Source organism: Ammospiza nelsoni, chromosome 3, assembly GCF_027579445.1.
Source record: "Ammospiza nelsoni isolate bAmmNel1 chromosome 3, bAmmNel1.pri, whole genome shotgun sequence".
Taxonomy (NCBI): Eukaryota; Metazoa; Chordata; class Aves; order Passeriformes; family Passerellidae; genus Ammospiza; species Ammospiza nelsoni.
In genome coordinates this window covers 7330109-7400946 of record NC_080635.1, presented here as the reverse complement: position 1 = coordinate 7400946, position 70838 = coordinate 7330109, and the positions used below count along the sequence as shown (strand labels likewise).

The 70838-nt window shown below is 46.3% G+C and overlaps 3 protein-coding genes across 3 annotated transcripts in view; 1 reads left to right on the top strand and 2 right to left on the bottom strand.

Moving 5' to 3' along the window:
• SDE2 (SDE2 telomere maintenance homolog) overlaps positions 1 to 2779 on the bottom strand; it is a 7146-nt gene extending 4367 nt beyond the window's left edge. The window contains exons 1-3 of the mRNA XM_059469374.1: positions 2543 to 2779; positions 1214 to 1331; positions 518 to 629 (exon numbers count right to left, since the gene is read on the bottom strand). Coding sequence (XP_059325357.1) covers positions 518 to 629; positions 1214 to 1331; positions 2543 to 2668 — 356 coding nt within the window. The 5' untranslated portion in view covers positions 2669 to 2779. The remainder of the gene's footprint in view (positions 1 to 517; positions 630 to 1213; positions 1332 to 2542) is intronic.
• Positions 2780 to 18654: 15875 nt separating this feature from the next.
• LOC132070498 (histone H3.3A) lies at positions 18655 to 25527 on the top strand. The gene is made up of 4 exons (XM_059467273.1): positions 18655 to 18793; positions 20202 to 20356; positions 22149 to 22302; positions 24868 to 25527. The coding sequence occupies exons 2-4, from the start codon at positions 20229 to 20231 to the stop codon at positions 24994 to 24996; spliced, it is 411 nt and encodes a 136-aa protein (XP_059323256.1). The 5' UTR covers positions 18655 to 18793; positions 20202 to 20228; the 3' UTR covers positions 24997 to 25527.
• A 25362-nt stretch (positions 25528 to 50889) lies between these two features.
• ACBD3 (acyl-CoA binding domain containing 3) lies at positions 50890 to 69388 on the bottom strand. The gene is made up of 8 exons (XM_059468927.1): positions 69130 to 69388; positions 61697 to 61838; positions 60516 to 60656; positions 59647 to 59805; positions 57691 to 57865; positions 54737 to 54929; positions 53767 to 54051; positions 50890 to 52977 (listed from the first exon to the last, which is right to left on the bottom strand). Exons 1-8 carry the CDS (start codon positions 69386 to 69388, stop codon positions 52766 to 52768), a joined length of 1566 nt encoding a protein of 521 aa, XP_059324910.1. The 3' UTR covers positions 50890 to 52765.
• Between the last annotated feature and the right edge of the window lie 1450 nt (positions 69389 to 70838).

Sequence of the window (70838 nt, the reverse complement as noted above, 5' to 3'; positions counted from 1 at the left end):
ATGACAGCACCCAGGGGAATGACTGAGGAAACTGCCAGAGACTCTGCTACAGAGAGGAGAGCAGGGTTGAGGGAAGCATTGGGAAATGACAACAACACCCAGCAGAATGATTGAGGAAACTGCCAGAGACTCTGCTACAGAGAGGAGAGCAGGGTTTATTTTGAAAACCAAAAACAGCAGTCAAGTTCACACATCCCCCAAGAGTGTGGTCTTGCAGCTTCAGAGAGAACTGTGAGAACTGCACACAGGGAATTGTGAATCTGCACCGAGAGGTGTGGAACAGTCTCTCAGACTCAGGCTGCAGTAAAATCACATCTGGTTTTGTAATAACAGAATTACAGTCAGGAAAGCCCTGCTGGCTTCCAGTCCATCTGCACTCAGGATTTCACTTCTGCTCTTTTTAGTACTCAAAACACCATTTCATTGCTACAACAGGCAGTCACTTGATCTCTTTTGTTAACAGTGAGCTACAGGATGAGGTTATTTTACAATTTCAGCCTCTGAGGAAATGCCTTACGCTTTCTCGTGATTGACATCCCTCAGTCTCCTCCCACTGAGATCCCGACACGCCTCTCTGTTCGTGGTCTTCTCAATCTGAGCACCCAGGGCTCGCAGCATCGACCCAAACCCTTCCAGAGGAAAAAAATAAACAGGAATTAGCTACACAGAAACATCTTGTCAATGTGAGGAGTCCAGCTTAGGTTGAATTCTGAGATCTTGGCATTTATATATATATGGTTTTTAAATAATAGAATATAAAGTCGCTACTGAGATCTTGGCATTTATATATATATATATATGTTTTTAAATAATAGAAGATAAAGTCAATTAGGGCACATAACACACTCAAATCACAGACTATTTGTACCTGAACTGTTTGTCCTAAGTGATCACTGAATGAAATGTGGCAGCCTAAGGTGACAGGTCCTTTTCAACACAGTTTCAACTCTGAAGTCACTTTGGTACATGCTACAGACTTCTACCAACACAGATAAGCTGAAAAGGGATGTGAGGAAGATCTGGACTTCATCTTCCATGGTCAATGCTCAGCTTTGCACAAACACTTGGATTTTAGTTCAGAGACTTTGTATCAGTCATACACACAAGAGGTCTGCCAGAATCTGAGGACTCCTGCTATCAGCACAGACTATGGCACAGTAGCAGTTTTTTAACCTAAGAATCTAATCACCAAGAAGCAGAATAAACAACAAACCTCCTTTTCCAGCACAGAGCCTTGGCTCCAGGCTATAAACAACTCCACTCTGCAACTCATCTTCATCGCTGACCAGTCGCCCATTGCACTTCACATACAAGCTTTCTTCTGGGATGTTCTAAAAAAAAGGAGCAAAACTGAGTCAGATCATTGAGCCAGAAAAATGAAACATTCTGACAAAGAAAATGATCAAGCAGTTGTGTTTTCTTCCTTCCAGAGAAGCAAAAATAAAATCAAACAATCTGAAAAGCATGAACACTCTCTAACAGTGCTTGTTTTAATTCCTGGTTACCAAAGGACTGGATACAGTCTAAATCAGCTTGCAAATATGAATGCAGAAAAACTACAATGGGAAAAAATCACAAACAACCTGTGATGATCTGACCATAACCTTCATTCCCTGTCCTCCAGTGCCAGTAGCGGGAAGGAGATAAGGGGAGAGAAAGAAAGAGTGAGGGGAGGAGGGAAGGCGTTTTTAGGATTTCTTTTACCTCTCATAATCCTGCCCTGACTTTGACTGGTAATAAATGAAGTCCATTTCCCCAAGTCAAGTCTGTTTTGCCTGTGATGCTGACTGTTGAGAGATCTCCCTGTCCTTATCTCAACCTTTGACCCCTTTTGTTACATATATATATTACACACATATATATATAAATACATATACACACATATATATGAAACATATATATTTTTCTCTCTCCTGCCCAGCTGAGAAGAGGAAGGAGAGAGTGCCTGGAGTCCTGCCAGGGTCAGCTCACCTGTGTTTACATATAGACACACACACATACACATATATAGATATGTGTGTATATATATGTGTATATATATGTGTGTGTATACATATGCATATATATATGTGTGTATATATATGTACATATATACACACATATATGTATAAATTTATATATACACACACATATATACATATATATGTATATATGTGTGCGTATATATATGTACATATATACACACATATATGTATAAATTTATATATATACACACATATATATGTGTGTATATATATGTATAGGTATATATACACATATATATGTATATATACATATATATATATACACATAGACATACACATACATATATACATATGTATACACACGCACATATATATAACACGTTGATAAAAGGCTACAGGGCTCTCTTACAGCAAACCCTGCTGCGAAGCGAAGCGACAGCACCGAAAGCAAGGCGCGCACAGGTGCGGATCGCGGCTCCGCGGGTGCGGGCGGCCTGCGCAGCGCCGCCGGCACCGGAAGCGCAGCGCCTCCCGAGGCCGGAGGGCCCCACACCGCTCCCCGCCGCCCCGGCACTCACCAGCTCCCGGGCGCGGTGGCGGCGGAGGCAGAGCACGGAGCCGCCCCCGGGGGGCAGCGGCAGCGGCCGCACCCGCGGCCCCAGCGGGTCCCGCACCCACAGCGAGTCCGGTCCCGGCGCCGCCATCGCTGCGGCCCCGGCGCTCACGTGACGCGGAGGAGGGCGGGGCGATGCGGCCGCGGCCGCTCCCCCTCAGCCCCGCCCGGCGCCTCCCGGCCCGTTTTTATCGCATTTTACAGTTCGCGGTTCCTTATGCGAACGGTTCAAGGCCAATCCAAGGAGCCCCGCCGTTCTAATCCGCGGGATTCGTGCAGCCCGGCGGGTTGTGCAGCCTTTCCCAAGCCCGTCACGGGCGGAGCCGCGCCGTAGCTCCCTCCGGCGGCGGAGGGAGAGCGGGGAGGGAGCGCTCGCGCCCCCTCAGGGCCGGGCCGGGGTCACCGCCGAGCGCCGCCAGTGTGGGAAATGCGGCGGGGACCGGCAGCCCTGCATTGTCCGGCAATGTCCGGCATTATCCGGCAATAACACTGCAAATTTCACGCGAGGATTTGCAGCGCGTCCCTGTGCATCCTTCGCCTTGTTTACTCCCAAACGCGGTTTTGCACAGGGATGGGAACAGGCCCGGAACTCTGGTGCCCCCTGGGTCACGTAACACACTCAAATCACAGGCTGTTCGTACCTGCAATATTTGTCCTAAGTGACCACGGAATGAAACTTGGCAGCCTGAAGTGACAGGTCCTTTTCAACACAATTTCAACACTGAAATCACTTTGGTGCGTGCTGCAGACTGCGGGTGACTCCTGGGTGATCCCGGACATGAGGACAGACTGGGAGATAAACTCATCAGGAACTGCCCTCAGAGAAGAATTGGGGATTCTCGTGAGTGAAAATCTGCACAGGAGGCAGCAGGGAGTACTTCCAGTCCAGAAACCCAAACACATCCAGGGCTGCATCCAAGGAAGGACACCTGGCATGTCAGGGGAGGCATTTTACCCCCTTTCCCCTTGTGAGAGACGACTGCTCACTTTGAAAATTTAAAAAGGTTTATTAAACCATAACAAAAGTACAACAAAGGATTACATAAGGAAAAAGCTGCAGCGCTGGGAGCTGCCCCTGGAAAAGCTGGGTGCTTAGGCAACCTGCCTTCAAATATCCTCCGTGTGGATGGTTATGTCGAAGATGAAGACATGGGGGAGATAGTGTCACACCCCGTCACTTTATCTCCCAATAACAATGTTTCCTGCAGTGCCTTTTCGTTTCATACCAGCATGGGCAAGGACTATTGCTCACAGTGTCATCTGCCCACTTCAGGTGTGTCCCCAGCCGAGGTGGCACCTGGAAAATCCCTGTTAGCAAGTGAGACAGGCTCCTGTGCTGGATCCTGCAGCTGAACCCAGCTCTTAAGCATGGTGCTGGTTTAGAAAGATGGGGATTGTGTCTGAGCTGCTTGGCTGTTCCTAAAAGTTTGGTGATGTGGCTGTCCCACTTCATAATTGAATGATTTTTCTTTAAAGTTCACTCTCTAAAAAAACACAAGGTTCATTTTTCATGTATTGAACCTTTTTAATTTTTGAAATTTTTTTCTCTGTTTTTTTTATTTATTTTATTTGTTTCTTCAGCCTGCTGAAGAGCCCTGCTGCCTGGCCAGGCCTGTACCAGCATGGGTGAGTGGTTCTCATGCTTGGCTGTCTTAAGCTGGTGTGATAAAGAAGGAGGAAGCTGGGAAACAAAGAGGCAGAGAGATGACTTGAAGTGGAGACTTCAAAATGTAAACAAATGAGTAATAACTTAATTAAGGGGGAATCTCCCCATGGGTTTGTCTTGGCCAACTCACAAATCAAACATCACCCACCATTTCTTACACTATAATTTTAGCTAAAATATTTTGGTAAAGGATTCTGACCCAGTCCAGACAATCCCTTATTGTCTTTATTTGCTACAACAGGTTGATATTTCTGAATGATGTGTCATGTTGACACAGTGGAGCCATTCAAACCCTGTGTGTCTGTAGCCTGCCTATTTTTTGTTGCATCAGGCCCAAATTCAGTTGATATTGCATTTTAAGTCATGTGGTATTGCCTGTTTCATGCCATGTCTCTGGCATGCCACCTGATGTTAAATTCCACCAAATCTGGGGTATTTTTATTTATTTGTGGTATCTAATTGAAATGTAATAGGTGAATGTGAGGTATGCATGTACACTTATGCAGATGAATAAGTATTTTCTTCTGATCTGTGGGATTTCACTTGCATTCTGAGGGCATGAATCATTTCCTCCTCTGAAACTCCTGTTCTTGGCATGGAGGGTGTGGAGCTTGCCAGTACAGGCCAAAGAGGTGGAGTTGTCCAGGAAAGAGTTGTGCCACAGAGCTGCCCTGTGGATGTTCTGGATCAGTGGCACCCACAGGCTGATTGAGCAGTGTCTCTGAATGTTTCAATCTACTCTTTTATCTCTGGGGTTTTGTATCACCTCAGTGAAAAGTGGACCTAAAAAGAGGGTCCTGAGACCCCCATCCTGAGAGATGTCCATCCATGACAGCAGCCCATCATTCCTAACTGTGACACCCTGATTCTGCTGCAGGTCAGAGCTGGGGTGAGCTGACAGCATTGGGGTGCTGCTGACACAGATCAGGCCCTTTGCACTCCTACACCACCCCCTTACAGCTGGTTTGGGGCTACTCTGCCATTCCCTGTCCAGTGCTGGGCTTTGTGGCTGGGTGATTGTACCTGCCCAGATCCCTGCACACGCTCAGACTACAGGCAAGCAGCATTTAACAAGCAGAGGAGTGGCTTTCTCTCAGCTCAGCCCCTGCTCTCAGGATTTATGCAACACCATTCAGCTGGTTCATGTCAGTGGGCGAGTGTTCCTGTGTCTCTTGTTCTTCATTATGCTTCTATTCCTAGAACTCATCAAAAGTCTATTGCCTTGCTCCTCACAGAAAAGTCTAAATAAGTCAAAAGGGCTGTTATTATAATTTCCCATTTGAAATGTATTTTATGAGAAGTGTTATTCTCTTGGTGAAACAATGAACACTCTCTGATTCTGCAGTGGTGCTTTGGACTTAGTTAATAAATCATGCTTGCCACTTTTCATTTAGAAAGGATTTCACAGACATAATTAATTAAACCTGACAGTATCCTTGTGGGATAAGTAAGTACTCTGACTATTTCAGCGGTGACACTCAGGCAAACTGGTTGTTCTACCTTATCAAATCAGTCAAAGGATCAAGTCTAGAATTTAAAACTTTCTACTATCTTGACATAATTTAGGAGAGGAGACCACTCATCCTTTTTGTATTTCATCCTGATATCCATATGTGATGGTGATGGTGGGTGGGGTTCTGTGGTCTGGCTGTGATCTGCTTCAAATCCATTCCTTGATCTGACATGGAACACAGATTTTTCAGTCTGTCTGGAACCATCAGACATGTTACTGTCATAACACAGCAATTCATTCACTTGTTCATTCATTCACCTCATTGTTTCCTCCAGTGTTCCATTTCAATGGTGCTATCAATGCTTTACAGGGTTTTTTTTTAAGGTTTGTCAGGACCAGGATCACAGTAAGGTACTTGGTGGCCCTTGTCTTCTCATCTGCACCTGGAAGATGCTTGTGGGAGTGAAGAACACAGAACCAGTTCTTCACTAAGGGCCCAGACCAGCAAGGATGGGTCAAGAGTTGTTCTGTTCAAAATTCAGTGTTCTTCACTTCTAAAAGTGCTCCTAGACACAGGTTAGAGAAAGGACGGAAGACTTCACTAAAAGCATGAAACAGATATGTGTGTTCCTTTTAGAATACTCTAAGTGTGCAGAGATATTAACAGAGGTGAATTTTGTCCACTGAGGTAATTTCCAAAATTTGAAAACGTGTCCTTTAAAAGTGGGGGGTTTTGTCTGCTAGGAAGTCAGTCATGTACTATCATAAATATATGGAACTGGATCATCTGGATATATTTTCTTTTACATTTTAATGGTATCCCAAATGGTAAATTCCACATAATAATGTATTTGCAATTAAATGTGTTGCATGCTTCCATATTATTTTTAAATGGAGGATAAGGGATGAAAAGACATGTGTGTGTTCTTAGGACAATAACTGAGAGGCTGTGTGACATGAGGGAACACTTTTTGCCTCAGACAATATGATACTGTTTGACATATCATACTGTTTGAGAAAAATGTAATTAACTGTAATGAGCCTAAGCTGATATTTGCAAGAGCAGTTTCCTGCCAAATGTCAATAGTCAGTTGCTCCAGTTTCTGTGTGGTCGGTGCAATGGGGAGAGACAGGGAGCCAAGATACCTGATACTGGGATGGGAGCAGGTGGGGGAGAAATAGAAATGTTATTTATACACTGTATAAATGCAATAGCTAATGTTTAATATTCTTGTTGTCTCACAGGGAATGCCTGCATTTCAATCTCTGAACAAATCTGGGGCCAGTAGCTGGACTATTCTTACAACCCATAGTTGTTACTAGTGCAGATATTTAGAGATAATCAAGATTTTAAGGTAACTCTAAACCCAGTTTTACCCTCACATTGTGCTTAACACCTTTGCCTCCATCCTATTCAGGGATATTTAAACTTTGAGTTCTTTCAGGAGAGGAACATGCACTGCTCTGCAGCTACATATGCAAAGGACCTGAGAAACCATTATGACCTTTGTTTGGCCATAAATATCATGAGCACAGTCAGCCTTGTTAGTGTTCTTAATAGCAATTTGAAATTTGGAGCAATATTTGAAATGAATTGATTAATTAGACACCCAGGTAACACAGTAGAAGGTAACACTTCAGGTTCTAAGGATTCCTTAACCTTGTGTTTTCTCTGCTTTGCAGGTCTGAATGCCTGGATTTGCTCTGTTGTGGTTAATTTTAACCAAACACAGCTGGAGAGTGCTGAATGGGTCACTTGTAGTGAACAGTGTATTTTATAGGAAAATAATACCAAAACCAGGCCTCTGCCTCTTTACTTTTGCTCTCCCTCTAATGAAGCTTTTAATTACAGCTTGCAGACACACTGCAGAGACACTGCTTAATTACTAAATCTCTGTGCAGGGACTGGATTCTGGTTTCCTAATTATCACCTGTGTGTTTGACAACTTCATAAAAATCCACAGCTAAGAGTGAGCATAAGGTATGGAATGTGTATGTTACATGCAAGGTACATCTCTATTTTCTGTCAGACCCCTAAACCTTAAAGTTTTTAAAAAATAGGAGAGAGAGTGAACATTGTATGGCTTTGCAATGTGGACTTTTCTTCATGACACTGTCTGCAATAATCAGACCAAAGTTACACTCTTCTTGAAATGATCAGCTGAAGGGGAAAAAAAAACCAAAACAGATCAGGCATCCTCATTTGTTTTTCAACTGAGATGAAAATTGATTTGGAAATGTTCCCTGCTAGGACTGAAGTTGCATTTCCAGTAATTGGGAGGAGCTCCCAAATTATCCTGCCCCACCCACGTCTGCCTGCTTTCGGTTTACCTGAAGAGACTACAAAGAAACAGAAAGAGGAAAAGAGGGCAGCAACAGAAGGGAGAGCACCCAGGACAGGTGTGCTCTAAAAAGACAAAAATTTCAAGCAGAGTGGCTAAGCCCTCATTTTGGGTTATGTTCAGCAGAGATAGCATGGGCTCAGCAGTCTGTGGTGATGTTCATAAATCCTGTTTAGAGCAGATGGTGACACTGATCATTTGACCTTTGATCAAGTGTTATGAGTCAGATCTCAGCTAGTGTAAATTCTCAAAGGTCCTCTGGCTTGAGGGAGAGATGCCCCAAGTTCAGGATCCAGTCTGTAGTGCCTCATTCTTTGGGTGCTGAGTTTGACATGGTTGCCTATTGACTGGATCATACAAGCCCCACTTAGACAACATTTATCTTCTTGTGTAGAGAATGTTCTGCCAGCTTGCTGAGGACCTACAAATTAATAACAACACATTCACATTTGTTTCTCTTAGAAAAAAACATACAAATGTTGATTTAGTTTTTTTGTTGTTGTTCTATACCGTGAGTTTGAGTTGGAGAATACTGACATTATAAAATTACAGATATGTGTAGCTTCTTGTTGATTTGATATTGGAATATTTTGCCATTTTGTTTAATTTTTGCACCCGTGCAACTGAAATTAAATTGTTAGTGTGATGTTCAGGGAATACCATTGGTTGGATTCCCCTCCAGTGTTTCTTCTAATCCTTTCCAAAACAAGGTAATTATATGTCATCTATGAGGAATTTGTAATACAGCTCACTATGCCCTTTGAGGATCTTTCTTAAGTCATATATATGTGAGGCCTGGAAAAATCATGTCCTCACAAGGTTATATTTCAATATTAGAAACATGATGATGGTACAGTTGTGCCTTTGTTCCTTCGTGTTCCTGTCTGACTTGGGCTCTGGCCTAGAAGTGATGCTGGTGTCAGAATGTGCCAGATTGGTTGTTTCTCAAAGCAGGGCTATGAAGAAGTTCTTGCCAGTGTGTGAAAGTCACAGTTGGAAAATCTTGTTGATGATGGTTGTTTTGTTGTGGTTTTGTTTTTTCTCCCTCATGTTCTTTCACATCAGGAAGTTACAGGAGCAGTTTGTCAGGAGAAGCCTTCATGCCAGTCATACCCCCCACATCTGCAGACTGGGCATGGCTCTGACCTGTGTTCACTCCTGCTTTGTGCAGGTGTCCCCTTGCCTGTAAAGGTTCTATGGGTGACCTTGTGTTTCTCAGAACCAAGAACCTGAAATATTGCAGATGTAGCAGGAGCAATCTTCTGGGCCCTCTGAGGCACATCCCAAAATTCAGGACTGCCAGGCAGCCAGCTTGTCCTTCAGTGACCACAGGAGAAGGGTGCTGTGTGCTTTCAGAGGGGGAAGTGACAGTGACTCCAGGAATGCTGGCTCTCCTTTGGGCTGGGGAATATTGGTCAGGGCTAGGCCAAAGGGCATAACTTCAATATGGAATGAAGTGTGTAATGCCAACTTCAGGAGCATCTGATAAATGACTCCCTCTCACAGTGGGGGTTTGTCCTGCATAAGCACAGCCCCTCTGCTGAGTGTAGGACACAGTGCCAGCATGGAAAGTGTGCCTGGAAGCCTTGTAGCCCAGGGGAAGCAGGCTGGCAGCCTTTCCTGTGGTTCTTTGCTGCTGAGGTGTCAAGTGGTGCTGCTTCTCTGTCGCTGCCCTGAGATCCATGCCCTGCAGTCCATGTTTAATCCAGCTGATGTTCTCCACTTTAGCAGCCCAGGCTGTATTTTAACATCACTTGTACACTGTGAGTTGTAGTGCCAAGACTTAGCATGCAGGAGTTGTAGTGAGTCCCCACAGAACATAAGATTTGCCAGAATCATGCAACGTTAGCACATGCTAAATTTGTGCATTCTCATTTACCTTCTGCTGCTTGTTTGTTTTGATGAGTTTGGAGATGTTAGAGGATCAAGCTTGTGCCTGCAAATACTACTGTCTGACACTTTCTTTAGACTTCAAAAACAAAAGATGAGATTTTTATGTTATCACCTGTCTGGCTTTTGGTGAAACTCCTCAACCTCTGTAAAACCATAGCGGGGGAAATCTACAAATTTAATCTGTAAAATTTAACAGGGAATTTTGTCAGCAACTAAGACATACAAATCATATATGACAAACTGGTGCTTCCTGACAAATCCTTCTCATCACCAATGATCTCTGGGCTCCTTTAGGGCAGCTGGGTCCCATGGCAGCAGCTTTGTGGCACTCACAGAGCCAGTGAGGCTTGGCAGGCACTGTTTGATCAGAGGGAACCACTGTTGCCACATGGTTCCTGTGCACCCTCGCTTCCGGCCCCTCCTCTGACACATGTGTGCTCAGAGCCTGTTTGGGAGACAGGAACTTCTAATTCTGGCTCTGGCACCTTCTTCCTGCTGATGTGAAAGCAGCTCTGTGGGCACTTTAAAGGAGTTTTTAAAAAATAGCCTCTAATTAGGGTGCCCACACCTGGGTATGTAGTCAGAGGCACTCATTTTCAGAAGTGAATATCTGTGAATCCTTTTGTTCTCAGCTGGAATTGTAGATACTGAGATACTGAACATTGAGTAGTCAGGGCAAATTGTTCTTCAGTAGGTTTGTACATGAGCTGTGTTGCAGAAATTTCTGGGCATTAGGAAACTAATGAGAAGTGCTACTATAAAGTGCTTTTCTCAACAGCAACTGCAGTTTTCATTCCATGATGCCTTGTGAGATGTGAATTTGAGAAGAAGAGGAGGAGAAATGAAGAAAAATTACCTAAAAATATGGTACAGAAAAGTAGAATCTGCAGAGTGTGTAACTTACAAAGAATGTTGGGAAAATAGAAAGCTTTCATTTCTTTTAAAAACCCCCAAAGCTCTGTAGTCTCATAAGACTGAAAATAACTTCATGTTCTTTGCTGAAGCTTTAAAATATAATGTCTGCTACTCCATCTTCTCTCTCCCTTTTCTGCTCTCAGGAGACCACTTTCTCCAGAAGTGGGTTTTGAGATTTGGGAATACTTGCTCAGAAAGATGGGACGTGTCAGAACACTTCTCAGCTGTCTTGGAGCCAGACCTCAGAACATTATTTTCATTTTTGAGCCCCTTCCTCAGCTGAGGCTTGAGGAAGCATCACAAATGAGGCTTATGAAGCATCAATGCCTTTTCAAGACAGTCTTATGTTTTTACAAGGAACAAGCAGATTTATTTTGAAAGCAAGCAGCCTACAGAATATTGTTCCAAATAAATGAAGATACAGGGTGTCATAGCTGGTATTTTGGTCTGCTGTTTGCTGCTGGAGCCTGGGTACTTTGGTCTGTGCTGTCTGCATTGTACTAAAGAGTAGCTGAGTTTCATTCTGCCTGCCATCCCCAGGGCCCTCATGAAGAAGAGATTCACATCTCATGAGATTACCCTACTGAGCAATGAAATGAAATAAATAATATTATCTTTGAGTTCTGTCAAGTATAGTAGCTCTCAGAGCCTTTCAAGGCAGTGTCAGCAGGGGCTGGAGCCTGCATCAGTGTGTGAAAAGGCATCCTTCACAAGAGCAATGCTGCAGAATGGAGCCAATGGGAGCCTAATGGGTGGTGGGAAAGAGTGATCCTTCTTTCCCCCTCCCTAATGCAAGCCTGTAGGGGTTTGTTTTCCAGCAGCTGGGAGCCTTGGGGCAAATCAGCCTGCTGGAATTCTGCAACAGTGGCTCCAAGGAAATCAGTGTACTTGTAGTAGGGATCTTATTTGGGAACCAATTAGGGCTCGTGTTGGTTGTTTCTCCTTGGCAGTTTTAATGAACTCATAACACAGAAGTTCTGGAAATAAAAGATTTTGCAGTAGTTTCTGTTAGAAAACCATGGGCTTCCCAATTCCTTCCACAGTACAATACAATGCTTCTAAAGACAGCAAAGGTTGTTATCATAACTTAGTCATGTGTGAAGAGCCAGGAGAGCTAAAATCAGTTAAATAATTTTATTCTGCTGTAATGTTGGGAAGAAATATTCCCCAGAACAATTGTTCTTCCCTGTTCTGCAAAAAATTTCTGCAAAAACCCACTTGAAATGTGTCTGTCAATGCAAACTAACTCAGGCAGCTACAGTAAATTTCAGATTCTTGCATTATCATTACAGAGGAAAAATTTCCTTTTCTTTTTACTTGTCCACCAGTCCTTTCCCCCAATGCCTTTAACATATTTCTATAATTAAATTTCACATCATGTCTCTGAAATATGTTATCACATTTGATCATACTTCATCTAAAAAAATCACAGCTACTCCTTGTCATCCCATCCAATTTCCAGGCTTTGGCAGGGCTGTACAATAACCTCACCATTATCTGTTGTGCCCTATTCCCTATCGGGTGCTAGGACTTGGTTTCTGTTTCAGTTAACCCTTTAGTACCCTCCAAACTGGCAGTATCCAAGAATAAAGCACAACACTGTCCTGAGAAATGGAAGAAGATTGGGCATAAGCTTAGAGAAGTCAATAGGAAACTGAAGTTCTACTGACAAGGGGTTTCTGTTTAGGATTTTTTATAGTGCCAGTGTAATAGGAATACAGCTTTTTTTTGGCATGATATTGCAAGTCCTGCTTCCACCTTAAGACATCGAACTGTTGCATGCCAGTCCTTCAAAGCTGATAAGAAATGAAGACTGTGGTTACAGCTACAATGCATTGTATGTACCTGCAACTCTTCTTAGCTCTGGATCAGGCAATTAAAGATATTTTTAACTTCCAGTCTTCAAAAGGTAATGGAGACTTCTTTTACTTTCTATTAGAAAGTATACTAAAATATTAAGCATATCTAAAAGGCTTATTATGAACAAACAAATAAGCAAACTAAATAGGAATGGAGTTTCAGGATGTCATTATAGGGTGCCCATACAGGATTTTTATGACTCTTTCCACCAGAAGAAACTCACTAGACCACAGAAAAGAAAGAATTAGCAGCATTCTATAGTAATGTTATTTTCTCCTTCATGTTCTGGGGGACCTCATTAGAAGGATGAGAGATGAGTTCCAGCATGTGTGTTAACAATGGGCCATACAAATGAGATTATAAATAAGAAAATCCTGGATGATACATAAGGAATTAGAGCCAGGAGTCCCTATATAAAAGCAAACATATACTCAGTGAAACTAGGAGCTTGGGAAGTCTTTATAGGAGAGGATCTTACAAGTCAAACTCACCAAGCCTCCTAAAAATTAATTGTAATCCAAAAAGAGAAGCAAAATCCAGAAGTCCTGAATCTTATTCTCTGAACTATTGTAGGCTTACTTTCATTCTTTTAGAACTTTGTCCTTGAAATACCTTTTGGGAAAAACTTTTCGTTGAAATGGTGTTAATTACCAAAAAAGGTTTGGAGAAAAAACCAGATTTACTGCTTTTGGGTTATGAAACATTAGAAAAATGCACTTTGTCTCCAAAGTAGGTTGTCCTGAATCCCCTGGCCATGTGTGATGCTCAAAGTGTGAAAAGAAGTACCTTTGGACCTTGGATTTTGCATGTTAAAGTAGCTGTCTCTTTTAAGCTTTCCTGAAGAACCCAGGAATCCCAATGAAATTTTTGTGTGGCACATGTACACTTGCATTGTTATTTAAACAGGGAGAGTTTCCTTCAGGCTCAGTTTTCAGGGATCCACCTTTTTTACAGGCATAAATTTAAAACTATGAATCCTCCCCAGGAACCAGTGGAGCTTGAGAGTTGCTTAAAAGTAAACACTTGTGGAAGAGTTTTCTTTGAACAGTGGGGCCATAATGTCTGATAGATGTGAAGCATTTCAGAGAACTGCAAAAGGCAAAAGACACTATTAAAAGACACAATAAAAGTGAGGAAGAAGCTGTGTCTACTACTCCTGCTACTACACAACAAATTCTTATCTGTGTTTCCAGTAGGTGCCAATCTCTAAAGATAGGTGTGCTACACAGCTGCCAGTTCTGGCCAGTGTCCTTTTGGTGTCAGTATTGGCAGAGAATATAAATATTCCAAAGGAGAGGAAGGTGTCCTGTGTGATGGGCAGCCCAGCATATCAAACAGCTCTGCAGTGCAATGGCTGCTGTTACTGTGCTGTGATTCTGTGCTCTACAAACCCATGACATGGAAACCTTCAAAACAAATCCTAATAGAAAGCTATTTACACAGAGGCAAAATGATTGTAACTCATTTTGAGGTTTTTAGGTGACTTGTGCTTTCCTTAACAAGTGCCAGTGATTGCCACCCCTAGTAACTTCCCAGGAAAAACCAGCAAATGTGTATTTTTGTCTTTTATGTAGATGATTATTTAGGAATATGTTTAAATCTGCACAAAATGTACTGTTAATGCTAAGTTAAGGCTACAAATATTTTAATTCTGTCAAAAGGCATTTGAAGAGGAAGATAGTTTTAAAGCTTGTGAGCATTTTGTACTGACACTTAACTTGAATTTCCAGGAGAAATTGGAAGTGCATAGCAGGCCTGCCAGGACTGGAGTGAGGATGAAGCAACACAGTCCAGTGTTTTTAAAGGATGGGATTGAAATTGGCTCAGAAAGGCTGTCCAGCCTGGGAGCTGCAGAAGGGAACACAGCAGGTATGGGACTGGGGCTGGCTGAAAAACTAGGGGAAGGTGGGAATTGTTTGGCATCAGAATCAAGAGGATGAAAGACAGAGATAGAAAAAAGGAAACAAGCAGAAAGAAGAGAAAAATGCAACTCTCTGAGCAAATACATTGGGTCAAAGGCGTGTGTAGGGAATATGAAATAAGGAAATGGTCACCAGGCTGGGAGCTGGGGCAGGAAATAGGGGAGAACTTGCAGATCTGGAGTGCAAAGGTTGGTTGGAGGCTCAACGAGTCAGAGAAAGGAGATTGAGAACAGGAAGGGAGAATTGGGTCTGGGAGGAGGTGAAAGAAAGCAGGAGTCAGGTGAAGGCTGTAGGTAAATAAAAGTAGTCTTTTATACTCCTGCCATCACCAAAATGTCTGAGTAGCTTTTAGATAAAACTAATAACAACACCCAGTTTTCCCTGGGTGAGGAGAGGACGTTTATCTGTTGAGCTGGAACTAGACTAAGTAATTTAGATGTTTAGTTTTTGCTTTTGGGGGGATAGGAAAGAAATATTTCTTTTTTGATCAGAGACCCTTTGGAGTTTGGTGACAAACTGTGAATGTCCTTTGTAGTGGGAAGCCTTTCTCAAATGGTTCTGAAAGATTACCTGCAGTGTTGCTTGAAAACAACCATACTGTGATCATACTCTGAACTCCCTTTTTTATTTTTTAGTCCATTTAACCTCCAAAAAGGCAAACTTCATCTGCTCTGCTGTGTTTTGTTTGGCTTGTACTCTGTGCTGTTGCAAAGGGAAGCAGCTGCTGCAGTTTGTAGATGTTCCTGGAGCCTGTGATGCCACTGGGGTTGATCTGGTAGCTTTGGTCCAGTGCATTACCCTGGAAGCTGACTAGGAGCTATTTGGAAAGGTCCAAAGCAACAACGTATTAGTTTTGCTTGTTTTGTGTTTCATTTTGTTTTATTTGGGTTTTTTTCCCCCCTAGTAACATTTTGAAACAGTGTTTTTAGCTTGATATAATAGTTGCAATGATTGCATCCTGGTGGGGGAGGTGACTGCCTTTGCTCAGTCTCCCAGGCAAGATGAGTTTCCCAGCAAGGGAAAGGTGGAAGAGTTTGTTTTGAAAAATGTCTGCCACTTGGACAGCCCAAAGGAGTACAAGCAGTGGAAATCCACCTCCTTTTTGCTGAATGAGGGCTGTCTACTTTCTATGAAAGGTGCTGAAAACAACTTCTGATTTGAGTGTTCCTCTTTTCTATTCATGATCATTTGAGTCTTCTTTGGCTCCAAGCTGCACCAGCTGTTTTCCACCCTAATCTCCTTTCCTGTAGCAATCTGGCCGCGGTGCAGCAGCGGTGGCTCCGCTGGGCGAGGATGAAGTACTGCAGTTGTCCTTGGCGTGTTCTTGCCGGCTAAACCAGTGGAATCTCATTAGGGTAGATTTCTTCATGGCCGCTTATGGATGCCTTAGGGTGGAAGATGCCTGTGGTCTGCAGAGATAAAGGCCTTCGGAAAGGAGGAGCAAAGGCTTATCGGTGCTGCCAGTGAAAGATGAGCGTCTGGAGTCTTTTTAGAGTCGGGCCAGCTCTTTCTGTGCTGCTCCGTAGGCACTCAAACAGCATTTGTGGCAAAGCTCAAAGGGCCGTACCCGTTCCTACAGCCCTGGAAAAGCACGGGTTTAATGGCATTAATGGCATTAATCAGCGAAGGTGCAGAACCTGATAACACTGGAATAGTTTTCCCTTCTCTGGGCAGACAACACCCCGTAGTCCTGCCTGCGGTGCTCCTCACGCGTTTGGAAGCAGCCGGAGCAGGCAGCGGCCGGGCGGGAGCAGCTCTGGCTGCGGCCCTGCGGGACACACGAGAGCTCCGGGAGGAAAACACGGGCCGGCCGCGGCCGGGACAGCCGCGCTCCCCGCCCCGCCCCGCCTGGCGTCATGGAATTCCAGGGCGCTCCCGCCAATGGCGGCGGGGGCACGGCCGGTGGCACGGGGGGACCGGCCCCGCCGCTGGCCTCGGGGCTCGGGCACGCCCGGCAGGCCCGGCCGCAGCCCGGAGCGCGGCGGAGCAGCTCCGCCTGCGGGAGAAGGGAGCGGGAACCGCCGGACCGAGAGCCCTTCCCGCACCCCCGGGAGCGGGCACAGCTAAAGCCGACAGGGATGAGCTATGGATTGTTAACCTCCGGCAGCTTCCTGCGGCTGGGAACTGGTGCTGCTGCCCTCTTCTAACTTTTCCATATGGGATGCGTGTGGTGTGTGGGGAATTGATGCCAGTTTCGGTGCCTGAGCATTTGCAAATAGTCTGATTGTATAATACTGAACAGCTCAGAGTTTGCTTTGGGCTGTCCAGTAAGGTGCTATTATCTCATAAAATACTATCCGCCAATCCACCAATACTTCTGCAAGTATAAATAAAATCCTTTGTGGTTTCTCTTTCCTGACAGCCACCTCTCATAAACTCACTGTAGGGGCAGAGGTGTGTGTGTGTGTGGCATATCTGGTCATGTCTGTATAGTGCAGCCTGTTGTTTTTATCTGAGCACTAATGCAGACTATATCTATTTTAGCAGGGTGTTCTGCCCACGATAACACTCTCTTTCTTGTCAGGTTTGATTAGCCCCAAGTGAATGCTCACATGGCTAAACCACTTCTGCTGCTGGAGGTAGTTTGGATGTCTCCAGGAAGAGCTGCATTACATCATAATGTGTAATAAAGATTTTGCAAATCAAATATGGCTCCTTCTAATGCCTAAATGGCAGACAAGATGGTGGCACCAGAGCAGAGTCTCTGACTTTGCAGTTGAGATGCACTTACAACAATTGCCAGTGGCTGTCAGTTGTATTAGAGTGCAGGTTACTTTCCCACAGAGCCTTTTGATCCTGACATTAATAGAAAATAAAGAGCAAATTTTCTCACTAAACATCATGGCAGCTGGTACAACTGGTTGGGGTCTCTGGCGGTGACAGTGCTACACTTACAGTTGCTTTTGCAATAGCTGCCTCTCAAACCCCAAACCGTGGCCCAGCAGTGATGCAGGAAATGAGGCTCCTCTTCCTTCCCCAACAGCAGATTTTCCTTGTGAACATCGTGCCTGCAGTGTGTTTCTGAGACAGAAGTACACCAGCAGCCCCCTCCTGACACTCAGCTCTCATTTTACACACCAAGCATGGCCCTCCCACAGCAGATTCTTGCTGGGCGAGCTCTGATGGGCCAGCTTACAGGGAGAAATTTTGTTTTGCTTCTATGTAAAGAAAAAAGCCACAGAATCACAGAATCAAGTAGGTTGGAAAAGACCTCTAAGGTCATAGAGTCCAGCCTTTGTCCGAACACCACATCCCAACTAGACCATGGCACTCCATGTCTAGTGTTTCCTTAAACACATCCAGGTGACAGTAACTCCACCAGCTCCCAGGGCATTCTGTTCCAATGTCCAGTCAGCCTTCCAATGAAGAAATTCCTCCTGATGTCCGAGCTAAACCTCCCCTGGTGCAATTAGAGGCCACTTCCTCTCATCCTGTCACTGGTTGCCTGGGAAAAGAGCCCAATTCCCACGTGGCTGCAACCTCTTTTCAGGGGCTTGTAGAGAGCAATAAGGTCACTCCTGAGTCTCCTTTTCTCCCGGATAAACACCCCAGCTCCCTGACAGCTCGTCGCAAGATGAATGCTCCAGACCCTTCCCCAGCTCCGTTGCCTTTCTCTGGACACGCTCCAGCACCTCCACGTTCTTCCTGTAGCGAGGGGCCCAGAACTGGACGCATCACTCCATGTATGACCCGGGGGCAAAATCACTCCCCTAGTCCTGCTGGCCACGGGGTCACCCCCAAACGAAAAGAACCCAGCCAGGGCGCATCCAGACGGGCTGTGGCGGTCGCGGCAGTGCCCGGCGGCGGGGCGGGGGTGGCGGCCGGGCCGTGAGGGGGACGCGGGGACAGGGAATCCCCGGGCGCGCGCGGCGTGCCTTTTGTGTTTGTACACACGGCCCGGGGGCGGGCCCGGGGGCGGGGCCGCGCCTTCCCTCCATTGTGCGCCATTGGCGGCCGCGCGGGGCCGGGGCGGGGCCGCCGCGCGGGGGGCGGGGCCGGCGCGCGGGGCCGGCCCTCGCCCGTCAGCCATCTTTCAATTGTGCTCCGAGCCGCCGCCAGCGCCAGCCGCAGCAGCTCCGGCTCCTCCTGCGCCCGCCCGCCTGCCCGCCCTCCATCCCTCCCTCCCTCCCTCCCGCACGGCAGCCGCGCTCGCCCAGCGGACGGGGTAAGTCTGGCGCCGCGCCCGCCGCCCCCCGCGCCCCGACACCCACCGCCGCTGCCCCCCGAGCCTCCCCACAAACTTTTGGGGCGCTCGGGAGGCGGCGGCTCCTCGCGTTCCCCTCGGCCGCGCCGCCTTCCCGGCGCAGCCGGAGCGGCTCCCTCCGCCGGCACCCCCGGCCCCGCTTGGCGCGGTCGTTGCCCCCCTCTGCTCCCCTCGCCCCCTCTCCAGACCCCCACCAGCGGCTTCCCCAGCCCCTCAGCTGCCTCCTGAGCCCGACATCCCCCGGATCGGGGCCGGGAAGCGGTCGCAAAGGGGAGCCGCTCGCCAGCCCAGGGTAACTCTCCTGCCTTCCTTCCCCTGCTCCCCACAGTTGTTGCTCAGCTTCACCATCTTGTCTCTTTTCTCTGGTCACCGACCATATTTTTTTTCCTATTGCATAAAAAACAATAAAAAGGGAAAGAAATTCGCCGAAGGAACGACCCAAACGCGACGCAATTTTTCGGTTTTCGAGTGCAAACTTTTCCGCTGCCTCCCCCTGCATCTGCACCCGCACGGTTTGGAGTTCCTGGCGATATTTTTGGCGTTATTTTTCGCAATTTATTTTTTCCTCCTTTGCAAAAGGACTAGGGCTGCGTTTCGTGATTGTTTCCATTTTGTTCTGGCTCTGGGAGCTGAGTTTGCCTGTGAGAGGCGCTTGGGAGCGAGGCAGCTCTTGGGGAAGCAGTTGCACAGAAAGAGAAAGACGGCACCCGAAAAACAACCCCCCGAAAACAAAGTTTGTTGCTTTCTCGCACTTTATCCGGCCCCTTTCCTTTTCGCACGATAAACGCCGGGTTGCCTGCGGTTGCTGGCGGCTGGGGGAGCGCGGGCGCCGGGCAGCCCGGGGAGGGCCGGCGGGGGCTGCCGCTGCTCCGGCCCCCGCTCCGCAGTTTCGGAGGAGGTTTTCCGGCGGGTGGGAGCGGCGGGTCGGTGCCAGCCCCCCGAGGTTTGCCGGGCTGTATTTGCAAACACTTGGCAGGTGACGGGCAGCCGGCGGGGGGGAGGCGACAGCCGCCTCTCCGCGCCTGCTGCCGTGCGGCTCGCTCGGCTTCAGCCGCCGCCGCTTTGATATTGAATTCGTGGGCAAAAAAAGCTGTATTTTAATATTCCGCGATCGGCAGGCGTTTAATTTCTAATTTAATTTTTTCCTTTTTTGGTGTGGGTGGTTTTTTTATTTTTTTTTTTAACTGCCCGTCGGAGGCGTTCGGCCGCCGCGGGCTCGGCGCTCGGGGCTGGCGGGGCAGGGACGCGTTGCGCGGGACGGGGGCCGCGCTGCCCGCCCGCCCCGGGGGCCGGTGCCGCGGGGGGGGGCTCAGGCCGAGCGGGGCGACCACCTCCGCCCTGCCCCGGCTGCCCACGTTCCTCCTGGCAGGTGTAAGGCAGCGACGTCGGCAGGAGCATGGCCCGTACCAAGCAGACCGCCCGCAAGTCCACCGGTGGCAAGGCGCCCCGCAAGCAGCTCGCCACCAAAGCCGCCCGCAAGAGCGCGCCCTCCACTGGCGGGGTGAAGAAGCCGCACCGCTACAGGTAACGCAGCGCCGCGCACAGGCGGCCGCGGGGCGCGACCGGGCAACCTCCCCCCCCAGCCCCCAAAAAAAAAAAATCCCTCCTTACCCCCCCCACCCCGCGGGACCGATAGGGCGGGGGGCGCTTCTCCCCGCCTCCTCCGCACTCCGCTCCTCGAGCAGAATAACCAAAAAAAAAAAAAAAAAAAAAAAAAAAAAAGAATAAAACCGCCAAAAAGAAAACAAGCGCGAGTCCCCGCCAGCCGCAAAAATAGAAATTCCCAGGGCGGCACCGACCCCCGGCGTTTGTCATCAGCTCCTTTCCGGGCGTTCCGGTGCTGGTGACTACAAAATCGACACCCCTCCATCCCCGCGGCGGACGCGGCTCGGCGGTTCTTTTAAATTTTTATAATTCTGCGCTCGCGGTTATCAGGAGGCCGCAGCGGGGCTGCGCCGCCGCCAAGTTTATTGTTACCGGCGCGTTCCGTTCCGCGCTCCGCTCGCGGGGCTGGAGCCGGCGGCGCTGGGCGGGCGCGGGGCCCTGCAGGGCGCGGAGCCGCCGCCAGAGGGAGCAGCGCACCCGCGGATGCGGCGGGGATCCCGCAGCGCCCGTCCCGAATCCCGGCTTTGGGATAGCGGAGCGGAGCCGGTGACAGAGCTGTCGCAGCCCCCCGGTGCTGAGCTTCTCCAGGCCTGGCTCCCGACAGAGCGGCGGCAGTCGTGGTTCAGCTTGCAGGATGGTGTTGGGCTAGGTGTAGGTCTTCCCCATCCATGTTTTCCCCAAGGAACAAGCGGGTTTTGAATTGGGGACTTAATGTAAAAGTCCAAGAGAGGTTTATTAATGTATCGAGGAGTATGAAGAGGATGGAGCCGGGCTCTTCTCAGTGGTGCCAAGCAACAGGACAAGAGGCAATGGGCAGAAATGCACGGGAAATTCCGCCTGAGCATGAGGAAGAACTTTACTGTGAAGGTGACTGAGCATTGCAACAGATTGCCCAGAGTGGTTGTGGAGTTGTCTTCCTTGGAGATAGCCAAAAGCCATCTGGACACAATCCTGAGAAACAATCTCTGGGATGATCCTGTTTGAGCAGGGAGGTTGGGCCAGGTGACCCACTGTGGTCCCTTCCACCACTCCACCACTCTGATTCTTGCTCTAGGTGTGAGGCAGAATTCATCAATTGGGAGAAAAGTAATAAAGCTGGAGCAGGAAAAGACAAAGCTTCCACAGAAATAAATGTGGTATTGATTTCACAGATGGACATCACGTTTGCAAACATATGTTGCTATTCTGAATTTGTCATTCTGACACCAAAACTAACGTGGGGAAATACCCTGGATAATTTTGACTGTCAGTATAACAGAGAATACGCATTTTGTTGGTTCTGTGAATGTTGACAGTGGCGAAGAAGAACCAATTTCCCTTAAAATCAGGATTCCTGTCAGGCCTCTCGAGGGTACCTTTGGTACAGCTGAACTCATGGCAGCTCTGTGGTTTGCCACATCTGCACTGAGCTGTGCTGCTGTCACTTGGACAGCACATGTTGGCCAACTGTTCCCTTGGTGAAGTCGGGCCTTGGGAGCCTGCCTGGCCTGAGGGATCCCTGCTGAAGCCAGTGGGAGATGGCAGAGATTGGTGGTGAGGAGACAGCGACCCTTTGCCAGCAGAACTGATTCTGTGTTGTAAATGCTGGGACTCTCCTAGGGAGAACAGAAGTGCTTGGTTTAGTCTGGAGGATGTCCCTTATTTTTAAGGCGATGCAGAACATATTTTCAATACTAATTATCTTAATTTCCACTATTTTTAATTTCACCAGGCCGGGTACCGTGGCTCTGCGTGAAATCAGGCGCTATCAAAAGTCCACCGAACTTTTGATCCGCAAACTCCCCTTCCAGCGTCTGGTGCGTGAAATTGCTCAGGACTTCAAGACAGATCTGCGCTTCCAGAGCGCTGCCATCGGTGCTTTGCAGGTGAGCTTTGCCCGGGTCCCACTCCGGGCTGGGGGGATCCCCCGGAGCCCCCCAGGTCCCGGTCGGGATCCCCCGGAGCCCCCCAGGTCCCGGTCGGGATCCCCCGGAGCCCCCCAGGTCCCGGTCGGGATTCCCGGAGCCGCCCCCCGTCGGGATTTCCGGGGCCCCGCCCTGCTCCCCCATTGGCCAGGCTGTTTCCAGGCTTCCTCTAGACTCCCTCTGATTGGTGGGGCTGCCGCGGTGGGCGTGGCCCGCACCACTGGGGAGGGATGCTCACCTCAGCCTTGCCTTATCCTGGGAGTTCCTGTGGGTACCATGGAATAAAACAGCACAGGGCAGCTCAGCAGCTCCTCACAGAGCCTAAAAGTCTGGTTTATAGGTGATGCTTTGGGTGTTTTTCTTAAATAGCCCCTGAATTTGTTAGAGCAGTGCTTAAGATGCTCAAGGAAAACACATTTCCTCCACCTTTGAGCTCTGCAGTTGGAGAGGGAACATTGTGGAAAGCAGATTCAAGGGTTTCCTAATGGGGGAGGTCTTGGCGTCCTCAAATGCCCTCTAAAGAAAAACAGCCCAATAAGCCACATCTAAACACAGTTAGCATCAAACACATGGTAGGAAAGCAGCTGTTTCCCTAAGCACATTTAAAAATATATTAGTTATGTAATTTATTTAGATTATACAGAGAGAAAAATATTAATTACTCTTTCTGGCCCAAATTTCTGAATCTAAGTCAGGACCCCCCACCAGACTGAGTTCTTACTGTGGGGACATCTCCCTCTTGTGATAAAAGACACTCCTGGTTGAAGATAGCTGTTGAAAGATTGTTCCAGAACATATCTGTAGTTGTAGTCTGTCTGACATGCAGACAAAATGGTCTCTTTCTAGTTAATGACTTCCGCTTGATAAGGGGCCAAGACATTTGCCATGAGAGCCCATAAACTTGGGCATATGCTTAGCTTCAAAAGGTGCCTGTGTGTGTTTGCAGAGTTGCTGTTTTTACTTTTAGTTATTCTGTGTGGTAGTTCTTAAATCCTGAGGTTTATCTGTGTGTCTCTTTATCTAAATCTGCCCATTAAAATTTAGTAGCTGTTACACTTTCAGAAAGCTCCTGGCTTGAATGTTCCTGGTTTTGCATTAAGGAGTTGTTGGAATAGAACCTGGTCAGACAATTCCTAATGGGTTCTGCTTGCATATTTGAAAAAACAAACAAACTCAAAAAATATATACGTTTTAAAATTAACCCCTTGGGTACCAGGATGTTTGTGCCAGCAAGGCTATTTGGTGAATTGTCTTAATTTTAATGTATTAATTTGACAAAACTGCATTAGGAATTCTCATATCTTCCTGCAAATTAAATGGCTTAGTAATACCACAGTCCTCATCTGCTGTAGTAAATATTGGGTTTATTTCAAATTGGATAATCTTATGTTTTTAAACAGGATCTTTGAACCTAATAATTTGATTCCTGGAGTTCCTGGCAATGAAGTGGTTCACACAAGTTCTCTTGTGTGTACTGTAGAAAGAGTGACTTCACCCTTGTTTCTACAACTGAGCCCCATCATTTCCCCCTTCTCAGCCCAGGTGTGGCTGTGTCCAGCACTGGCACACTGAGATGCTTCCTAGGAGATTGACAGGGTTAGAATTCCATGTGTTATTGATAGGGTTAGAATTCCATGTGTTCCAAAAGTGTTGGAACAATGACCAGTGCTGTGCTGGGCTTAGCAGCAGCTAACTTCATGTGAGTCAGGGAAATATTTGGGTCCAGCTGAGCATCTGTCTGGCTCAGGGTCCTGCCTGCAGCTGTGCAGATACAGGGAGAGCCACTGTGCTCAGCTTTGTCCTTGTGCTGCCCCTGGCTCTCTCAGGTGTGAGCTGAGAGCTGTCTGTGATGGTGGGGCCAGTGCTGTGTCCCCAGGTGGGCAGGAAGGAAATACAGGAACAGGGAAGTGTCTGATGGCAATTCCCTGACTGATGCCTGGTTTTGATGGTTCAAGGAGCTCCTGAACTAATGGAATTCTCTTATTTCTGATAGTTCTCAGTACATTTTTTCTGCTAATTTTTGACTTAAGCCACCTCTTCAGTGTCTGTGGAAGGAGCTGTATGCCTGAGCTGTGTGTTGGGAAGAAATACATGTTCTTCTTTTTCCCTGGCTCTTGCCAATTTCACCTGATGCTTAGTGACTCTCTCTCTGGAAGAGACAACAAACAAGTCCCTCAAACAGTGTAACCCAGCCTTTGAAAAGAGAATTTCCTAAACAAACTAACCTGCTGATAATGTAACCCCTTCCTGTCTCGTGAGAGTCCCATGGGAGTATCAGTTCTGCTGTGCTCTGGAGGATGTCCTTACCAAACAGCAGCAGTACACTACTTTAGACACAGAATATTATCAGAAAGTGGAGGTTTTTCATTTCTGAACATCTAAAACTTTTGATATTTATGAGTAATAAAGATTAAAACCTCAATTTAATGCCACGTCACACTGTACTTTTAATCCTGAACTACGAATCTTTCTTTTCCCTGATGCTCAGAGATTGAAAATATCCTTACCTCTTTTCTTCCACACTAGGAGGCAAGTGAAGCCTACTTGGTTGGGCTGTTTGAAGACACCAACCTGTGTGCTATCCATGCCAAACGTGTCACAATCATGCCAAAAGATATCCAGCTAGCACGCCGCATACGTGGGGAGCGTGCCTAAAGCCTCGCCACCATGGGTCTGTCATCCTCCAAGCAAAATCTTCTTCCTGTTATTGGTAGTAATGAACGTTAGATATTTTTTCCATGGGGTTAAAAGGTACCTTAAGTATATGGTTGCAAGTGGAAAAATAGGGGACAGAATTGGGTATTGGCAAGTTTTCTTTCCATTTTCATTTGTGTGTGGATTTTTAATATAAACAAGGGGGACGTAAAAATAAACAATGCGGTCAAAAAAAAAAATAATAAAAAATGTGAATCGTTGAAACTTGTTCACCAAAACAACTTTATAAAAAAATTATAAATAAACATGTCAAATTTTTCTGGACAATGCCAGCATTTGGATTTTTTTAAACAAGTAAATTTCTTATCAATGGCAACTAAATGGTGTTTGTAGCATTTTTATCATACAGTAGATCCCATCCATTCACTATACTTTTCTAACTGAGTTGTCCTACATGCAAGTACATGTTTTTAATGTTGTCTGTCTTCTGTGCTGTTCCTGTAAGTTTGCTATTAAAATACATTAAATGATGCCTGGTTTTAGTCTTGATTTTTAAATATTACACATGGGTTATATTGATTCAAAAGTGATCAGCCTTTCCTCTCCTTTTGCTCTTCAATGCATGGCCTAATTCCTTGGGGCAGATCTAGGAAGCACTGGGGGTGCTGCCTTGGCTGAAGTGGTGTATATGTGAGGTTCTTTTAAGAGTGTAAAATTTATCTGCTCCACATAAAATGAGTTTTGTGAATGTAGTACCAGGTAGAGTCTGGAACTGAGCTGAGCTCTCTAAGTTACAGTGCTGAGAAGCAGCAATTTGTTATTTAGATTCCTTTCTTACTTGGTTTTGTGCTGAATTTAGAAGCATTTCTGATTTTTATGGTTTTTTAGTATGGTGTAAGTGGTGGAATGTAGCAGTTTGGGTTTTTCTGTTTGGGGGTTTTATTTTTCTTGGGTGTTTTTTTGTTTTGGGTTTTTTTACCCTTTTTTACTCCATTGGTTTCTTGGTTTGTAGGTGTTCCCTTTTTGCTTGACTACCTTTCTGTTTCCATCACACCCTCTAGCATTTTTGAGATCTTAGTCCACATGTGATTAGTTTCAGCTTGTACACTCCAATCTAAAAGACACTTTTCTACCATTTTTGTTACAATTCTTCACAGAAGCAGTACTTGGACAGGATCACACATTTCAAACCGACTGTGTTTTTATATTCTCCCACAATTGCTGATGGAAGTTCACATGAAGAAATTTACTGCTGAAATCCTGTCCTGTGGAAACCTCGTTTCAATTTTTCCCCTTGAAATTTGTTTAAGGGTTCTGGCAGACCAGTCTGGAAACGAGTTATGTGCTGGAGTTCTTGATAGCTCTTGCAGATAATGAAATGAGCTCCACAGAAAAAAAAACGTGGGTGGTGAACAGATTTCACCTCCATGCTAAGGCTCCTGCAGAGCTTATTTGCTGCTAACTTCTTTTGAGAGGTTTTGAGTGAGCTCTAAACACAAGTGAATTTGTCTGAAGATTTCCAAAGAGGATTAATAGAGATATATTATCTGCTTTGGTATCTTGAACAGAGAGCCAAAAATTACAGAATAAATCACATTATTCATAACTTGCTCGGCTTTGGTAATGAATGCTGTCTGCTGGGGTTGTGCAAAGTAAAGTCAATTTAAATGGAGTAGCTTGTCACAGGCAAGACTAATGCTAGACAAAAAGTGATCACATCCTTTTGATGCCAAGCAGTTCATAGCTATCAACTAAAAATTAAGGAAGTCTTGTCTTGGAGCACCCAGAACAACAGAAATATAAAAGGTGAGCGACTGAGATGGAACTGATTTAAGATGTCACTTCTGTCTACTTGACAACAAGCCTGTTAAACTTGCTATCAATGCATTTCAATATAATTAACTACTTGTTTTGTCCTGTACTTCAGAATTCTGTTTTACCTATCAGTCAGCAGTGCTGCAAGCACCTACACAAACAGGTAATTAGGCTGGGAGTTTTTTATTAATTAATCTGGGACTGAAGTATAGATAAGGAACTTAAGTTTTTTTTCTTTCTTAGGAATATTAGGAAACCAAATCTCAAAATGTTGGTACTCAAATGACATACTGAGTTCTCTGTCTCTTTGAGAGAATTGGAGTGAGGAATATCCCAGTTTAGCTGACAGTGCAGTTCAATAGTTCAAGGCAGAGAAAATCCTAATAGAAGATGAGGGGATCAGGAATCTGAGCAGATAACATTTTAGTGTTCAGTGCTTTGCCTCCAGCTTAGGGATAAACTTCACCTATTTGAAAGTTGTGGCCATAGAGATGCAGGTGAATCCTTTTAGTGATAGCTGTCTGTGCCTGAAGCAATGCCAAGAAACTTCAGTTTCCAAAATAGTTTAAGTCTTCCTGTCCTTCCCCTCCCATACCAATTTTGCTGTTTCCTGGGCAGTGCAGCTACAGCTGAGATTTTGGACACCAAAAACAAGTTCTGGTCCTGTGGATGTGCTTCTGTGGAGCAGTTTAACTGTTCTGAGTGGAGGGATGGATGTGAAGTAGCTCCTTGTTAGTCATATTCAGAACTTGAACATCTCTTTAAGACATTTGATGTATGTCCAGTGCCCAATTTCTGAATTATTTTGGTTAAATCCTTTATAATGTGTATGTGATAAATAGGTTTTTAGGTCTCTGTTTTACATTTGTATTTTAGCAGCTGTATTTACTTGCAGTTTCCTCCAGAGTAAGTACAAAACCTTATTTTAAGTTGGTCACTTTGTATCATAAAACCTTATTTTACGTTTGTTGCTTTGTATCAGCAACACAAAAAGCCAACTTGCTTACCAGAGCCAAAAATTAACGTAGTGGGAAATAATTTCAGACACAAGATCAATTTCAGACACAAGATCAGTCTCTCTTATGTAGCTTTAACAAATTGAATGAGCCATTCTTGAGAGCTTGACTGAGAGGGAGCTTAGGCCCAGCATTTCAGATTTTATTGGGGACAGTAACTTGCTGACTCTAAATTAACTAATATTGGTGTACCCATGTTTTAGTGTTGCCTCTCTGGGCTGTGTTCCTCCAGCCCTTTGTCCCACCTGGTAGTAGCTGTTAGGTGATCCTAATCCAGGCACCAGATTCCACTTTTTTAGGTGAAAGAAGTGCGTCTCACATCCATACTCCCTCTGCCACCATTTTTGGTCTCTGCAGATCCACTTGCTCTGAAGATCTGGAGCTTAACTTTAGGATTCAAGGTTTAATAAAATACAGGCAATGTTCTGGTCAAATATTTTGTTCACTGTGATTTTATTTCTTGCTCTGGCAAAAAAAACCCACATGACTTTTCTTGACCTTCATAGGAGTAAGAACTTAATAACACTTTTCATAGAACTTGGTTTCAAAGGCTGGAATCAAGAGGAGGAATTTTAGTGTCAGAATAGTTGTTGGGTTCTTTTTTTTCCCTGGTCCAGATCAGGAGGGTATTGAGGAGCTGTTTGCTCAGCTTTTACTTTGTGTAATGACTCACCCTCAGTGATGAGATGTTTTTACACTAAGTGGATGTTGCAGACCTGTTTGTGGCAGGTTGGCCTCTAAATATTTTGTTGATCAGAAAGCCGCTGTTTATATATTCCTTTTTTTTTAATCTGTGAGGAGGCTTAGACCTTTAGACCTTGGTAATACAATGTCAAAAAGATAGCTGAGTGTGTAAAAAGATTTACATCTGTAAATAATAGTGTTAAAAAAGGGATTGTTAGGACTGCATGGGCTTATAGGATCTTAATGTAAGGTACCTTTTTGATTGCCTTCCTGGGAATAGTACCTGTTACATGATCAAAAACTAAATAAATATACAAGAAATTACTTATTTTAATCAAAGACACTTGCCTAATTCTGGGAAATGGCTGCAAAACGCTGAGGCTCAGGAATGCTCTCAGCTGCAGCACATCTAGGCTGGAGCTTTCTGCTTTTTCCTTGGTGGTGATCCTTACAGTCTCCCCTGCAGCACTAACACCAAAGATCAGGACATGGGGGTAAAATCCCACAAAAAACAAGGTTGGGGTCAAAGGCAGGGGGTGTGTGCTCTCCAAGTCATCATAGTTGCTCCTCAGTGGGAAATAAGCCTGGGTTTTCTGTCCATCTCTCTTGAGAACACATTTGTAGGCTTCTATGTGGTTTGAGACATGTGCTCACATCCTCTGCTGTTGTGCCCCCTGCCAGCAGCATCCCCCTCATCTCCTTCTGCAGGCAGGCTATTACACACAGCAGGGTCTCTGGCAGCAGGGGGGCTTTATGTTACTGAAAGCTCCTGGGATGTCAGAAAGATTTAAGTTTAAGAAAAAAATAATCCTGGAAAAGAAAATCCCTACAGCTCTGGCAACCACTTGTGTCTCCTGATGGTGGCAGGACTGAGGGTTCTCACCCTGCTCCCTTGAGAGGAGCTGCCTTCACCTCTTTGTCATCGTGTGTGTGCTGTTCCATGGAGGCATCCGAAGCAAAACCCGGCTGGAAAATGTCTGTGGAAAATGCCTCTAGACGCCAGAGTGAGTGAGAGCTAATCCCACATTCCTCTGTGATAAACGCTGACCCTTGGGTTTGCTCCTGAGCGATTGCCCTCCGCTCCTGCCAGCCTAGATTTGCAAGAAATGGTGTGATTGTGGAACACTTCAGTTGAATTGGTGAGGGGTAAATTCTCCCTTCTGCCTTCATCTTGTGCCTGCTTTGAGGAGAGGCTGAGACAGCACCTCAGTCAGCAGCAGGTGAGGGATCCTGAGACTTCAGTCATCATACCAGGTGAGGGACGCTCCTTTAATTTCCTGGGATTGGAGGAGCAGGAGGCCTGGAGGAGCTGCCCAGCCTCCCTCTCCCTGTGCATCAGTGCCTGGCAGCTGAGCCCTGCCAGGAGGCCGGGCTGGGAGCGCTGCCAGGAGAACACATGGCCGGGATGCTGCCTGAGGAGCCAGGCCTGGCAGGAGGGGCTGGGAACGGCCTCAGGACCGGCTCCCGCTGAGGGGCTGCGTGTCCCCGAGCCTGGAGCTGCTCCCAACAGCCCCAGAGCCAGGTCAGGAGAGGCTCAGGAGGTGCCAGACTCAGGTGGGCACATCCAGGGACCTCGGGCTTGGGATCGGCTGGGGAGCAGGGGAGGGAGCAGCACAAGGTCTGTGCTGGATGGAGGGAGGGAGGGATGGATGGATGGATGGATGGATGGATGAGTGGGTGGGTGGTTGGATGAGTGGTTGGGTGGTTGGATGGATGGGTGGATTTATGGATGATGGATGGATGGATGGATGGATGGATGGATGGATGGATGGATGGATGGATGGATGGTGGCTTTTCCTTTGTGCCTCCTGCCATCTGCAGCCCGCTGGGCTGAGGGTGGGGAAGATGCTCAGAGGAGGGGAGGCTTCTCCAGCAGATCCTGGGGGTGTGGGCAGCATTTGGGGCATGGGTATGGAGGGGCTTCACAGCTGGCCTGCAAGAAAAGCTGAGTTACCAGAAGAAATAACAATTGGTGAATTTTGATTTTTTTGAGTGTATCCATAGCAAAGAAGAAGACAAGACTCAGCATAGAAACAGATTAGAAAAGACACATAAAAATTTCTGTAAGCTAGACTATGTGCATAAGTAGATGTGTATGCGTGCCTTATTAAATTTCTGTAAAACTTTTGCCAATTGTATTGACACTGATTGCTTTGCAGCAGTGAATATAATAAGTTATTGTGATGTAGTTAATGACTTTGTTAAGAATATATAACCTAGAGAATATATATATAAAAAATATATATAATATTATAATATCTAATATATCTAATATATATATATATATATATATATATATATATATATATATATATATAAAATATATTATATATAATATGTAACCTTTTTAAGCAGAGTAAAAAAATTTTTTCTTCTTAGACCGTGATCAGGTGTGAGTGTCACTCCAACCTAACAGTGACACACAGGGGGAGGCTGAGGGCAGCACTGCTCTGCCTGGGGGACAGGGTGGGAGCTGGGCCTTCAGCAGGCAGATGTGAGCAGCAGGAGCCGTCCCAGGTGCTGGTTTGAGGGATCCTGCTGTGCATGGATGCAGTGTTTGCCTGGCATTCCCTCTGATATATTCAAGTTTTAAGCAGTCCCTTATGATGACTCTTAGTGCTGATTTCTAATTCACAAAAGGGAGAGCCTGCTTGCTGACACAGAAATTACATCTCTCAATTTAAGGACAGAGTCTGGGTCAGAAATCCTCTCAGAATGGACCCTCCTCTTTCTCATTATACTGACTTAACTAAATGGAAACTTGGGAAAAAGAGAGTGCCATAGCAGTAGGTATGGTCTGTTGTTGCAGGAGGGTTTTGCCATGTTCCCATGTTTGCAGTGCTGGCTCTTGGAGCAGCACTGGTGACACCAGGGAGCTGTGGCTTGCTCCTGGCTGGGCTGGAACTGAGCTGGGTGGGGAGCTCAGGTGTTTCCTGAGAGAGCACAGCACCAGCAAAGGAAAGAGTTACACAATGTGGGGACATGCAGTAGCTTTAGGCTCCCTCCAGCCCCCTCCTCGGGTCTGTGTGTGCCAAAAATGAGCAGAAGCATTTTTTCTTTGCATTGTTGAGGAAGAGGGACTCGTTATGTGGATCAGGGTTAGGGGCTTTTGTGGTGATGCCATCCCCACCCCCCTAAGAGAAAGAAATCCTTCCTCCTTCCCCTTCACTGGAACATGAAATGCTTTAAAATTATGCTATTTGACCTTGTTTTGAAGGGTGGAGCTGGCTCTTTGATAAAACCTCCAGCTCTGCAGCTCACACACAGAGGAGCTGAGAGATGTTTTCTGCCTGGTGTCACCGTGGAGCCTCGCAGACACTGAATCCCTCTAGAGGAGGGCACATCTGCTCAGGAATCTGAGCTCATTTCTGCCTTATAGGCTCTCCAGCTAAATGGACCATTTGCTCTCATGAAAGTAATTGCCTTGAATGCTGTGGAAAAGAGAAGCCAAAGCCACAGACAGCATCTAACCTCGCTGGTGTGTTTATTCAATAAATTAATAAACACCAACAGGGCAGTTCACGACAGCACACAGCCTATTTTTAAGCCATCCTGGGCACTGCTAGGAGAGCACAGAGTGCAGCAGCCACTCTACAATATTCCAACCCTGGCTGTGGGTGCAGACAGGGGTCACAGTGCACCAGGAGCACCGTGGAGCTGGGATGTAGCAGCTCCATAGAAACACATCTGCTCCTGCCCTGCTGGAGGAGCTGCTCTGGCTCTGCTGCTGCTGCTGCTGCTGGCACTGGGCTGTCCCTGCTCTGCCCCCTGAGCCTCAGGAGATGCTGTAAACCACTGCAGTGCTGACACGGGGGCTGCCCAGGGAATGTGCTCCGGCAGCAGGGGAGGAACACAGCGAGCCTGGGAAGCCTGGGTCACCCAAACGCGGTGTCAGGGTGACCTGTGCGCTCTCCCCGCGCTCACAGAGGCGTCATTCCCTTCCTGCCATCCATCTTCTTCCTCTCTGCCCTGCCCCTCTCTGCACATCCACAGCTCTGCTCCCCGGAGCCCAGGAGTGCCACAGCATTCCCTGTCTGAAAGGAGCACAGGGTCCTGCCCTGCACAGGCTCCCTCTCCTGCCACTGCCCCCACCCACAATAAAAACAGTGTTATATGTACACACATTTAATGTAAATACACTGTATGTAATGATATCTGTGCATACTAAATATATAATAATAATATGTTGTTATTAAAGTTATTATATTAATATAATATAAAAATAAAATAAAATATATACAATTAAATATGTTATTGTAAATATATATACATAAATTTATTGTAAATATATTGTATGTAATGACATACAATACAAAATATATAATAATATGTTATTATTAAAGTTATTACAATAAAATAATATAAAAATAAAATAAAATTTAAAATACATAAAATAAAATATGTTATTATAAAAATAAAAGTTCTATATATATTTGTAAATATAGTGTATGTAATTATATATGTGCATACTAAATGTATAATAATATGTTATTATTAAAGTTATTATATTAAAATAAAATAAAATAAAATAAAATAAAATAAAATAAAATAAAATAAAATAGTTATTATGAAAATAACAACTGTGTTATATATACATATATTTATTGTAAATATATTGTATGTAATTATACGTGCATAATAAATATATAATAATATGTTATTAAATTTATTATAATGAAATAATATTAAAATAATATAAAAATTTTAAAAATATAGAAAATAAAATATGTTATGAAAATAAAAACAGTGCTATATATACATATATTTATTATAAATATATTGTATGTAATTATATATGTGCATACTAAATATATAATAATACTGTTATAATAAAATAAAATAAAATAAAATAAAATAAAATAAAATAAAATAAAATAAAATATATAGAAATAAAATAAAATAAAATAAAATATGTTATTATAAAAATTAAAACAGTGTTATATATACATATATTTATTGTAAATACATTGTATGTAATTATATATGTGCATACTAAAATATATAGTGATAATATGTCATGATTAAAGCATGTGAGGTTACGCAGATTCTTTTTTAATGTTTAAATTATAATATATTTATGATAATTATATATTTAGGCATATTAAACAAAATTTCCTCAATCTCATACCAATGTCACAAGGGGAGAGGAATGGAGTATTATGATGGAAGGCTGCTGCTAGCTTTATATACATAACTCTATAATTTTATTTTTCTATAGGGCTATTTTATTTTTCTATAGGGTTAAAGGTAGGCTGCCCTAGGTTTACTTGCTAATATTGCCTCTTCTGTATTTTTTTTAAGTGGCAAAAGTTATTGTGGATTCCTCAGAAAGAAGAAACATTTTTGCTGCTGTACAGGGTTTAAATGGTACCATTTAACCAAAGTGAGGAGCTCACGTTCATCACCCGGGCCACAGCCACCAGGGGCCAGCCCAGGCACTTTCTGTAGATGCTGTGAAGAGATTTCTGTCCCTCCTGCTCTGCCCTGGCCTCTCCTCACCTCCTCTGAGAGCCACCTTCACAGCCCTGAGACAGACACAGCACACTCCTAATGATCATTTCTTTCTTGGGTTTCTTTTACCAAATATAAGAAAATGAATTTTGTTTCTCCAGCAGTCTTCCATCCTGGTGGGATTCCAGCACTGGCTCTGCAGAGCAGCTCAGGCTCAGGGAGTTTGCCTTTGCAGGGATGCTGTGGGAGGGAGATGAGCCAGGGGCAGAGCAAGTGCCCAGTTCCAACATTGGCTCCTGGCTGGATTTGGGGCTGCACAAACCCTTGGGGTTGTGGGTTTTGCTGCCAGATGGATGGAGATGGCTCCACTGTCTGCAGCTCAATTTAAGTGAAGTGAACAGGGAGCAGATGAGGTCCATTGTGAGCTGACTGGCACCCCATGGAACTGCCTTTATTAATTTATTTTATTTACTTTATTTACTTTATTATGGTGCTGCTGCTGTCCTCAGGATCACTCCTTCAGCTGGCCCAATGACGATGTGTTTGTTGGTGCTGATTTTATCCCAGCACTGTGGGGATTCACAGAGCTCCCATTGCTGCATCCCCTGGGTGCAGGGAGCTGCTGGGTACCAAATCTCAGCCCCTGGGTGAAACCTGGTAAAGTACTGAGCTGTAGCTTTGGGGTGAAGGCAGCCAAAATAAAATTAACCAATAAAACACCCACAGGTGTTTGTACCATGGCACAGCTGTGGCCAGAGCCCAACAAGCTGAGGAAGAGCACACTGGAAGTGTTTCCATATCAAATAAACTCAGGAGCAAGCCCAACAAAGCACAGGGTGGAGCAAAAGTGTGATGGGGACTGAAAGGAGCAGAAAATGGGGACTGGGAATGGACACCCAGCCCTCTCTGTGGGCCCAGGAGCAGGATTTCCCTTCCAGCCTTGCCCCAGGAATTACTCTCTCAACTCTTTTGGGCAAGTTACATCACTTCTGAATTTTTGTTTTCTCTCCTAAACACGAGGTTGCTGCTTCTATGCCTTGGCAGCATGGCTGGGACAATTTTAATTGTTTGCAACACTCTCCAAAGAGCCACCAGGTGAGATTCAGCCAGGAGGGAGAGGTTCAGCTCCTGAAATGCACCCTCCTGAAATGCACCCTCCTCCCATTGCAGATCCCCTGGAAGCTGGAATTGATGCTCCAGTGTTGGCAGAGTGGAAATTCAGGTGGGACCATGGAGGTCTCTCCTGGGGAGCTGGGAGAGGAGAGCATTCCTGCTGATGGAAATCAGCTTTCAGCCACGTTGCTGAGCTCCCTGCTGCTCAGAATGCTTGCCTAGATGTTAATAATGATGTTGTTCCATGGCTGAGCAGATTCAAACAGTGGGAAATACACCCACCTTATTCAGAGGCGGCTAAATAAGCATATTTTATTTAATAAAATGTCATAACAGTCTTTTGGCATTGGGCCTGTTCTTGGTGTCCCCTGTGCTGGTTCCTGTGTCTCTGTTGGGTACAGGGCTGCCTGGTGCTGATATTGGCAGCCAAATTATTATTTTTTTAATGAGAAACCAACATTTTTGACTGAGGATTTTTGGCTCCACTTTGTGACTGCAATCAGCCAGTGACAGTTGAAGACTATGACATTAAAAATATATTTTTTAACTACAGTTAATTGATCCTCATGGGAAATTAGCATGCAGTGGGCTGTTTGCTCTCTGTTTATCACTCTGCTGTGCTGAGTGAGCTTGGCTGTGCTGCCTGCTCCTGTATTTCCACTGCCATCCATGAATCCCCCCGTGCCTCCGTGATGCCAGGCTTGGATTCAGAGGCAGAGGCTGAACCCCAAGCTGGGACAGGCAGCACCTGGAGGACTGCTGGATGGTTTCAGACATTCTGTGGGTGCTCTGCTTCAGTTCCCATCCCTATTTTTAATTTCTGCTGCTTTCCTTGCCCTGCCCTGCGTGGCTCCAGCTGGGAAGCCAGGGCCATGTGTGTGTCCCCAGGCTACACATGGAAACTCAGCTTTCTGTGCCTCTGCCACAATCCAGGGGAGCCTGGCCCTGCCTGGCTGGCACACTCAGCAGATGTTCAGTCTCCAGGCCTCATTCCAGGCAGACAGAAATGAGAAGGGAGGGGTTGATTTTCTCTCCTCCCCAAGTGCCAGCGATGCTCCTGCATTCACAGAGCTGCAGCCCCAGTGTGAGGATGGATGGCAGGGGTGCTCCCTCCCAGCATATCTGAGGCTGGCTCCAGCTGCAGACGTGGAATGGGCTGAAAAGATGTTTTAGAGGCACTGAAGAAATGCTGAGAGGATCTGCTGGAAGCTTGGGGCTGGTGGGGCTGTGCCACAGCTGGGCTGGCCCCTCCAGCTCTCCTCCGAACCACTCTGTTTGTTTCTTTCACAAGCAGCTCAATTTTTCATAACTGCCCTGTGTGAAAGGCTGATTATTTTCTGCTGCTGTTGTTATTCTCCAAGGTTACACAGCATCTCTGAGGCAGAAATGCAGCCCTAGGAAGGAGCTGAGCCATCTTGGCTCCATTTTCCCATCCGTGCAGACGCTTTGCCTTCAGCAGTGATGGGGAGATGTCCCATTGACAGAGGGATGTCATCAGGGTTAGAAATGGAATAACTGGGCACAAAGAGCTAATTAATGTGTAGATGTTAATTGGGGAGACCATAAGCACCACTCTACACAGTTAAGGGGAGCTGGTTTGCTCCTTTCCATCTGACACACAAGGAGCAGAGCGAGAAGTTCTCAGCCTTGTGCTCCAGATAAGAGCTCAGCTTTCCCATTTCCAGGTTAGCCACACTCTTCAGACCCCAGCCATGCAAACAGTTGTCAAAATGACTCCTTGTGCTCCCATTTAAGTTGTTTTAACTGCACAAATGACTTCTGTAGGTCAAAATTATATGATTCTGCTGCTCTGCTCTGGAGAGAGCCCACGTGCAGGGCTGCATCCAGCTCTGGGAACACCAGAGCAGGAAGGACCTGGACTTGCTGCAATGAGGAGAGCTGGTTGTCCAGCTTGGAGAAGAAAAGGCTCTGGGGAGACTTTGCAGCACCTTCCAGTACCTAAAGGAGACCTAAAAGAAAAGCTGGAGAGGCTTTGGGGTTTTTTTGCAAGAGCCTGTAGTGAAAGGACAAAGACTTTAGACTGACAGAATTTAGACTGATGACTTTAGACTGACAGAGTTTTGGTTTTGGTTTTGGTTGGATATTGAGAAGAAATTCTTCACTGTGAGGATGGTGAGGCACTGGCACAGGTTGCCAAGGAAAGTTCTGGATGCCCCATCCCTGGAAGTGTTCAAAGCTACATTGGATGGGCTTTGGGCAACCTTCTCTATTGGAAGGTGTCCTTGTCTAGTGGAGGGTTGGAACTTGGTGATCTTTGGGGTCCCTTCCAACCCAAACCACTCTGTGATGGTTCTGTAACAGGTCATTTTTCTAAAGTAAATGAAAACTGCTCCTGCTATTTTCCACATATTCAGGGAGCAGTGGTTCTGAAGAATTCCTGGAGAGGGGTTGCTTGGTGTGCATGGGGACAGCTTGGGCAGTTTTCTCCCAGCAACAAGGCAAAAAGAAATGAGGGTTAAAGACTCACATGGAACAAAGTCTGCCTGGCGTTCAGAGTCCATTCAGAGATGTCTTAGAGTGCAGGGAAAAAGTGATTTAACAGAGCACAGGGCTCCATTGCCAACAGTGTGGGATATTGAGCCCAAGGGGAGGTTTTCCCAGGAGCTTCTGCCTTTGGCAGGGCTCTGAGGGCAGAGGCCATCCCCTGGCTGGGTGGGTGACACCAAAGGTCCCTGCAGCCCCCCAGGGCACCAGCACTGGAGAAAAAGACAACTGGGGCTGGAAAGGAGGAGTGACAGGGCTGGGAGGAGATTTTGGGTAGCAAGGGGGACAAACTGAGGGTGTTTGCTCACCTGAGCCGAGGCTGCCTGGCACAGAGAGAGATGGATCCCTGCCTTCCTCTGAGCTGGCCTTATCACACCAAACAAGGGGCCAGAGAGTGAGGTTTGTGGCTGGTGTGTCTGAAACAAATCAAAGGAAGGAATATTTGTGCTGCCTGAGGGTGGCAGGGAAGATGCCAAATATTCCATGTGGGAGCACAGGGGTCAGGGTGTTGCTGTGCTCTCTGCTGGAGTGGCACATCCCGATGGGCAGGGACTGATGGCAACAGCAAGGAATGGGCCCAAAGCCACAGATATTGGACCAGAATTTAAATAAAAATGCCACAATTTATTGTACAGCTCAGTGGGACAGAGATGGGAACAAAAATCTGGATGTCACCCCAGGGGACTGCAGCCTGCTCTAGGGACATCCAGCTGCACTGCGCTGCTGATATCCTGCATTCCCTGTCCCTTCCCAGTCCCTTCCCGGTGCCTTCCCCACCCCACCTCCCTCCTGCAGCTGATGCTGGCTGTAGAAAAGGCCAGGATTTCAGAGACAAGACAAAAAAATGGTCTTTCATTTCCATCTACCTGTGTTTGCTCCCTCACTTGTCTCTCTGACTTCCTGAGCCAGAATTTAGCACTTATCACCTCCCCTTCCCACCCAACCACCCCTAATTTTTGTGATTTGGGTTTTCCCTGGGCATTTCCCTACTCCTTGGGAATGCAAAATTTCCTGTTAGGGGCATCCTTTGAATATATACACATACATATATACACATATGCATACATACATATATATATATATATATATATATATATATATGTATAATAGGTATAATATATATATGTATAATGTATATATAAATATTTATATGTGTATAAATTTATATTATAGTATATTATATTATAGTATATTATAGTATATTACAGTATATTATAGTATATTATAGTATATTATAGTATATTATATTATAGTATATTATAGTAAATTATATTATTATGGCTGACAGGGGAAGATGAGAAGCATGGAAGCCCTGTGAGGGGTTTGGTGTCTGTATAAAGCTTCCAGAAAAGGCAGATCACTGACCTGGATGGCAGGAATGGCTCTGCAGCCTGAGCCCAGCACACTGGGCCAGATTTGGGATGGAGGTGGGCATGGTGCTGGAGGGAAACCCACAAGCATCTTGCTGGAGGAGCAGCAGGAACTCCTGTGCAAGCTGAGCCAGACAGGAAGAAGCACTGTCATGTCTATTTCAGGATTTTTGTGCTGCTGTTCCTCACCACCCTGTCCAAACCCATCCCTTTAATGGATGCTGCCCCAGAGGAAGCTCATACATCCTTCTGGGACAGGGTGCTGTGCCCAGAAGCCTTTCTCCCAGCTATAAATTGGTCCCATAAAAGATGCTACCCCTGCCTGCCTCTCCTCAGTCACCCTGTGCCGTGGCCAGAACAGCTTTGCTGCCAGCAGATTTGTCACCAGTGTCCCTCTCTCTTTTCCTGCTGGTTCCTGAGCAGCTCCCAGCACAACCAGGCAGTTCAGCATCCCAGAGGGGCTGGGGGATGCTCTGGGATGGGGGGGACACTGGTGGTGGCAATAGGGCCAGGGGGGAATTGGGGAGCTGAGTGGGTGCACAGAGTGGGGTCCCACAGCTCGGCAGCCACCAGGGTAAACCCTCTGCTTTGCCAGGCTCAGCCTCCTGGGATGCTCCCTGAGGATCTCAGTGCCCTGGGGGAGCCCAGCCTGCAGTGGGGGCTGTGGGCTCACCCTCAGGGGCTCAGCATTCCTGGCTGTGTGAGGAGCATCCCCGCTGCTCCCATCCAGGCTGCCTTCCTGGAGGACTGGGCACTCCCATCCAGCCAGTGCCCAACAGCACCAATGTGGGGCTGAAATGGAGCAGGGATGGCTGCCCCACCTCCTGCCCATCCCTTGGCACGGTTCTGGGATCCCCAGGTGTTCCAGATTGCCATGCAAGATGTTTTCCATCACCATCTGTATGGCAGATTACCTTTGTCAAGTGGGCAGTTTGCTTTATCTCTCTCTTTGAGTGACCACATTCACACCTCCCTCGGGAGGGGACATCTGCTGATAACAGACTATTGAATGTCACTGCATGACTCATAAGAGCTATAACATCCCATTGGGAGATGCTCCGCCCAGAGGGAGGAGCCAAGCATTGCTACCCAGATATAATCCAGAGGTTTTGAGACACCAGTATGGCTTTCTCCACTGGATTCCCCAGAGGAACAGCAGCTGTCTCTTCTTCCCCTGGATCTTCAGAGGAAGAATACATCCTTCTGTACAGGACCTCCCTTGCTCCAACAGAACCACCCCTGACACTGCAGGAGGGCTGCAGCCACCTTTCCAATGAGACTGCACCAACACCCTGACCCACAGAGTGTCAGGTTGGGTTCTGACTCTGTCAGTGTTGTTCTAGTGTGCTGCATTGTTTATTTCATTGTTTATTTTATCCTTTTTTTTTTCCTTTCCCTATTAAAGAACTGTTATTTCCTGCTCCCATATTTTTGCCTGAGAGCCCCTTAATTTAAAATGTATAGCAATTTGGAGGGGTGGGGAGAGTTTACATTTTCCATTTCAGGGGAGGCTCCTGCCCTCCTTAGCAGACTCCTGTCTTTCCAAACTGAGACACCAGGGAACACCAGAGACCCCCCTGACCCTCCCACCACTCAGAGGGGGAGATTTCCAGCTTTATTTAAAACCAGAAAATTCCCAATTCCCCTCACGAGTCAGATCCTCGTCTCTTCCCAAATCCAAGAACCCCTGTGAACATCATCACACCATCTTTCTGCACAGAAATGGGATTGAAAGAGGCTGATCCTCACTGTGGGAAGGAGAAGGGAGCGTCCCACAGCCATCACATCCTGTCAGCTCCCATCTGGCACCTCCTGCTCAACAGGTTGGGTGACACCACACAGCTGCAATGCCTTCCCTCTCACTTGTGCCCAGATTTTTTAAAAAAGAACATCCCTTCCTTTAGCTTTTCATCCCCTCTCAGCTGGGCTGTGACTCTCCTGCTGCAAGTTTCAGCCCCCTTTGCTTTCTGCTCTCCCAATAAAGCATGGCCAAGCATTTGCATGAGGGCAGCTTTAATGAGCTGCTTTCTGACAATGTAAATAATCTTGTCATCTCCCTGACAAATTACTGCTTAACCCCCTCCCCCTCCTATTTCCAACTGGCTCAAGTGTTCCCCATTATTGCTTTGGGGCTTATTAATATTTTGGAGTGCAGCAGAGGCACTGGGAGGGTGCCAGGAGGTTGTGGCTGTGTGAATTAATGCTCCTTTGCCTGTCAGGGTGTCTCAGCCTTGGGTTTGGGATGTGGGTGATTTAAATAATTCCCATGGATTCCTCAGCTGCTCCTGTCACATGCATGGGGACAGGAGAAATCACACGTACAGGCATGATTAACTAATGAGCTGTCTAATGAAGTGCCTCTGACTGCAGGCATTAACCATCCACTGCCAAACTGATCAGGGAGGGAAAAAAGGGGGAAAAAAGGCACAATTCCATGTCAGGGCTCCCTAATGTGTCAAAAAAGGCACAATCCCATGTCAGGGCTCCCTAATGAGTCACCCTGCCTGTGGTGACAGAGGCTGCTCCCACCCCACGTGTGAGGGATGCTCCCTTCTGATAGGGACAGGTTTATCTAACCAACCCCAATGAAATCCTCTCATTCAGCAGCCTTGAGCAGCAGGAGCCCGAAATGAACAGCCCACAAAATGAGGAGAAATTTAATAAAAGCAAAAAAAGCCCCAGAATTTTTCATGTCTGCATGTGTAAAACACAGACTATCACACAGGTGCTCTGACCACACACCTTTCCAACGTGCAAAAGTCTCTCCCTGCCTCTGGAGCTGGGTTTGCCAGGGGCTGCAGGGCCAGGAAACAAACGCAGCTCTGCTTCCCAAGGCAGCAAAATCCGGAACTTTCCATGGGAGCAGCACAAGCACTGCCTGCAGTGGCTGAGAGGCTGTGCAGGGCCAGAGAGCCTCTGGGGATGTGGAATGTCACCTGTGGGATGCAGGGAACAGCACCAGCCTCCTCCCGGATCACAACAAGGGTTTAGCAGCCTCTCCTGGGGCTCCAGCCTTGCTGCCCCTCGGGCTGGGACCGAGTTTTTTATCCCAACATGACATTCCTCATTCCCCAAGGAACCAGCCTGTCCCCCTGTCGTTCTCCTGGAGAAAAAGGGTTGGAATGAGGGTGTCCCTCCAGGCACACAGAGAATCAGAGGCACTGCTGGTGGCTTGCTGCTCCCTGGGCTGCCGGGAGGGGTTTTGTGCTGAGCTGGGATGTGGATGTGGATCCTGGAGTGTCGGAACTCAGCTCATCCCTTTGGATGTCCGGAGTTGCTGAGGACCCTGCCGGGGGGCTTGGAGACCTTGGCATGCAGCCCAGAACACCTGGGGGTTTGGTTTTGACTCCTGGAGCAGGTTACCAGCTTTGTATGAGGACCTGAAAGTCACACAAGCTTAAATAGTATAATAATAATAAAATTATATATAAATATATAATATACAAATATACACTAATATAATATAATATAATATAATATAATATAATATAATATAATATAATATAATATAATATAATATAATATAATATTATATTATATTATATTATATTATATTATATGTTATCATTAATTAATATAATTAATATTATATTAATATAATTAATGTTATATAAATATAATGTATTGTATTTATATAATGTATAAATATATTGTATGTAAATATATAATAAAAATAAAATTATCACAGGGTGAAAATTTTTGGATTTTTGGTATGGGGGTTATGGGGACAAGATGGAGGAACTTGGGCGTGTCCAGCCTTTCTTCTTCTTCTTCTTCTTCTTCTTCTTCTTCTTCTTCTTCTTCTTCTTCTTCTTCTTCTTCTTCTTCTTCTTCTTCTTCTTCTTCTTCTTCTTCTTCTTCTTCTTCTTCTTCTTCTTCTTCTTCTTCTTCTTCTTCTTCTTCTTCTCCATTTTCTGCAGTGGTGTTGGCACTTTGGGATTGGTTTAGAGTACAAGTACACTGTCTAACACAGGTGATAGGTATTGGGAATTAAGTGTAAATATGACATATTTACACTTTGTAATTTGTAGCATAAAAGGACAACACTGCCTCGGGGGCGGTCAGAGTGCTCACGGCTGCCCTGCTGAGCAGATCTTGGCTGGGCAGAAAGAAAATTTTATAGATGAGAATTAATAAACAACTTCAAGACCAAAAAGTGAGGAGCTCTGACTCTTTCTTCAGCTGCATGGGCTGAGACAGAGACATCCTGCACATCTCTGGGCTGCAATTAACAACCAAAACCTGAGACTGGAGAGTTTGGGCCACCTGTGTTCTGGGGTGAAGCGCCATTCCCAAACCTATGAGATATCAAATGGGATTTTTGCTGTGGATTCTCAGGGTCTCTTGCTGCTCAGAGTGACCCCGAGATGTGTTAGGAAGTCTCTTTTCCCAGCCTGGTGCTTGAAGGAGTCAGAGCTCTTCATTTCTCGGTCTCAAGGTTGTTTATTGTTCCTTATCTATAAATTTTTTTCTCCTGTACAGCTGAGATTTGCTCAGCAAGACAGTCTGAGGCACTCTGCCCGCCCCCGGGGTGGTGTTATGTTTTTATACTAAAAATTACGTGTACACAATGTTTGCAATAACTTCCCAATACCTATCACCTATGTTAGACAGTGAGCTTCTACTCTGAACCAATCCAAAAGTGCCACCACCACAGCAGAAGATGGAGGCCAAGAAGAAGAAGGAGAAACGCTGGACACACACAGATCCCTCCATCTTGGGACCCTGAACCCCCACTCTAAAAACCCCAAAAATCTATTTTTCACCCTGTGATAAATTCACTATCATTCTACTCAAATTTCATGGTTTGTAATTCTTCATACAAGGTTGGTGATCGTCTTTCCAAGGGCTCAATCAGAGGCACAGGGGTCTGGGGCTCTGTGCCAGGGTCTCTGAGCCCCTGGGCAGGGTCAGGAGTTCTCCAAAGGGATTCCCTGGGTTCTGGCAGTGGTGTGGGCTGTGAGTTCCCATCTCATTCCTGTGTTCAGCCCTTTCCCCAGGGCCCAACTCAGCCTGGGCTGGGATCTCTCCGTGAGCGTTTCCTCAGGAAGCGCTTTGCAGGGATGGGGAGGAAATTCTTTGTCTGCACTTCCTCCTTCTTTTCCTGCTCCCCCCCTCCTGCAGCCACGTGTGCTGCCTGCTCCACCAGCCTTGGCCTCCCATGCCTGCTGGTTTTGCTTTCTAGAGGATGGGAAGGGCTGGAATTTGATTGCCACTCACCATGGTGTGCCTGGTGCAGCACAGGGGATTCTCCAGGCTGATCCATCCTTCCCAAAGGCTGGGGTGGCCCTGGCTCTGCTGAATATCCTCCCATTCAGGTGTTGGGAGAGCAGGATGGGTTTGTGTGCAGCCTGAGGGCATCCCTTCTTCTTCTCATCCTGGATAAATGGCTTTATTCCCTCAAAGAAACAAGATGTGGGACCTGCCAAAAATCCCGGTGTTTTCTGACAGCGTTGTCAGCAGCTGTTCCTGGGTGCTCCTGTCCACGAAGGGACAGCAATTTCCATGGTGGAAAGGGAATTTCTGCTGCACAGAATGTGCCTGAGCAGAGAGGAGGCCAATGGTTGTGCCTGCAGTTTGGATTTGTGGTCCTTGACCCAGAAATTCCCACTGTGGCAGCAGAGATGCTGATGGGATGAGGGCCAGCCCAGCTTGCAAAAGGGATGGGATGGGATGGGATGGGATGGGATGGGATGGGATGGGATGGGATGGGATGGGATGGGATGGGATGGGATGGGATGGGATGGGATGGGATGGGATGGGATGGGATGGAATGGGATGGGATTGCCCCATGGCAAAGGGGTCTCACTGTGGCTTGGAAATCCCTGGGCAAGCTCTGCTCCCTGTTCCATCCCCTCGGCAGTGCCATGGACGTGCTGGTTCCCCCAGGGATTGCTCAGATTGGAGTTATTTTGGAGCTTCAAAGTCTTCTTTCTCCCCTAAGCATTTTTCCAGCACCTGCAGCCTCTGCAGTTCTGTGGTTCAGGCCAGGAGCTGCTGAAACTCTGCTGGCAGCCAAAAGAGCCCGTGGGCAGATTAGCCCTGCCTTGGCCAGGTGTTTCTGGGATTCAGGATCACTTCCCATCTCTGTGATCCGTGTGCCACACCAGGGAAATCCAAGGGATGTTACAGGCTGTGAAAAACACCAATCAGTTGTTTTTAAAATTTTAAAAGTTTAATAGTAATAGAATGGTTATAAAAATAGTAATATAATTAGAGGAATAATAATTTGGACATTTAGGATTAGGACAGTATGAGACAATAAATACAAAGAGTTATGGACAGTCTGGGTACCTCTTTCTGGGCACAATCAGCCTGAAAAAGGACCCACGTTAACAGAGGATTAACCCTTAAAAGCAACAGCCTGTTGCATATTCATACACCTCATCCATGATACATAAATTCCATTCAAACACAGGATTCTGTCTGGGCAGTGTCAGCTCCTTCCTCTGAATCCTAACAGTGTCATCCTGCCTGAGTGAGGCAGGAAGAAGTTAATTTTTTCTGATAATGGAGCAATAAATTCTCTTTCTCTGAAAGATTTAGGTGTCTTGTGACTGCTATCTGGTGTGAGTACTCCATTTCTTCCTTTAAAAAACATCCCACATACACAGCTTCTATTTTAACATTATGTTAAAACCTAAAACTATACTCAACACACTACTTAAGAAAATTAATACAGCATAACTTTCTAACACAACACATACAATATTTATTTCAATATTTGCAAAAAGCCAATCATAAAATACGCATTTTTTTTTTAACACAGGGGAATGGGGGTGGATAAACTGCAGCACCAGGAGTGGAAATCTGCTGACTTCTCCCACCTGAGCTCCCCACAGACTCCGTGGTGCTCCCATCCCATCTCTACATCCCACAGGAGCCCATCCTCTGGCTCAGAGCATCAGGGCACTGCAGGGATGCTCAGGATCTCCTGCTGACCCCGGGCAGGTCCTGCTGGGAGCCTGATACCCAAATCCCAATTCTGTGACCACAGCCCCATCTAATGGCCCGATCCCAGCAGCTCCCGGAGCAATATCGGTGTTTAGGGGATGCAAACCCCGCTCAGGAGCTGGGACACGAGTGGTGCCCTGCCGGGAGGGTCAGGGACACACGGAGCAGCAGCCACGGACAGACAGACAAGCTATGGATGGACAGACAGCCACGGACAGAGAGACAGCCATGGACAGACAGAGCAGCCCAAGGACAGACAGCTATGGATGGACAGACAGCCATGGACAGACAAACAGCCATGGACAGACAGAGCAGCCCAAGGACAGACAGACAGCCATGGACAGACAGACAGCCATGGACAGACAGACAGCCATGGATGGACAGACAGAACAGCCCAAGGACAGACAGAGCAGCCATGGACAGACAGACAGCCATGGACAGACAGACAGAACAGCCCAAGGACAGACTGACAGCCATGGACAGACAACCCAAGGACAGACAGACAGCTGCCCATGTTCACCCCAGCCTGGCCACCTCTCCTGGCTGCTGCAGGGGCTGGGGCTCCCATGGAATCCCAGGCTCTGCTCCCTCCCCGCCCTTTCCAGCCGGGAAAATGCGAAATTCCCAGCACACCCAGGGGTGGCCCTGGGGCACAGGGCTGGGCCAGGCACCCTCTGCTCCTGTGGATCCTGCTCTGACACCCCAGTGCCTCAGAACATTCCCCTGGTGGTGATTCCAGCTGGATTTCAGTGCTGTCAGAGGCTGGGGATGGAAAAGCAGTGAGGAGTCAGCCAGGCCAGCAGCTGCTCCAGGGTGGTTTGGTCCTGGGTTTCTTTTTAAACTGCTTTTACACACACCTTCAAATATTGCTGTTGACTCCAACCCGGCTCCCAGTGCCAGATGTGGCTGATCTTGTCCTCTGGAGCCAAACTGTGCTGTTGGGATGATCCAGCAGCAGGCTGGAGCTCCTGGAGGCTCTGCTGTGCCCAGTGAGGTGGGCAAGCCCCCTGTGCTGCCCTGGGCATGTTGCAGTCCCATTATCCACCTGTGGCACCCTGTGAGCACCCACAGCCCGGCCTGGGTGGGCTTGGCTGGGGCTTGGTGCTGCCCACAGCAGGGAAATGAGGAGGATGGAGGCCCAGCAGGAGCCAGGCTGCAGCTCCTCACCTTGGAAACAACCTGGGGTTGAAGGCAAGATCAGGATTTTTCCAACCTGGCTGAGAGAAATGCTCCTGAGGCTGGGCAAAGCTCCTCTGTACAACCAGCACCCCTTCCAGTGCTGTGGGCATTTCTCTTCACCTCCCAATTCCTTCATGGAATGGAGGAATGGAACCTGGGCATAGAGGCTGTGCCCTGGTCCCTGAGACCCTCCTGCTGGATGAGTCTGAATGGGGATGGTGATTTTGAGTGGGATTGGTGATTTTGGGTGGGATTGGTGATTTTGGGGCTTTTTGGGAGCCCTGGGGGGGCAGGAGGGCATTGACAGCAAGGTGGCATCATCAGGAATTGTCCCTTTGGCTCTGGAACAGGCACTGTGGTGGGAGCAAGCCCAGCTCTCCCACAGCAACATTATCCCACAAAAGCCCAGAAATGCAGGAATCCAACAGCTGGAGCCTCTGGATATTTGTTTTTTCCCACTGTTTTCAGTCTTTGCCCTTCCCTTGGCATGGCTGGGGCTGGCCAGGCTGGCACCACCAGCTTGGGGTGGTCCTGCCAGTGCCTCCCTGCTCCTCCAGGGCTTTCCTTGGCTTTGCGGCCACTGCAACCCCCCCAGCCAGTCTGGAAGGGAAACCTGGCCCCTCTCCCCTGGGCTGGCTCCAGGGGAGCAGAAAGTGCCTCTTTGTGGGGTCCCTTTGCCTGGGAGGGGGAGCTCCCCGCAGCCCCTGCTTATCCAGTACCCAAAACCTACCTGTAAAAATTGATTTTGGCACAGGAACCCCAGGGAGAGCGTTTGCCAGGGAGAAATAGTCAGCAGGCTTTGGGAAAACAGGATTGCTAATCCAGGGGAAAATCAGCCAGCCAGGCTGAGCAACCTGCCCAGACCTAGTCAGCACAGCTCCATCTCCAGATCTATCTCAGATCTATCTCTATCATCTCTGTCTCTATCTCATCTCTATCTATCTCTATATCTCTATCTCTATCTCTATCTCTATCTCTATCTCTATCTCTATCTCTATCTCTATCTCTATCTATCTCCAGATCTATCTCAGATCTATCTCCATCTCACTCTATCACAGCTTTATCTGCAGAAGGTGCCTGCACAAGGATTTGGCTTCTCCTCAGTGCTGCCCCACTGGGGTCACCCAGCTTGCCCCACCTCAGGTTCCTGCAGGTTTTTGGGTCCCCTCTGAGGGACACCTCAGGCCAAAGGGGACATTTGTGCCTGTGGCTGCCCAGGGCAGGGGTGGTTTGTGTGCTGGGATGGAGCTCAGCCCTGGGGCACTGCCTGGGGAGCAGCTGATTCTGCCTCCTGCCTTGTTCTTCCCATCTCCAGGCCTGCATGCAGCCCCTTCCCCCTGGGCATGGAGCAATCCAAGCTTTGGTGTCACTTTCTTTTCTTTTAAACACTAAAACTCTCTGTTCTCTTCAAGCCAGAGCCAAACTCAACAAGCACCAAGCAAAAATCTCTGCCAGGTGCTCTGGGCTCACTCTGTGACCCTGTTTGGGTATCCTGACACAGGTTGCAAATAATTTCCCAAAGTTTTACACAGCTGAGAGATGGGATTTGAGAACTTTGGGGATTTGCAACCAAACCACTGCAATGGGCAGGAGGATCACGAGGAAGGAGACTCCTTCAAAATGTCCATGCAGGTATAGAAATGACACCTGGGTCACAGCTGAGGGCCACAGGGACAGGCAGAGGGGCCCATGCCCAGCCCTGTAATTTGTGCTGTGAGATAATTCGTGCTTGTATGAAAATGCATATGAAATAAAGTTGTAAATAAAATTGTGCATGTCACAAAAATCCTCCACGCTGTCTCTTTGACTGTGGCTATCGAGGATTGTATTTTCGGTCACAAAACCAAAACAAAATTATTATTATTATTATTATTATTATTATTATTATTATTATTATTATTATTATTATTATTATTATTATTATTATTATTATTATTATTAACTATTATTTATTAAAATTTATTATTATTTTAATAATAAATAAAATAATTTTTCTTCTTCTTCTTCTTCTTAATAATTTGGCTTTCTTTCTTTATTATTATTTTCTTTCTTTTATATTACCTACAATAGTCCCTAGTGACCACAGTGACCCCAAAGGCTGCATCCAGCTGCTCCAAACCACAGCCTCCCATCTGTGACTGGCACAGCACAAGGCAGAAAGTGCCCAAGGGGACAGGCAAGGACAATGGCACAGAGCAGACAAGTGGCTTCATTAGGAAGTTGCTCCGAGCTCACTGCTTCTCCTTCTGGGAGAGCAGAGCCAAGGAAGACCCTGCCTTGCTGGCTCCCACCAAAGTCCCTCCCAGAACCTGTTCCAACACGGTTTTCTCCCTGGGATCAGCTTTTCTGAAAAGACCAGTGCACTCAGAGCTGAGCTGTGCCAAGCTGGTGATGCTGTGTCACCTGGTGCCACTGCCAGTGACTCTGCTCAGAGACAAAGTGCTGGCAGTAACTCCCGGGGAAGGGAGCTGCCCAAAGGGAGCTGTGAGGAGCACAGGGCTTCCCTTCTCACTGGGGAAAGGGGAATTTATTCATGCATGACAGGTAAAATAGGCTGCTGTAATTACTTTGGTTTTCAATGCCCTTGCACATTTTGTGTGGAATTAGCTTGCAGCACACACAGACTGTGGTACACTGAACTTCTCAGGATCTTGCTCTCATAGCACAGCACTGGCTTTGTTCTCTCTGAAGAGAATTCTGCTCTCCAGGTGAGCTCTGGGGCCAAATTAGGGAACATCCTGGCCTCAGCACCAGCAGCAAAGCAATAAAAAGTGACACAAACTGTGGGATCTCAGCACCTCAGGACGGAGGTGCAGAGTGGCCGAGACCACCCTTGGGGGGCTCGGGAGTCCTGGAACGTTGCCAGAAGTGTCTGGTGGCTGGACTTTGATCCGACACAGGAGACGACACCGGTATGAGGATGGGAGGATTTCACTGGGTGAATGGTGAAGGGATAAGTTAATTAGAGTGTAAGACACAGGGTTTAGGATTTCTGTACAGGGGGGGTCTAAAGAAGTAAGATGGAGGGATTGGGGCGTGTCCTGTTCTTCTTCTTCTTCTTCTTGGCATCCATCTTCTGTGGTGATGGTGGCACCTTGGGATTGGTTATTACTAGAAGTGCACCGGTTAATAAGGGTAGAAGGTATTGGGGAAAAATGATAAATATTGTACACGTAACTTCGAGTATAAAGATAAGTGACCGCCCCAGGGGCTCGCAGTGTGCCCATGGCTGACTTGCTGTGCAGACCTCTGTTGGGCTGAAAGAAAATCTTTTAGATAAACAATTAATAAACACCGAGACCGAGAAAAGATCAGAAGTCTCTCCTCGTCCTTTGAAGCGTCGGCTCTTCAAGGCCATCCCTGGGCCTTTCCAGGCCACCTAAACAGCCGAGAAACCGACAACAAACCTCAGAATAACTTGCCTTTTTGCCTCTAGCTCCTTGCTTTTCTTCTTGTTCACTCTAAATTGTGCATGGTCCTGTCTTGCCCTCCAGGGAGGGATTTCAGGAGACTTTTGGAGGAGAGAGCTTACAGGTTTCAGCTGCCCACATCCAACCCCTTCTGCTACCCACTGAAATCCCAGAGAGACTCGGCAGCTCAGCTGGGCTCTCCCAGGACTGACAGACTGTCCCATGCAGGGAGCCAGACACATTCCTGGGAATGACAGAGCCAGAGACATTCCTGGGCAGAGCCCCTGACCAGAGTGAGCACCTCTGGACATGGGAGAGATGATGACAAGCTTATCTCAGCTCCAGAGCCATACACAGCAATGCCAAGGTTTGCAAATTAATGAAAAGCCAACAGCATTACAGATAAATGTCTTTTAATTAGGATTAAATACTATCTCAAGGTATCTTGAAATCGCACTTGTACTGTACTATCCACAGCCAGAGGCAATAAAAAAAAAAGTCTGAAAATGTAGAAGTTCTAGCATCCAACACATGACAGTAAGTGCTGCCATTTAAAGCAACAAACACCGCTCCCAAGAACAGATATTCTTAAAGGAAGAAGTTGTAACATTTCTGTATGGACAAAAAAATAAAAAAAAAAAAGTAATTTGAAGACCAGAAGAAATATATTAGTGCCTGCCTTTTTAAAAGGGTTTTTTTTTTTGCTGTTTTTCTTTTTTTTTTTTTACATTAAATACAGTTTTCTTTAAAAGCAAGGTACTTTCTAAATTCATGGTTTATATACTGTATGTACACAAGAGCAGAACATTGTACAGTGTTTTTGGATAAAGCAGCACTAACTAGCTGTAAGCTGGTAAGGTGTTGCTGACCCAAAAAGCAAGATGACAAGTTAAGCACTCTAGGAGAAGTATCTCCATGGTTGGTATGAGCAAAGGAAAGTATCATGTATGTACAAAGTGACTGTTCACACAAACCCTGCCAGCCCAGCATCATCTGCCATGGAACTGCTCATGCTGCAGCTGATCAGAGGGAGCCTGACTGCCAGAGCTGCTCTGAGACACAAAGCAACCATTGATTTCCCCCCAGTAACAAGGTGCATCACCCATGCAGAGAGCACTTGCACAAATTATTATTGCAACAGGCAGCCCTGGGCTCTGGGCAGAGGATTCTTACTGCAGCCTCAAGCCAAGGGACACCTGCACTGCTTTCTCACTTTAGGAAATACCAAATGCCCCAACAAACCATGTGAAACTGAGGTTAAAGCTACCTTAAGGATCTGTGTGTGCACCTGGCCTTTCTGCCCACAGCTACAAGTTAAAGCAGAAAGTTTGCACCCCACCATCACCAGACTAAAAAGGAGTGGCAGTGATTTCCATCATTAGTGCAACATTAACTCCTATACTCTGTCAAAGTGACTGACTGCTCTCCAGGTGCACAACACACGTGTATTCAGGTCTTACAAAACTGGTTTCAAGTTGGTAGCCCTGTGTTTTTTTTAGTCTACCCCATTAATAACCCCATTAAACTCAGGAGCAGTCTGTGCCCTGTTCAAAGTCAATTGCATCAAAATATGACTTTAATTTTAGGGTTATCAGTGGGGCAGAGATGAAGGCTCTCCTTGTTACACATACTTCTGAACATCACTCAGTTTATGCCTTCAGAAGAGGTTGTTTGCTGTACTTTCAGGACGTTGTTCATCCCTGCCTTACACACTACACTGCTTTAAGGAACTGGATGTTTCTTCTTTGCTGAGGACAGAAGTGAGACAACTTGTTTCTAAACTGCATAAACTCAAAGTTTCAAGTTTTAATGGTGTAAAAAAATCTGACATTCAATTACAGTTAAGAGAAAACTTGCTACACAGCAAACTGCATCCAAATCTACCAGTTACTGATGGGACCTTTAAATTAACCATCAACGAGTTATTCAAGGCATCCAGACCTGGAAACATCAGATCACCCAGCCAGTGAGCCAGCAACTCCCTCCCCCTTTTTCATGAGACTTTAACAAGTGCAATGGATGTGACCTCAGCACTGGAGCCAATGGCTCCAATCCCCAAAAAAGGTTAGGGAGATCCTGTGTTAAGCCCAATGCAATATGCATTAGTGTCATGGAGCAGGAAGATCCCAGTGTCTACTTGTTAAAAGTTCACACAAACCATACAGATACAGACAGGATGAAACACAGACTCAAAAGGATCCATTATGCTTGAAGAAAATTCCAAATAAAACGACATCTTCTGCACAGCCCAGCCTCAGACACAGCCACACCTTTATCTAGTATAATAAACTCTGTAGTAAACTGTTTTTGACCTCCATAGAGAGTAGGAGTTGTCAAATTTAAGAAGATAAACTCCTCTCCCTGGGTACTGGTGGCTGCCAGCATACACTTCTTCGTGACAGTCTCGTCTGTACACAGGCACTATTTCATCTAGCTGAGGCTTGTTGGCATTCTTTTTGGCTTTTTCTTCACTGCTAGTATTTTCTGCAAGGGAAAAAAAAGAGGTGTCAGTGAATATGGGTGGGTGCTCTATGAAGGCAAGTCAGACTGATCTCCAGGGGACAAAGCCCTTTGTCAGTTCAGGAATGAGAGGAGTCACAGGGATTCATACCAGGGCTGGGGATGAAGCACCCAGAAGCAGGAGGAACAGCATGATCACTTTATCATGATTTTATCAGTTTGATATCAAAACTCACCACACCCACCTCCCCAGCCCAGCCAGGTCAGTTTGTGGAGATGCCAAACTCCAGTTTTCAGTACCACAATCACCCACCACTGATGTGCCATTACTTGGTAGTGACTCCCAAAAAGCCACTGCTTCCTAGGTCAGGGCAAATCACATGCTCATTTCAAAACATTTTTGTGATGCTGGACTCCTCCACAGGCAAAGGCTGTGACCTGTGTCCCAGCCACTGGCAGGACCTGCTCTCTGAGGCTGTTTTGCTGCAGCCTCAAGGAAACTTGCTCCCTAGAAACACCTCCTGAACAGCAGGACAGGATTGCTCCCAAGGTTTCAGAGTGCAGATTCACAGTGCTCTGTCACACCATGGGTTCCAGTTTACTGAAGAGCTGACTCAGGAAAAGGATTTCCCCAGCCTCAGCTGCTTTGGGTCTGTGACCCAAGGAGGGGACTGGAGTTATTGCAGAACTGCAGCTGCAATTCAAAATTGAAACCAGATGGAAGCCAGGGAAAGCAGGAGATTCCACAAGACCATCAGTGGGGGTTTCCCTCACAGCAAACCTTGACAGTTTACAGACAATTAGCATGCTTACCTTCCTCGTCCTCCTCATCATCACTGGACTCGCTGACATGCACACTGACTGCAGTATTAGGGGAGTCTGTCCATTCAAAATACACCCCAAAACCAATGTCATAATTGTCTGTAGCAAACTCCCAAAAGAGGTAGGACCCCTCCTCATGGGTTGGGACTCTGACTGTGACCACTTCTCCTCGGCCCACGGTGATCACAGAGTCTGCATCCTGGCGGATTTTCTCCTTGAAGTCTTTGATCTGGGGTCGTGTCCACATGGATGGGGCAGCAATCACAGGGACAGAGTCTGAAGACAGGAGGGGAAATACTCCAGTTAGGCTTTGCTGCAGTTATTTATTCTGCATCCTTAAATGTGTGCCTGAGCAGCACTTCAGGGCCCCAAGCACTAAAGTTGCTTCTTCTGTTAAAAAAAAAAATCACCTGGAAGCAAGTTTCAGCTCTGAAAGGATGCATGAACCAGTGCAAATTTATTTACAACACTCCTAAATGCTACCAATTCACCCATCCAGCACATTTAAAGGATCAGTGCCTATGCACAAAAGCCTCAGAAGGTCAATGTACTGCTACAGGTGTCAGGTACAGAATGCTTCACTGGAACCATCTTTAACCATCTGTAACCATCTTTTAAGCTCTGACCCACTTCAAGTAAAACTGAACATATTTCTGCCCAGAACAGCTTTGTGCTAGAACTTTTATGCCCCTTTCCTTCAAGTCTAGAGTGACAAGAGGTTCTGGATCCCATCAACTTTGCTGAAATGCTTTTGCTGCTTCCTCTTTCCTTCCCCTCCCAAAGCTGAGCTTTGCCTATGCAATATTATCCTCCCAGAGACAGCAGCCCCAGGAATCAGACCCAGCTTTTCCACAGGCAAATGAAGCCAAACAAAGAATCACAGTAACCCTACTTAAGACACCTGAACCCTAAGAAAGGCTTTTGCTATTGATTTTTAAGTAAGAAATTCAGCTAGTCCCACCTTTTGGTCCATTCTCCAGTGCTTCTTCCAAAACCTCTGGATCCAACTCTTTTTCAGGGCTGTCTGCATGAGCACTGGCCTGCCCATTAATGGATGGGGTGTCCCCTGGGGCAGGGCTGTTCACCTTTGATGCAGTAGTCAGGGGTGTCCCTGTTGCTGCCACCACTGCATCCTGCTGCTTCTGCAAAGCTGCCTAAAACAACAGGAATTTAGGTCAAGCACAACCAAACCCTCCCAAGATGCCAGTTTTATACTTTCCAGCAGAGGATATAAAGACAATTTAACCCTTAGACCCAAAAGCAGCACACATTAACCAGTTACATCTGCTCAGTCCCAAGGGATGGGAAGTCACTTGATTCTAGGCTGGTGGATACAACCCGAACAAAAAAAAAAATTCAACTTTCAACTGAATTATGGTACACACAAACTCTGGCACTTAACTGTGGAGGCGTTTCATTGCTATAACATTTCTATCTAAGTTGGAAGTGTGACTTGTTTGCTGGTTTTTTTTTTCTCTTGTTGGGTTCGTTTTGGTTTGGTTTTTTGGTTTTTTTTTTTTTCTTTTTTTGTTGGCTGGAAGGGTTCCATCCAGCCTGAGCTCATCCAGGTCTAAAAAGAGCTGACTACTGAAGGTCTATGAGCTACTTGCCAATTTATGAATCAAACAGAAAACTCCCTTGAGGAACCTCCCTGACCCTTGCTGCCAGCCCAGAGAGACAACACAGGCTTTTTTTTTGGGACAGGGAAAAGATGTGACAGTGGCACTCTAAAGGATAACCTAATCATCACAAGATTTTGATGAGCAAATGGAATATAGGTATCCTGCAGGAATATGAGGACAATATAGGAAAAATCTGTAAGCAGAACAGCACTTCCCAACTGCACCAATAGATCCCAGTGCACCTGACTCACAGGCATCCCAATAAAGTATTTATCAGAGGTGTTACAGAAGCTGCAGGAGGGAAGCCCAAAGAGTAATTTTAACAGGGCAGAAAGTCTCTGCCTGTCCTGCACCACCTCAGCTCCATCCAGTCATGGTTTGCCTTAGAAAGGAGCTATAAAGATCACTCAGTTCCACACCCCTGCCATGGGAATGGACACTTTCCACCAGACCAGGCTGCTCAGAGCTCCATAAACCTGTCCATGAACCCTTCCTGGGATGAGGGGCATTGCTGAACTTCATGAGGCTCACATGGCTCCCTTCCTTGGACATTACTGAGAGCATCGGCCTCCACAAAATACAAATGACCTGAATCAGCTACTGAACTGTAGGTCTTTAGCTCAAGTACAGAGCTCAGCCTGTCCTCCCACCCAAATCAGGAGCAGCTTTTTGCAGGCAAGCACCTTCACCAGGTGTTAGTATGTGATGAAGTCAGGCAGCAGGAGCAGAAGGAGAGAGAAGTCAGCAGTGCTCTGGCTGGCAGGGAGAAGCAACCTCCAAGCCAGCAGTGATGCTACAGTGCTGCAAATGCACTGATCTTCAGAAGAGTCACCTGAAGAGGTCTGTTTGTGGTATTTATATATTGCTGAGAAGCTTTAGAAAAAAAAAAAAAACCAAACCACTTTTTATCTCATTTGTTTTTTTTTTGTGTTGTGTTCATGTGCAAAATGTGTTTAGAAATTGCTTCCTTACAGGTAATTGTTTAATTAGTTTTTAGTGTGAGTTGTTTTAACTCGTTAACTAAGTTATTAGTACTGTATTAACTGTAAGTTATTAGTTATTATTAGTCATTAACTGTTAGTAATTAGTACTAAGCTGTGTTAGGATCCTAAAAAGAGTTACAAGTTTATTATTATCTTTTTAGCATTCAGGTTTTTTTTGTATTCTTTAGTATAGTATAGTACTCTTTTATAAAATAAAGTATTATAAAGTAATAAATTAACCTTCTAAAAACAGAGTCAAATGCATCATTGCTGCCTTTGTTAGGGCATTCCTTGCAAATACAATATCTGCTCATGCTCAGAGGCACTGGTGTGTCATTAAATTACACACACATCACCAACTCTGCAGCAGAGCAGCTCACATTTCATCTCTAATAATTACATTGAACCAAGTCATTAGTAAAGAATGCTTAGTGTTCTCTTTAATTAACAGCTGCTTCAGAAAACTACTCCAAAAGATGAAACAAATAAAGGGGCTTTGGTGTTTGAACCTGAAGCAGCATTAGTCACTAGCAGGGGAGCTCTCCCTGTGGCAATTATCTTTCCAAGGAGATAACAGCAGACAAGTTAATGTATCCCAGGGACAGCCTGGGACACAGAGCCCAGGTTCCCCAGAGCCCACATTTCCCAGTGACAGCCTGGGTGACAGAGCCCAGATTCCCTTCCCCAGTGACACAAAGCCCAGGTCCCCAGTGACAGCCTGGGTGACAGAGGCCACATTTTCCAGTGACAGCCTGGGACACAGAGCCCAGGTTCCCCAGGGACACAAAGCCCACATTTCCCAGGGACACAGAGCCCAGGTTCCCCAGGGACAGCCTGGGACACAGCCCACATTTCCCAGTGACACAAAGCCCACGTTCCCCAGTGACATAGAGCCCACATTTCCCAGTGACAGCCTGGGACACAAAGCCCAGGTTCCCCAGTGACAGCCTGGGACACAGAGTCCACAATTTCCAGTGACAGCCTGGGGGACAGAGAGCCCACATTTCCCAGTGACAGAGAGCCCAGGTTCCCCAGTCACAGACTAGGACACAGAGCCCAGGTTCTCAGTGACAGCCTGGGACACAGACCCCACGTTCCCCAGGGACAGCCTGGGACACAAAGCCCACATTCCCTTCCCCAGTGACACAAAGGCCAGGTTCCCAGTGACAACCTGGAACACAGAGCCCAGGTTCCCACGGACATAGAGCCCACATTTCCCAGTGACAGTCTGAAACACAGTGCCCATGTTCCCCAGTGACACAAAGCCCACATTTCCCAATGACAGCCTGGGACACAGAGCCCAGCCATACCTGCTGCTGTGCCAGCTGCACCTGGTAGAGCTGCTGCATGTACTGCTGGTAGTGCTGCTCCTGCAGCTGGCGGATGAGGAGCTGCTGCTGCTCGAAGTTGCCGGGGTACTGCTGTGCCGCGTACTGCTGGAACTGCACGGCCGTCTGCGAGTTCAGCGCTGCCATGATCTGCTGCCTGCACAGCACAGGGACACAGACCTTACCAACAGCCCAGGCATGGGGAATCCCTGCACTGAGCTGCCTCTCGGGCCACTCACAGCTCTGAATTCCAGTCTGCAAAACCCAGTTAAAATGAATCTACGTAATGGACCGGAACCCAGATGTGAGTTTTGCCTAAAAATACGCTGCGAACATAAAGAAGGGAGCAATGGAGCAATGTTTTCTACACCTTGTTTGGAAACATCAAATGTTAAAACAACCACAATTTCAATCTGCAGTCTGATAAAGAGGCAGTGCAACACAAAACCCGTGTGACTAAATTTATCAAACAAAGCAAGGTAAAAAACCCACATAGGCTTTTTGCAGAAACCATCCTTCCAGCAGAGCTCCTATAAATATTGGTAGCAATATGTCACAGACATCTTTTCATGAAAATCTTTTTGTTAGGATTTTTCCTGCTGAAGCTGAGAAGTTTCAGCAACAAAGTGTAAACAATGGTTATCTGCTGCTGTGGAATGCAACAGGTGGATCCATGATTGGTCTCCTGTGGATGTTTAGATTTACTGACCACTCACGGCAGAGCTGGGTCTCACTCCCTGCTGAGACACAGATCTTTGTTATCCATGCTTTTCTACTCTTAGCTTAGCTAGCCTTCTGAGAACTTTCCTTCTGTAACTTTTTAATATAGTTATAATGTAGTGTATGTATCATAAAAGAATAAATCAAGCCTTCTGAACATGAAGTCAACATTCTCATCTCTCTCTTCATCCTGAAACCCTTGTGACCACTGTCACAGGAATAAATCTGCTTCACCCATGTTTTTTGGTGAATCTATGAAAAACACACCACATAGCTATCTTAGTTTTACTGGTCAGTATGCAAACAAACACAAAAAACATGACTGACAGTGGATTAATTCAGGAAGAACAACAAAAAAAATGCTGCCCGATGGGGCATCTGCATCTCCAGTAAACTCAACTGCTGAAACTTCAGGAGGAACACATGGGTTACATATACCCAGGCTGTGCTTCTCCTCTCTCCAAAGAACTAGCAGAAATCCTATGGCTAAATGACAAGATAGATCAAGGGCCTGTCTCATGTTACATCCATCAGTGACCAGCTATCAGTGTTTCAGAGGAAGGAAGAAGCATCACACAACTGCAAGAAAAATTCTTTCCTTCTCACTCTTCTTCCATCCCCAAAAATCACATTCTAAAGCACCAGTATTAGACTGGTCTAATATCCCAAAGAGCAGGATTTACTGCTTTTCAGCAAACTATGACCAGTTTAGATACACTTGGTACCCACATTCATTTTCTGTCTAAACTCTTTATCTCTGTAACCTGCTATGACCACTTAATACACAGCTCCCATTCATGTGAAAAACCCTCTCAACTTCAAGGCATACCACACTTCTTGTCACTTAGCACTGTGCAACACTTTCTATTGTATCTATAAATTTATGTCTGTCTCTTACACTCCTCTGGCTCTCACCACGTTAAACAAGCAGCAAAACTTGTGGTTTCATTATTTGCTCCCTTCTCAAACCCACTACAGAGCAAGCATTGGCTCTACTTCAGAGACACCCCCTGCAAAGACATTTTTATGGTGGAAAATAGTTGCTGACTGATGTGGAACAGCTTTACCATTCTCTTAAATATTACATGTGCAAAGCCAGCTCTGTATTTCCAGCATCTGGATGTGATGGGAACAATGAAATATAATCAGAACTGTATATTCCAATTGTCTCCAATGCAAGGCAGCTATTTTCTTTCAGGTGTTGTTTCCACTACTCACTTCTGCTGCTCCATGCGAAGCCGTTCCTCCTCTATTCTCCTCCTCTCCTCCTCTTCCCTCCTCAGCCTCTCCTCCTCTTCCCTCCTCCGTTTTTCTTCTTCCTTCTGTAACCGCTCCCGCTCCTCCTCCTCACGCCGCCTCCGCTCTTCCTCTTCTCTCCTGCAACACCCCCTCAGTGAGCCATTCCAGCACTCCCACAATCCCAGGATGAGTTATTTCCAACCTTTTGCCTGCCCAGTGAGGCTTTTTGTCTGGTACCATCTCCTCATACTTAAACTTGGCTCGGAGAAGTGTCTTACTGGACACACACACACAGAAAAAAATCAGATTATTGCAGAGTTTTATTGCATTTAGCAGCATGACAAAGGTAAATTCTGTGCTATGATTTGATACTCATGCTAACCTTTTACTATGCCACCTGTACTGCAGGAAAAAAAATGCCTGGAAGCTTTAAACACATTTTCCAAGCTTTAAACACATGTTCAATAATTATGTGGGTACTATGGTTTAATAGTAGCAATAATAAGGCAGCCTTTATCAAGCTGCTAACCCACATTAGAAGAGAAGTTTAAAACTGACAATTTAATATTCTCTGTATATTTAGTCCACAGACATATTGGGGCAGACATTTTGTGAAGCATTTCTTCTCAAGCAGATGACAGTATCAACAAAATTCTTAAAACTCCTAAAAAAACCACCCATTACTGGCAAAGTAAAAAGGCTTAAAGAGATCAAATGGTACCACAGCCACCTACATTTCAAGCATTTCCCTTCCCAAGACAACTCCAACCTCAGCTAGCTGAGGTACAGTCTGCAGGCCAAGAGTTACACACTCCATAGCTGCCAACACCAAAGCACCCAAATGTTACCTTTTCTTTTCTTGCTCTTCTTTCTCTATCTTGTGGGAAGTGACATACGTTGAGAACAAGTGGCAGCACCTATGTAGGAGCTTGACAAATTCTGTCATAGCTTTTTGCTTTGACATGTTTCCAAGGGCAGCCCATTCCTTCCTGAGAGAGAGAATTCAGCTGAAATAACAGACTCAACTCTTTTTAAGCCAGTAGTGAGTGCTGACAACCCAGCAAATAAAAAAAGTTGGAAGACCAGGAACGAAACACTATCATTTGCAGTTTCAGAGAACCAACAACTTCGTCCCAAAGACAGTAAAATGTTCTCTTCTGCCTGCACAATGTTCTCTTTTCTTCTGTCTTTCAAACAGACATAACTCAGCTCTCACATGAAATTTCATACATCCCATCAACCCTACTTTAAATTCTGAGCTATGTCCAAAAGCTTCCCAGATATAAATGAACCTAAGTATTTTTTAATCTCCTTCCACTCTACTTTGTAGAAAAAAAAGTATGCATTTTCCTGAATGAACAAACATGGTAACACCTACTGATTACAGCACTTCAGATGGTTGAAAGAAACAGCCTTGCTCTTTCTAAGAAAAGCTGCATCCTTTTGTGCAAAAGCAGCACACTGGGTCCACCTCAGAAAAACCACTGCTGTCTTGCACATTGCCTCCACTCTAGAACACTCAAAAGAGCAACAATGAACATGAGAAGTGCAGCCTGAGCTGCAAGCAACACCAGACACATAGCTGACACCTCCCAGGTCTCATAAAAGATTTACTCAGGGTTTGAATGCAGCAGGTTTAAATTTTCTGACCTCAGAAATTAGCTTTGGTGTTAGGACAAGCTGTCATGAATGCTTCTACCACTGGCAAAAGCCTTGGCCTGCTGTAGCCATGGTGTGGGGTCTGGATGAAGCATGGGCCTGCACATTAATGCATTATGAGAAACTGGACTGCCAGCAGAGCAGCTTCTAGTGTGGTTGAAATTAAAAAAAAAAAAAAAATAAATAAAAATCACCCAATAATCTTCTGTTAGTTCCTGTACTGAACTGTGACTCACACTTCTTACATGTATTTGAAGAGGCCACTTTCACTTTCCACTTGAGATAACCCACACACTTGTAGAAATTGGATGATGTTATCTCCTCACAGGAAAAGCAGAGTGAAGAAAAACAAAAGCCCCAGCCCTTTTACCTTCTATCATTCCCCAGCACATCAAAGAATCCAACTTCAGGGCAAGTGTCAGGGTTGTAAGGTCCCAGCAGAACCTGCTTGTGCAGTGCCACCAGTTTGAGCTTTTCTTCATATGTTGGGTGAAAGGCTTTGCCATCTTTTTCTGCAAGGAAAAAAAAAAAAAAAGAAATTTTCACTGTTCTGATTAATTAAACACAGAATATGAATGAGTAGGTGGCATAACCATTACCACCATAAAAAAAGAGGAAAAAAAACCAAAAGGTTAGACAAATTAAGTCAGTTCTATTTAAAACATAGATCTGTCCAGAAGAAACACATCTACTTCAGCTAATGAAAACTTCAGTGTGGAGTGCTTTGCATCCCACTATCTCCAGTCAGTCATCACATAGATATTTACATTAATTTGTTGAACATCACACCATATGGAGCTATATCTCCAAAATATTTAAAAACCTCAACTGAATTCAAATGTGTCTGCCAAGTCTACTCTGGTGTGCACAGGAAGGATTTCCACAAAGAAAGATGTGATGTTAGCTTTATAAACTGCTCTCCTTTCATGCTCCTCACATTGATGAAAGCAGAACAACCAAGGGTGAAGGCAAGGAGAGCTGCAGAGAGGAAAAATTAGGAGTCAAGGAGAGTTTTCCTTGGCCAAGGCAGCTGGAACAGCCCCTCACAATGAAAAGCCTTGCAGCTGACTCCATCAGCTCCAACACATCCAGTGAACTCTGACAATAAGAAGGCAACATAAGCCTGAAAATGTTCCAGTGGCTCCACAGGAACATCCTCTGAAGCATTCCCAGTTGGATCCCACCATGCTTTTACTGGTAAGAAGATAGTTGCATTGATTTAAAATGGTATGTGAATCAGTCAGCTAGGACTTACCTCAACACATTGAAATTGTCAAAACAAATCAAAGAAACAGGCATTGCTGTGTGTGATTACACTGCTCATTAAGAAAAAGACATTTTTCTCAATCAGGAAAACAAACAAACAAGCACCATCTCCTTTTGGAAGGAGAAATGAGGAAGCTGCTCCAGAGGTAAAAGATAGATAATTCCCATGACTGCACTGCTCTCCATGGAGCTGGGGAAAGCTGCCACTCACTCCCAGCTCTCCTTCAGAGCAAGGTGCTCACAGCCCCACACTGAACAGTCCACACCTAAATTTCAGGCTGACACATCCGGCAAAATTGCTTGGCTGGCACTTGTGAACAGCTACTAACAGGAAAAGAAGTGAATCTTACAACTAGAGAGGAAGGAAAATACCCCTACTACAGTATTGAAAAACTCAGAGCAAACACTTCTGGAAATCAGAAACAATCCCAGTGGGAAAGTGCTTGCAGGTCACAGCAAGACATTCTATTTTTGACAGGCAAAGTTCAGTACATTGCTGGACTTACTCAGTTGAAACATCAAAAGGAACTACTACATGCATGCCATTTATTTTGAAGCCACAAACAAATTATTAGGAAGGCAAATATTTAATTACTTATTATCCATTCCTAGAAGTCCACATCACTGTTGCAGAATTTCAACTATTTGCTCTTGTCCCAGTGTCACACAACCTTGCAGCAAATATAACTGCCAGCTTCAGAAACAGAAGCATTTCTCCCCAGAAATATCTACTTCCAAAAATATCTGGTGGGGTAGAAAAGGGGGGGGGATGTAAAAACTGAACCAGAGTTTACTCAGTGTATACAATGAAAGGACAAGAGGCAGCTGACACAAACTGAAGTATAAGAAATGCCACTTAAGCATTTTTATGGGGTTTTGGTTTGTTTGCTTGAAGTTGTTGGGGTTTCTTTACTGCTGTTGTTTTTGTTTTTTAAACTGAAGAATGTTTGAGCACTGGAACTGACAGCCCTGAGAAGTTTTTAAGCCTCCATGATTGAAGATGTTCAAAACCCAGGTGTCTGAAGCCTGAACTGAAAAGGAGGGCTAAATCTGACAATCCCCAGCAGTCCCTTCCCACCCCAAGTCTGTGATTCTTCAGGGATTCAAATCACCACATTCTGGTGAGCTTTCAGGCCTACCAAAGAGCCCTCTGGCTTTTCCTCAACTCTTCACACTACACTCCACTCAGAATTTGCTTATTAGGTAGCCAGCACAACCATTAGCCCAAATAAACTACTTTGAAGTAATACTTAATATCCTGGGGCATCCTGCTACAAAGCAGGTCAATTGACAAAGGTACTGCACTGAAACTCTGCCAGGCTTCTGAGCAAAGCATGATTCTCAAGGGGTCCCTACAGCACAGTTAACTTTTCACAACCTGTGCACCTGCATCTGTCTGGCAAAACACACAGCTATTTGCTGTACTAAACTGCTACCTAAGCCACTTAACATCATCAGTATTTGAACTCACTCCTGAGCAGAGTTAGAGTGAAAAAACCTTCATTTCCCATGCAACACACAGCACATCTGCATTTTCACAGAACAGACAAGTCAGACCTCATGCCCTAATTACTGTGAGAAGACAAAATCTGCATTTACAAAGAATGGTGATCCAAGGGGAGAACAACAAACAAGCTAAATAAGAGAGGGGGAAAAGACAGAGGAGAAAAACACAAGACAAGCTTTCAGTGACTTGTAGCTCAGAAAAAAATTATCAGAAAAACACTTGCAGCCTGTCAGACAGTGAAGTTAAGTTTCACACTATTTTGCAGTTGAACTCTACAGCACAAACCACACTGTATAATCACCCCAAAGCTCAGGAATTGTTGGTGTTTAACTGAACCAGAGGACCTAAATTCATCTGCAGAGTCAAATATGCCAAAAAGAGCATTAGTGTGTCTAGACAAGCAGAAGTGCCAAATGTATCCAAGCATCCGTGAAGGCGCCATTTGAGCAGGCATTACCCACACACCTCGCACAGCTGGGGGAAGTGCAGGAACATCAAAGAGCTCCAGGGAACACACTGAAAAATCCGTAACACAGCAGCTGCACAGCCTTCCCTGTGCCACTGGGATCCCTGACCCAACCAGGCCAGGAAGATGCTCACTTTGCAAGCACAACAGCAAGATGAAGCTGTTAATAGCAATGTGAGGGGTTTATGTCACTGTATTATTGACATGGTTTCATAAAAGCTCACAAATTTAGACACAAAGGAGTTTAAAAAATATGCTTAAGAGATTGCATTGTGCAAGATACTGTTACTGCTCTGGAACTCCAGATTTTTTCTTCCATTAGAAACACGGCACACCATGCTGCACCTTCACTCCAACTTCACCCACTCTAAATGCCTAATTCCACTGGGATAGCATTGAGTCATCCAGAAGCAGCTAGAAAACAATTTGTGAAGAGCGATTTTGCACCTCACAGCTTTTAAAAGCAGAAGTCACATATGTTAATTCTATTCATTTGCAACGTTTTAATGAGCCGGACCAAAGCTGAGAAGTGTGAGGACTGAAGTGCTGCCTGCAGAGCCCAGTTCACCCTTAGACTCCTAATCCTCCCCTCCTGAAAGTGTGTCCTGCCTCCACAGAAGAATTACTGACTGGTCCTTCCAATTAAATATGATCAAAGCTCAACTTCACAAATGTAGATACTTTATAGGGGTTTTCATGTTCTTGACAACAAGAGCCTGCTTAACTTACGAATTACAATCATACCATCAAATCAGTGCTCAAAAAAAGAGGTCAAACAATTAATTGAGAAAGATGTTCTGCTGAGGTTGAAGATGCATTCTTGTTAGGATAAGAGGAAATAACGTAGAAAATTACGTCAAAGAAAATTAGAGTACTTAACATTCCAGGAGAGCTTTTAGATACCAAAATGATATGGTTTGTGTACTGCCTGCTCAGATGTGCTGCACTGCAAATCACTTTAGACAGTGCACGAACACTTCAGGGACTGCCATGTATTGAAGGTTGGGAGCAGTGGTATTTCAATGACAGGATGTGGAAAACAACACAGCCAGGCTGATCCTGGGAGAGATTTGCTGGCAGAGCTATGCAAGCCACCCTCTCCTGCTTCAGGAGAGAGCCTGAACAGGTTACCTTCACTGGCATAACCTGTACCAGCCCAGCAAGCAGAGGAAGCCACCAGAGACACTTGTGCTGTGCCAGGTGCCCCAGGGCTCACAATTACAGGCAAAGAAATGTACAGTGACTGTAACATGACTGTTCTCCACTGTACACTGCATCCAGCACAGTGGAGCAGCTTCTTAATGGCAGCCAAAATGCTGCTTGACCTGCACTAGGCTTAGCAGAGCAGGAAGGGAAAGAGTGCAGAAGGAAAAGGCTCTTGTGTCCCACAGAAAAATGGACTGGAACACTGTTACCATCTATTTTCTATGCCTCTGTTATTCTGAAAAGATCCCTTCGCAAGCCATTATGAATCTTAAAAAAAAAAAAAAAAAAAAAAAGAAAAAAGATAGTGCACATCTCCTGCACAGCCTAAGGCCTGACAGCTGAAGTGACCCAGGGTCGAGCATTTTAGATCTGTTTTAGAATTGTCTTTATCAGAGACAGAATAAAGTGGCTTTTGGGTCTCTTTAATATCCTACCCTAGTTTCTGTTGTGTTTTGCTCACTGTTTATACACACTCTCACCCTGCCTTGTCCCAGCAACTCTGTCACCTGCAGTATGCCACCACTGGCTGTCACTGTAATAAGCAAACTCAAAATATTTTGATCAGATTCACCTTCTCTGGGACAAAAATACCCCAAGACTTACAGACAACTCGGGCTGCATACTGAAGCAGAAAAAAATCTGCTTAACTACCAGCATAGTTTTTATAAGAATGGTCAGAACAAGGTCTCAGCACTGACCTGTTAATTTGGGCCACCCTTCAGACAGATCTGTTTTCTCCTGAAGCACAGGAGGAATCCCTGTTTGCTCCTTGGCATGCACAGGGCTGCTAACCAGGCGTGCCCACTCCCACAGTTGTTCTGACAGCATGAAAATAATTTGGAAACGAGACCACTTATTTTTGGAGCTGTGCAGATATAGAACAAGCTGGCAGAATCAGTAACCCAAGTATTGCAAGCTCCCCATCAGATCTATAAATAAAAATCTTCATGTTATGTCACTTTTAGGAAAAAAAATCTACAGATGAAATGATGGGCAATGACTTTGTGTGAGTTACTCCAGCCACAAGAATAGAGAAACAAGATTTTCACTGGAAAGAATGACAATACAATTGAATGGGGAAAATTATCATCTCATGAGCACAACCATGAGTTACAAGAAATTGCAGAAGGTTAAAAAAGGAGCAGGAGTAAACTGAAACATGTTGGTATTAAGTTTTGATTACAAAGAACAGCAACAACAACAAAAAATCATTGCTAAGAGAGGACAAGGGAAAGAACTGGAACCTACACCACAAGTAACACTCCACAGACTTCATCATCAGAGAGGAGATAAAGCCAGAACATAAATTCTGTTAAAACATGATATAATAGATAGAGGTTATTGCTACATAGCAACAATATAGATAAAGTCACTCACATGGAACTTTTGCACTGTAAACACAACCTCACACTCTAAAAACAGGCTCCCATAGAATATTCAACCCAAGACAGAAAAAGACCACAGCTGACCAAGACAAGGAATTTGCTGCTGCACAGACATTTCTTTCTGCATTATTAAACACAATTAGAACTCTTGTAAGCAACTTCTTTTACAGAAAGAAGACATTGAGTACAATGCTTCCACAATATAATAAGCTCTGATACAAGAAGAAAAAAATATAAGATCTTATGATCCCTCATGTTTTTTACAGCTTAAAAAAATAACACCCCTGTATATTAGCACGCTAACAAAATAACTACTTTGTGGAAGGGCATCAGAACAGAGTCGAAGAACCAAGGCTTAAGAAAACTGCTTAGAGCCTTACAGGCTCTTAACAACTACCAGGTGCAGGATGTGAAGACAGCTTTGTCCTTCCAGCAGCGCTCCCACCTGCCAGCAGTGCTTGCCCGTGGAAGAAGCAGCCTCCCTGGGAGGTCACCTAACAACTGACTGCCACAAGACCGACCTTTCCAAATGCACAGCTTGCCTTCCCTAGGGCAGGCATCAGGCTGCACTCCCTGCTCCACCTGGAGCAGCGCCTGCCTGGAAGCCACAGGAGTGACACAGTGCTGAAATGTGCTCAGGGCAGCGAGCGCAGCCCTTCCCTCAAAATGTGCTCAGTGCAGTGAGCACAGCTCTTCTTCCCTCAAAATGTGCTCAGTGCAGTGAGCACAGCCCTTCTTCCCTCAAAATGTGCTCAGGGTAGTGAGCACAGCTCTTCTTCCCTCAAAATGTGCTCAGGGTAGTGAGCACAGCTCTTCTTCCCCCAAAATGTGCTCAGGGTAGTGAGCACAGCTCTTCTTCCCTCAAAATGTGCTCAGGGTAGTGAGCACAGCCCTTCTTCCCTCAAAATGTGCTCAGGGTAGTGAGCACAGCCCTTCTTCCCTCAAAATGTGCTCAGTGCAGTGAGCACAGCCCTTCTTCCCTCAAAATGTGCTCAGTGCAGTGAGCACAGCCCTTCTTCCCTCAAAATGTGCTCAGGGTAGTGAGCACAGCTCTTCTTCCCTCAAAATGTGCTCAGGGTAGTGAGCACAGCTCTTCCCTCAAAATGTGCTCAGGGTAGTGAGCACAGCTCTTCCTCCAAAATGTGTTCAGGGTAGTGAGCACAGCTCTGCCCTCGAAACCCCACAGCTCACTTCTCCCTCCTTCTCCCTCCACAGTAAAGGAGTGTGGCAAGGTATGCCCATCTTCCCACAGAAGCAAACCTGGCTACAGGGGATCCCAGCAAAAGCACTCCAGGTCTACACCCTGGGTATTTCAAGGCTGCCTGCTGGGCTCATGGTGGCACACAGAATCATAAAATCACTTAGGCTGGAAAACACCTCTGAGACCATCGAGTCCAACTTCTGACCCAACATCACTGCGCCAACCAGACCATGGCACTGAGTGCCACATCCACTCTTTCCTTGAACACCTCCATGGACGGTGACTCCACCGCCTCCTGGGCAGCGCATTCCAATGTCCAATCGCCCTTTTTGAGCAGAAATTCTTCGTGACATCCAACCTGAACCTCCCCCGGCACGGCTCAGGACTGTGTCCTCTGGTCCTGGAGCATCACAGCCAGCCTGGAGCTGGCACGCTGAGGAGAGGGCACGGCACCTCCGGCCGCGGAGGTGGCAGCGGGCACGGCACCGCTCCCGGCGAGCGCTCCTCGCCCACCTCCGAGAGCTTTCCCTTGCCGTGGCACCGGCACGGAGCTCCATCGCTCCGGTTTCAGGCGGGGCGCCGCACACCCACCCCCGGCCGTGCCACACCGCGGCCCGGGGCAGCCTCTGCTCCCGCCCCGGCTCACGGCCGGCATCAGGCAGGGACACGCCGCTCTCGGGGCACCCGGGGCTCGGCCTGACCCCGCAGGGCGATGCCGCCCGGGGCTCCCCGCTGCCGGTAGCTGCCCCGGTTCCGGGCGGGCCGGGCTCACCTTTGAAGAAGCGCAGCGCCAGCCCGTAGAGCTCCTCCAGCGCGAAGCCCCAGCGCCGCTCCAGGCTCAGCGCCGCCTCCTCCGCCGCCTCGCCGTCGGCCTCCGCCGCGCCCGGGGAGCCGGGGCCCGCTCGGCCCCGCCCCGCCGCCGGCTCGCCCGGCGCCGGCCGCGCTTCGCAGGGCGGCACCTCGGCGTTGGGGCTCAGCGTCAGCCCGTCCACCGAGACCTCGAGCCGGTCCGAGCTCAGCACCGCCGCCATCCTCCACCGCCTCCCACCCGCCCTCCGCCTCCTGCTCCGCTGCGGCGGCCACGTCCCGACTTCCCGTCCCCTCCGACCCGGATCTTCCGGGCCCGCCCGCGGCCCCGCCCCGCGGCAGGCACCGGGGGTGGCTCGTCCCCTCCTCTACCCTCCCCTCAGCGGCACTGCCTGCTCCGGGTTCGGGGCTGCCGCACCCCGGCAGTCCCGGGGCCGTGAATGACTGAGGGAGCCGCCGCTGGGCGCCCTGTCCGCGCTGCGTGGTTGATATTGGTTTGTCACCAGCGCCATCTCCCTCGTGAGGACAAGCTGCGGGAGATGGGCCTGCTAAGTCTGGAGGAGACAAGACTTAATAAGTGGCAATCTCATTAATGCATAAAAATATCTGAAAGCGCCGAGATTTTCGGTGGTGCCCGTGACAGGATGTGGAGCAGTGGCCGTAAATTATAACACGAGAAGTTTCACCTCAGCCTTTTGCAGTGGAACAGCTGCCCAGGGAGGTCGTGGAGTCTCCCTCTCTGGAGACATTCAGACCCCACTTGCTCCAGGTGACCCTGCTTTGGCGGGATGGTGGCCTGGTGATGATCTCCAAAGGTCCCTTCCAATTTTAACAATTCTATGACTCTGTAAAAGCCTTTTGGTCCAGCTGGAAGGTGCTGTAGGGTCTGCTGCTGACCTCTTGTTCTCTCTCAGAAATCATGCTTCACTCACACAGGAGAGGAAAGAAATGAGCCAGAGAAGGGTAAAAAGAGCACAAGGCAATTACTTCTCCAAGAGCTGTGTCTGCAATTAGCTCATTCCCTTGTGACCGTGAAACACTGCTTACAATAATGCTATTATCCTGTGCTGCGGAAGGGTTGAGAGTCGCTGCCATGCACGGCTGCAGAGGTTTATTCCCAGCTCACACAATCTTGCTTGCAGGATTTTGAGAGAGACTGTGTTAGCATAGAGTGCTTTTGGTCTCATTTCTCAGCCAAACCACGATTCAGGCTGCACAGCTGGGAAGTGGCACAGCCCTGCCTGGTGGTTCATGAAGGCAATGCTAAGAAATACAAACTGCACGCCTCTGCAGCCTCCTGAAACTCAGGGGTCTCCCCAAAGCCTGTGCCCCCTTCTAGGGTTATCCCCTGAAGTTTGTCACACTGCCTAGTTTATCTGCTGTTCAAAGTGCCTTTGGATCCATCTGTTGATCTCTCAGGAATGTTGAAGAAATTTTGTTTTCACACTTACAAAGTGCTTAGAAGCCTTTGGGCGAAAGGGACAATGAAATACATTTCTTTACAAGAAATGTAATGCTTTAAATTAAATTACTTTATTTCATGTTAGTATTTCTTGGGAGACGATGCCACTCAAGGCACTGTTTACTACACATGAGGCAGAATTTGGTTTGGATGATGAGTCACCTAATCTTCAAAATAAATTTTACAACTAACTGGAAATCCTTTGTAGCCTC

Excerpts from the sequence above, each read along its gene's own strand:
- LOC132070498 (XM_059467273.1), top strand. The coding sequence starts at position 20,229 with ATGGCCCGTACCAAGCAGACCGCCCGCAAGTCCACCGGTGGCAAGGCG. Across the intron at positions 20,357-22,148 it reads AAGAAGCCGCACCGCTACAG|GCCGGGTACCGTGGCTCTGC; the intron begins GTAACGCAGCGC and ends TAATTTCACCAG. Across the intron at positions 22,303-24,867 it reads CTGCCATCGGTGCTTTGCAG|GAGGCAAGTGAAGCCTACTT; the intron begins GTGAGCTTTGCC and ends CTTCCACACTAG.
- ACBD3 (XM_059468927.1), bottom strand. The coding sequence starts at position 69,388 with ATGGCGGCGGTGCTGAGCTCGGACCGGCTCGAGGTCTCGGTGGACGGG. Across the intron at positions 57,866-59,646 it reads CTTCGCATGGAGCAGCAGAA|GCAGCAGATCATGGCAGCGC; the intron begins GTGAGTAGTGGA and ends TGTGCTGTGCAG. Across the intron at positions 52,978-53,766 it reads TGATGAGGAGGACGAGGAAG|AAAATACTAGCAGTGAAGAA; the intron begins GTAAGCATGCTA and ends TTTCCCTTGCAG.